General features: G+C 41.5%; 7 protein-coding genes and 2 non-coding genes across 12 annotated transcripts; 8 read left to right on the plus strand and 1 right to left on the minus strand.

Annotated features, from left to right (window-relative positions):
- Window positions 1-15,716: 15,716 nt before the first annotated feature.
- tmpob (thymopoietin b) lies at window positions 15,717-20,669 on the plus strand. Its single transcript, XM_071518069.1, has 6 exons — window positions 15,717-16,299; window positions 16,475-16,592; window positions 17,004-17,171; window positions 17,758-17,867; window positions 17,976-18,082; window positions 18,621-20,669. The coding sequence occupies exons 1-6, from the start codon at window positions 16,066-16,068 to the stop codon at window positions 19,006-19,008; spliced, it is 1,125 nt and encodes a 374-aa protein (XP_071374170.1). The 5' UTR covers window positions 15,717-16,065; the 3' UTR covers window positions 19,009-20,669.
- A 521-nt stretch (window positions 20,670-21,190) lies between these two features.
- Window positions 21,191-27,426, plus strand: slc25a3b (solute carrier family 25 member 3b). Its single transcript, XM_071518008.1, has 8 exons — window positions 21,191-21,288; window positions 21,603-21,759; window positions 22,574-22,701; window positions 22,850-23,029; window positions 23,990-24,171; window positions 25,192-25,364; window positions 25,988-26,098; window positions 27,011-27,426. The coding sequence occupies exons 2-8, from the start codon at window positions 21,615-21,617 to the stop codon at window positions 27,169-27,171; spliced, it is 1,080 nt and encodes a 359-aa protein (XP_071374109.1). The 5' UTR covers window positions 21,191-21,288; window positions 21,603-21,614; the 3' UTR covers window positions 27,172-27,426.
- LOC139642979 (small nucleolar RNA SNORA53) lies at window positions 24,926-25,104 on the plus strand. The gene has a single exon (XR_011695058.1). It is a non-coding gene; the product is annotated as a small nucleolar RNA SNORA53 (small nucleolar RNA).
- LOC139642978 (small nucleolar RNA SNORA53) lies at window positions 26,155-26,333 on the plus strand. The gene has a single exon (XR_011695057.1). It is a non-coding gene; the product is annotated as a small nucleolar RNA SNORA53 (small nucleolar RNA).
- A 191-nt stretch (window positions 27,427-27,617) lies between the features above and the next one.
- On the plus strand, window positions 27,618-36,573 carry ldhbb (lactate dehydrogenase Bb). 3 transcript variants are annotated; one of them, XM_071518011.1, is made up of 8 exons: window positions 27,618-27,655; window positions 32,186-32,322; window positions 33,339-33,456; window positions 33,793-33,966; window positions 34,409-34,582; window positions 34,726-34,843; window positions 35,180-35,303; window positions 36,102-36,573. In XM_071518011.1, the coding sequence occupies exons 2-8, from the start codon at window positions 32,194-32,196 to the stop codon at window positions 36,267-36,269; spliced, it is 1,005 nt and encodes a 334-aa protein (XP_071374112.1). In that variant the 5' UTR covers window positions 27,618-27,655; window positions 32,186-32,193; the 3' UTR covers window positions 36,270-36,573. The 3 variants fall into 3 exon arrangements, with proteins under 3 accessions (XP_071374112.1, XP_071374111.1, XP_071374110.1); XM_071518010.1 differs by lacking the exon at window positions 27,618-27,655 and adding an exon at window positions 28,342-28,424; XM_071518009.1 differs by lacking the exon at window positions 27,618-27,655 and adding an exon at window positions 29,461-29,574.
- A 3,965-nt stretch (window positions 36,574-40,538) lies between these two features.
- On the minus strand, window positions 40,539-45,156 carry golt1bb (golgi transport 1Bb). The gene is made up of 5 exons (XM_071518074.1): window positions 44,997-45,156; window positions 43,839-43,930; window positions 43,526-43,704; window positions 43,336-43,417; window positions 40,539-41,211 (listed from the first exon to the last, which is right to left on the minus strand). Exons 1-5 carry the CDS (start codon window positions 45,019-45,021, stop codon window positions 41,173-41,175), a joined length of 417 nt encoding a protein of 138 aa, XP_071374175.1. The 5' UTR covers window positions 45,022-45,156; the 3' UTR covers window positions 40,539-41,172.
- Window positions 45,157-45,733: 577 nt separating this feature from the next.
- Window positions 45,734-51,846, plus strand: slc35b4 (solute carrier family 35 member B4). The gene is made up of 10 exons (XM_071518070.1): window positions 45,734-46,185; window positions 46,507-46,620; window positions 46,710-46,812; window positions 46,936-46,985; window positions 47,512-47,593; window positions 47,862-47,922; window positions 48,684-48,793; window positions 49,729-49,804; window positions 50,456-50,531; window positions 51,573-51,846. Exons 1-10 carry the CDS (start codon window positions 46,109-46,111, stop codon window positions 51,820-51,822), a joined length of 999 nt encoding a protein of 332 aa, XP_071374171.1. The 5' UTR covers window positions 45,734-46,108; the 3' UTR covers window positions 51,823-51,846.
- Window positions 51,847-53,367: 1,521 nt separating this feature from the next.
- On the plus strand, window positions 53,368-55,444 carry LOC139642965 (uncharacterized). Its single transcript, XM_071518065.1, has 3 exons — window positions 53,368-53,518; window positions 54,466-55,128; window positions 55,358-55,444. The coding sequence occupies exons 1-3, from the start codon at window positions 53,441-53,443 to the stop codon at window positions 55,442-55,444; spliced, it is 828 nt and encodes a 275-aa protein (XP_071374166.1). The 5' UTR covers window positions 53,368-53,440.
- chchd3b (coiled-coil-helix-coiled-coil-helix domain containing 3b) lies at window positions 55,358-59,770 on the plus strand. Of its 2 annotated transcripts, XM_071518077.1 has the most exons (8): window positions 55,358-56,296; window positions 56,424-56,529; window positions 56,657-56,837; window positions 57,442-57,456; window positions 57,788-57,871; window positions 58,037-58,107; window positions 58,772-58,907; window positions 59,046-59,770. In XM_071518077.1, exons 1-8 carry the CDS (start codon window positions 55,930-55,932, stop codon window positions 59,067-59,069), a joined length of 984 nt encoding a protein of 327 aa, XP_071374178.1. In that variant the 5' UTR covers window positions 55,358-55,929; the 3' UTR covers window positions 59,070-59,770. The 2 variants fall into 2 exon arrangements, with proteins under 2 accessions (XP_071374178.1, XP_071374179.1); XM_071518078.1 differs by lacking the exon at window positions 57,442-57,456.
- Window positions 59,771-69,079: the final 9,309 nt, after the last annotated feature.

The following is a 69,079-nucleotide window of genomic DNA, read 5'->3' on the forward strand; positions in this document are numbered from 1 at the left end:
GGATTTGCTCACAACAGCCAACATATTTCTCCAATCTGCATCCCCCTTGTAAAGCAAAGGAAGGAAGGCAGAGCTCACAACTGTTTGTTTTGTGCTGCCCACGGTCTCACAACCCTGTAACATAAGGCTGGGCTTTCATTGCCTGTGTAATGTATGAGCAAAAGGGAATTAGCCTTTAAAAGTTTGCTTTCAAAGAGTAGTAAATAAAGCAGCACTGATTCAGAACTAGATCCCCTTTCTCTCAGATGGGGTATGGCTTGTGTGGGTGGCTTTGGAAATACTGAGGCACGCTGAATATGTTTATATTACATTGTCCCAAAGGAGAGTTGAGCTTTGTGGTGCAGATGGATTACAGGGGGAAAAGAGCTGTTGTAGACCTTTAAAGTTCAGTGTTAATGGTGGGAGTGAAGTGGTTGTGTAGGTGTGATCTGCTCATTTCACAGGTCGCTGGCATTTCTGTCCAGTCAGTGAATGGAACGGGGGATTCCCAAGTCAGCCCAAAAAATTGTGTTTAGACTGAGTGTATAGATGCAGAGATTATGAAACGACTTTGACAAACCAAGGGCTTGGAGAGGAAAAAGCCTGGAGAGCAAAAAAAAGAGTAAAAGATGTCCATAGATTTATTCTAACACCTTCACAGCTGTAGATATCTGTTCCCAATCAGGACTTTTCCTGTAAGAGCACACCTTGGACTCAGCCCTCTCCTACAGTAATGAACCACAGCGAGTGCAGGCCTGTGCTATTTGGATGGGAGAGTGTGTGTGAGCGTGTGTGTGTGGGCAGGCATGCCTGAGGTTGCTGAGACTCGGCCTTCTCCTCAACATTAATAAGGACTTCCTTCCTACCAGACAGAGTCAAACACCTGATCACTTACCGAGGAGGACATGCCCACGCATCCCTCAGAGCTGGCAGCCTTCAGGGTCTAATAAGCATCGGCCTGTGTTCTTTAGCTGCCCATCAGTCAAAATGTTCAAACGCCGGACATCCATACACAAATCCTGTTTTCTCTCCATCCTTAGCCTGCTCCACCCCTAATGTGTGAGAGTGTGTTTGTTTGGTAGGTTTCTGGGTTGACGATGCCAGTTTAGGGTTAGATATTGTAGGTGGAAACTATACCTGAACTGTCCAGAGACACAGAAAGAAGAAATAATCCCTCTTCTACGTACGCCGCTTCAGAAATTATAACTTTTTCTCCAATGGCAATAACTTTTGGCCTCTTTTAAAAACGTTGGGCCAAGATACACCTGGTGAAATGTGCATTTTTATGATGTGCATAACCTCTTATTTTTCCTCTTTAAATATCAAGTTTTGAAATGGTTTTTCCATAATTGAATTAGAGTGGCTAGTCACAACTGACTCAAGAATACATCCACAGAGTTTCCAGCCCAGATGCTGTCAAAGAATTACTTGGCCCAAGCGATGGACAAGTTAATAGGAGCTGAACAGAAGATTGTCCCATTCACTGAGCTCAGACTTGTGACTGAGATCTGAAAGTCTGAACTGAAATATCTTGATCGAATTACCACTTTTCATATGATATTAGATTATGGACATATGATATCTTAATTGCGTGGGCTGAAGGCCTCCTCTTGCATCCCATATGTTGGCTGTCATAAATCTGGCTGTGTTCAGATAGAGCACTAGTGTTACAGGATCACATACTGTCAACATACCTCCCAGGAACGGGATGTTTCAGCACCAAGACCTGCCTCAGTCAGATTGTGTTCAGCAAGGGTTGACATGAGCAATCATGTGGGTCTTGCAGGGAACAAAATATCCCCCAAACTAAATCCAAACCTACTCTACTTAAGTTCCTCAGCCAGGGAGTTTAGCCCAGTGAGGGTCAGCATATATTAGTGATTCAAATATGATTTTACAAGCCCTGTTGAATTGGTTCTATATTTAATATTCAATATCATCTGGTCTTCATGTTCTGTACGCAGTATAACAATATCAGTATCAATTGATGCAGTTATCTCAATTACTTTGATAATGTTATAAAGCAGATCATGTGTGATACAGCACATGATGATAGCATTGGACAGGTTGAGCATGAGATCCAAACAAGAGGCACTTGAGCTGCATAATGTCCTGCCAAAACCATCATGATATATTAAATATAACCAATTATGCTAATGAGGCCATTAATTAAACAAATCAATGCATAAATTAGCAAATATTTAATTGTCAACTCACTTGTCTTTTACATAACGCATGGTGCTATTAATATGAACTTGGTATCTTAAAGCATTAAGGAGTTGTAGTAGTTTTGAGAAAATGTGTTTTTCCTCATTAATGTGCAAAATTACATAGCAAGTTGTTCCAAACATCTAATTAGATCATCTACGCTTTAGGGGAAACCTGTGGTGTCTGTATGACGTTTCTATCATGCTATTGTGTTCATGTGAATGTGTCTACACACAGACAGACAGACAGACAGACAGACAGACAGACAGACAGACAGGCAGACAGACAGGCAGGCAGACAGGCAGGCAGGCAGACAGACAGGCAGGCAGGCAGGCAGGCAGACAGGCAGGCAGGCAGGCAGGCAGGCAGACAGGCAGGCAGACAGGCAGGTAGGCAGGCAGGCAGACAGGCAGGCAGACAGGCAGACAGGCAGGCAGACAGACAGGCAGGCAGGCAGGCAGACAGGCAGGCAGGCAGGCAGGCAGACAGACAGGTAGGCAGGCAGGCAGACAGGCAGGCAGGCAGGCAGACAGACAGATGCCTGCATATCATGCACCATGGTGGCAGGGCATAAAAAGTATCTATTAATGGCTCTGTAAGGCACTTTGGATGAAAATCAAATTATTATGTAATGCCTTGTTTAAGTAGGCCTATATAATTATAAGTCTTCTTTGTCATGTGTTTATAGCTCACTTGGTACGGTGGACAGTATAGGGCATCAGTGCTGAAATACTCTGGTTACTTGTTTGAATCCAGCTTGCAGGACACTTCCTTTGCAGGGCGGCAGTTCAGGTTTGCAAAGTTCCCATCCTCATCAATGCATCTTTGAGGAGGATCCTAAACCTCTGCCCACTCCAGTGGCCAAGTGAAGTTCTCTAAAATTCCTGTTAAACAAGCATGTCATTTGTGATAAGCCATGACCTATTTGGCTCTGTGAAACCAAATACAAAAGCCTAAATTCAGGCATTAAAGCCTTGGATCCCTGCATGACAGGCTGCTAAAGCAGCAGTGTGGCTGCTTGACAAGGTATGGGGAGGCAAAGTCATTATGTTGCATAATAATAACATAATAACATAATGTTCACATTTTACATAACAAAGGAATCTGTACTGAACAGAGTACTTGGCCAAATAATTCTTCACATTTGTTTTAACCTACTTGGAGTAACAGAGGGGTGGAGTTAACCAAATCAAGACAAGTTAGATCATAGGTAAATCATAGACATATATACCTTCAAAACTCTCCTGTGATTGTCTAAACTGTCTGGCTCTCATTCAAACTGTCTCCTAAACAGCAACCAGTGTGCACTCCATCCAAAGAAAGCTGGACTCAACAACGATCTTTTGTCTCTCTTATCCCTTTGGTATTCTTTGGTACAAAGCGATCACAGACCGGCCGGGTTGGTAAACATTAGCGTGCTGTGTGCAATTTACTGCCGTCACATCACATGACTTCTGGGTATTGAAGTTCAAATTTTTAAGACACAAGTTGCCTAGTGTAACTTAAAGTAGGCTAAAACAACACTTTTTTCCCCCCCACATCCTATTGGACTCAGGTTTGGTACTGGGATAGATTGCTTTGTTCCACCTACTGACAAAACTCAACGTCACTATCAAAGACAAAGCAAAACAAATCTTTACAGAGCCCCATTTCCATAATGCAGCTTCTTTTTGAATATCCCTCTGTGTAGGTTTTCCACAGCACAGGTCTGAACGAATTCAAGCCCGAGTCCTATGCAGCTATTCTACAGTACTAAGGTTCTCAGCTCTGTTTGATTAGGGCAACACACAGGAGGTCCACTGCCACGGTGTTTTCTTTACCTGGGCCCATAACTCTTAAAAACACACAAACACTTGGGTTCTAAATGACCTGTTCATCACACAGTGACAGGAGAGGTGATTCTGGACTCTTGGTGGGCCAGGTGTGCAGATCAGGACAGCCGCGCCGTGCCAAGACCTGTTGGCATGGCGACGCAGGACCATGGAAAGTTCTGGAATCTGTCGCTGCTGGCAGGGCGCTCTTGAGTGGGACCGGTGTTGGCTTTGCCTCCAGCTGTTTCTTTACAGACATGCTGAACGCCAGCAACAGCCAGGGGCCAAGATCAGCCCAGCGAGTCTGGCCACACACAGGCCACTTATACACACATATACACCCACATTTATACAAACACACACTAACAAACACACAAGCGTATTCTGCAATCAGCCCGTCTTTTGCCAGTGCCACAAAATGCAACAGCCCAAACACATATGCATGCATCTCTGTTTTCTTCATATTCCCATATCCTTCTCATTGTTATATATTGTATAAATATTCATACTTATATGCATCCACCTGTTTCATTAGGGGATATATTTCTTATTTTTGGTATATTTTCACACTGTACACATTCTGCATTCATTCTTTTCTTTATCTCAATAAGTTATGATGCTGTTATTTTGCACAGCCTAATTTGTTTTGGTGTTAAAATTGTTTTATCTGTTTTTATTCTATTTTATTTGCTGTATCCTATTGCTATTTGCTGCTGCAATGACTCAATTTGCCTATAAGGATTATTAGTTTCATCTAATAATCTTATGTCTTATATGATCACACAATTTACAATGTCCATGAAATACAAGATCCATGAAAAAAACAACAATAATATGCAGGTCATTGCAGTAGCTCGAAATTATACATGTCAACAGCATGCCAAACACATAATTTTGCAGCACCGAGACCTTTCCTGGACAAATACTTTACAGATGTTACTTTTGGTCTCTGACATTTCGAAAATATACTGTCGCAGTTCTCACAGCACCGTCATGTTCCCACTTCAGTTAAGTACTATCAGTGGTGCTTGAAACCCCTGATTGAGGAACCTTTGAAGGTGGTGTCAGTGAATAATCGCTCTGTTGAAACGGCTACACCACAGAAAAATAAACTTGCCATCTTTTGTTTTCCTTGTGTGGTTGACGGTAATTCATTGAATAAAGAGAGATGGAAGTGAATTCTTTTGAGGCTTTTGTTTGCTAATTCATTACGTTCTCAAAATCGAGGAAAGTGGCTGCGGAAATTAAAATTTATTGAAATCTATTTCAGTGGTAAAGTTGGCTGTATTTCTTGGATAGCCAAGCCCTTTTTAAACCCAAACAGTGAGTTTTGGTCAATGAGGAGGTGAACTCCTTTTGTGGCTGTGCTCGGAGGTAAGAATGTTTAGGTTTGTGGCTGATGGAAACCTGCAGCTAGAGGAACTGGTAGCAACGGTGACGGTGTACTGGGAGCAACGTATAGACTGATCAGCAGTCTTACAGGTTTAATGAACTTAAAGGAAAAAAACACTCTAAAACAGTTTAGTGCTGTTAAAAAAACAGCTATTGGTGATGTACCTTCTAATTCCTGGGCCTATTTTGTTGTTTGATGGTGAATTTTTTTTATTCCTGCAGATAAGTGGACTAATGTAGAAAATGTGATGTCCAGTTGAGATATTTCCATCAAATGTCAGATTTTGGTGTCAATCCCTCAGAATCAAAGAACAAGTTCTTCTTACTATATCTACCATTTTGCGCCAATGTTCAAGAATCATACAGGGAGAAATCCACCGTATAAGAGAATGAGATACCAATTTCTGCACTGACAGTAGCCTCAACAGATCAGAATGCAATGCAGCCACAAGACATGGTGCGATTTGAGTAAGGGCCGCCACTCTTGCTCTTTCTCAACTGAAAAAACTTGCTTGTTCTCTTGCTCTTACTATCCTGTCACTATCTCTACCACTATTACTCTCTCCACCAACATATATAACCAACAGATGAATGGAACACGTTCGGGCGCGTTCCCTGGGGGTATTCTGGGAAATCTGGGAAACTGAAGTAGAAGTAGACTTTAATATTATCTGAGGGTGGATTTTCCCTTTAATGGATGGATGGATGGATGGATGGGTGGACATACGAAGGATACTGCTTCTTCTTCTTCTTCTTCTTCTTCTTCTTCTTCTTTTGGACTTTGTGTTGAACCCAGGAGAGACTGTATAGAAAAGGTCAAAGAATCAATGTGATTTTCTTGGGTTGGTAGGTGAAGATACTGCACACTGTCTCACACATAGCCTACAATCACAACATTTTAATATGAGGAAATACAATGTTTGAGTCTTCCTCAGCTATTCCCAAGATATAATTTCTTCTTTCTTAAAATGTGATTTGCAAGTATAAGAAAGTGTTTTTTCACATGTTTCATAGGCTCCCTGCTCTTCTGCTCTGCATTTGTCACCAATTCTCGGATATGCGAAGGACTTACTGCTCTATTACTTACTGCTCTGGTGGCAGTGGCTGCTTCACCTGGAGCTCCACTGCTGTCCGCCCTCCAGTGCGGACAGCAGGATAGCCTGCTGAGATGAAGTATGACCTGACTGACTGAGAGACTTCCTCTGCTCTGTCCCTTCTCGCTGGGCACAGAGTGGGTGGATACGGTTAGCAGCAGTCATAACAAGCATTTTTCAAAATGAGCTTCATTTGATGACAAGCTCGGACATATTGAATGCCCAACAGTGTTTTCCAATCCAAGTCTCTGATGATGCTGTCCAACAAAGACTTTGCTCTCCAAATGTGTAGAGCTAGGAAATAGAAAAAAATATTTTTGGAAGATGGTGCAGACATCATCCAGGAAAGCAATGTTAGCATCTTTGAAGTGCATGTATGCACACAGTTGGACATGCACATGCTTTAGTTGCTTACTTGTACAATTTTTTTTTTCTGGATTCATCCCAGATCATAATGTAATTATGTTGTCAAATTACATGAATGTCAGTCTCAAACATGCTATTATATTGCATGCATGTGGTTTCTATACTTATTGTATCACAGTAATGCACTGTTGAGATCTCTATGAATGCCATATCAACTTGTTGCAAAGCTTCACCAATAAACAGATTTCCATTTAATGTCAAGTGTTGATATTGCGCGTCTTAGCTTTCCATTTCCACAGCAGTCATCCAACCCACCCATCTGGTCTCATTTTGCCACCTGAGGTTGCCATCTTGTAAGCGAGAAAAAATAAGAGCTATAGAAAGGTGACAACAGTTTTCCCTCCTAGTTTACCTCCGTGCACCACACTGAGTCTGACAAGCTGCTGAAAAATAGGACTGGGTCACATTTCACCCTCAAAAGAATGTGCAGGGGCTGTGAGTAACCCTGTGGTCTGCTTTGGCATGTTTGGTCTGGCTCTTCATAATATCATGTAGTGTGCCATTGAGGACCGAGGGCATGAACACCAAAGAGAAGTGCTGAGGGCGTTCCTACTTTGGACTTGCAAAAATCGACGCCAAAACCTAATAGTAGCACTGTAATCAGTCTTCCCCTAATATTAGCACCAGGGCTTTTTTCTCCAGGGTGGCGGTTGGTGTGTTTGGCTCAGTACATCCTCTTTGACCTTAAATTCAGTGCTGTGGCTTTACAAAGCAACCCTTGGCATCATCAGCAGTCCACACACTAATAAAATACTGCATTAACCTTGTATATGATGCTTTTGCCTGAATGTGAATTTGGCTTTGTAACACAAGTGAGACAACACCATGTGATTTCAACAATGTCCTCAACTTCAACGTATTAATCCCTCTTAAAACAGAGAGGATTATTTGATTTATTCATTATGTTTTATGGCATGTTAACCGTATTAACTTCTCGAGCTATTTTTGCCATATGGTTTTATCATTGAACTCTCTCTCTGAAATCTCACAGAACTGGTTTCTCTTTTATCAAAACCAGAAGTATTGGTGATGGCAAGCCAAAGCAGGCACTAAGAAAGGGTTCGGTTACATAGAGAAATAAATTATGTGTCCCAGAAGGAGAAGACAGGAACTTAAAGACAATTTGGTCAAAGCTCTTGAAATGACGGTTTGTATTCAGTGTCACCCCCCCTGGCATTTGTTGCCCTCCCAAACTGCAGGGTTGCCTTTCACTATTGCACCTGTGCTGAATTTGCAGGAAAACCCATATTCTGGCCTAAAGCGAAGAGTGTGTCAATTAGGGCAGGAGGCGATCTATGGTCAATCAAGCCACCCAGTATGCATTCTCGGTGTGAATTAAAATTAAAATTGATATCCCCAGCAAGGCCAATATTTTTTGTTCTGCCACTAAATGTCGGCGATTTATCATTCAAACATCCTAGGGTTTTGTGTAGGTACTTTTGGACCTCAAGTTCAGTGGGTTTGATGCTCGGCCAGGGACAATATCGTATCCATGCCAAGAGTCCAAGCTGTGAACGCTTGTCTGAGAGTTACCGTAAATCCTTCTGCTTGCACCACTAAGAAGCTCAGAAAGCCACAGCCCTGCTATTTGCCACCCCTGTGGTCCTTACAGGTAGCCACTGAGACTCCCCAAATTATGATCTCCATGTGTAGGGGAGCAATGCAAGAACAGAGCTCAATGGATAAAGGCCTACCTGTTGCCCCTTGTTTCCCTCATTGGAAAAGACTGGGGCTGTCAGTTTTCCTCTGTGTTGATTAATCTGGCACTTTATTGGATATGATCCTGGTGATTAATGGGATATTATCCTGGGATGGCTTCCCCTCTGATAAAACATTCAAATTTCAGATATTTCCTGGCTGAACTTGACATTTTTTGGCTGTCATGCACATGCACAAACCTTTGAATTCCCTAACATGTTAATCCTTTGAATTTGATACATACATCATTTCATCATTCATTTCAAGTCAGATATCATTTTCCCTTCAAACTTATAGGGAGTATTCATTTGATAACATTTTGCCATGCAGGTAAGCTTTATGAACCACAGAAATGCATCAAATGTATTGAAGGTGTATCCAAACTGTTATTTTAAGCTAGAAAAAACTCCATGGAGCCCTTCACCTAATTTGACAGTAATAGTTAAACTGTAATAATTCATCTCACTCACTGGAATTTCACATTTTATACATGTTGAAAATATAATTCACTGATGATGGTCAAATGACAAATTCAATACAGCTATAAGTGGATGATGGTTCATTCATGTTGCAGTTCCCTCCTGACAGATTTCACTGGTCTTGTCTGATACAGATACTTTAAGCACTGCTGAGGCTCAAAACAATGAATTCCCATAATGTCAATAAACATGATTATGTTCTTAATTTAGACCTTTTTTCCACATGGAAAACGGTCAACCTGAGAGGCCCAGGAGCTGAAGTCCAACACTGCCCCCACCAGGAGTTCCCAGCAGGGTTCTGGGATCACACATCAAGGTCTGTCGCTGGCCCTCGACCCCTGCCCAGGCCTCTGGGACGGGGAGGGGGGAAGATTGAGTGGGGCGGAGGAGACAACACACCATAGCTGTGTGTAACTGCACAGTGAGTCCTTTCGCTCGTTGCCATGCTGTAGTTGACCGCAGGATTGCAGTGTTTACTTAAGAGCCGGTGCATAAGAGAAAGGCGGACCACCGGCAGTCACCACCCGCCGGGCCCTGGGCAGGACCTGGGGCTCATCTTTGTTGAAAATGGCTCTGGAACCTGCCACCTCCCACTGGGCTGGCCTATATTTAGCAACAAACTGAAAAACCTCTTCATTCTTAAAAAGCTGTTTAGGTTTCCATTGAGAAGGGGGTTCAGAGGAGGACGGGTTGTGATGCTGCACTCCTTTGCTCTGAGAGGTGCTTCTCTTTGCCCTGGACTCACCTGTAGTAGATGTTTATGTTGCAGTCTCTCCTTGGTTGGATGGAAATAGACTATCTCCCAAGGAGTGCCAGAAATGCTGTAAAATAACAAGATGGGTCATTGGGAAATCCAGTGGCAGACATCGTAATGCCATATAGGGCTCCAGTGGCACAGCAAGATAGCAGATTATGATTCAGGTGACGTGAAAAAATCCCTTGAAAGCATATGTGCATGTACAAAAATTAAGATGTCATTATATGAATGTCTGTTTTTCTCCAAAGTTGAAACTTTTCACATAGTTAAACCATCACATATTGCAGAGAAATGATTTGTGAACATGAAGGAAAATGGCCTTGATTTTCTGTTTAAGGTTTAGGTCGCATCTTTATCTTGTCTGATATCAGATGCTAATGATTAGCCTGGGTGGACTATTTGACCAAATGATGCTAGCCAGGAATTTCCCTCAAAGCTGGTGTGCAGGTGTGACCATTTTGCATTTTGTTACCAACAGAGATAATTTGTTTACTTGGCTACAATTTCAAATGAACATATGCTGTTGATACCAACTTATAAACATTTTAAATTAGTCTTGACATGGAAAGTGACTATTAATTCTTAACTCTGCAAGGGATGTGAATGGTAATATGGTGTAAGCACGATGCACGAGCTAACGGAAAGGCATAGTTACATGTGAAACTGCTCTCAACCAAAACCAAACAAACATCTGGTGAAACAGAAACAGATTTCACCTTGTTGAAAGGCACCAGTCATTTAGAAATATTAAAAAAGAACGGAACAACAAACAGATTGAATAGCATCATATTAGGGTTATGCCTTGAATCACATCACAGTGTGGCTACTTTCCCACCTACTCAAAAAATATCTTGGGGAAGTATTTGTGAGTCAGGTTGGATATGAACTGCAAGATTTTGGTCAGATCTAAGCCCAATTAAGCCGTTTCACATAAATTTAGAGGATCAAGGTTAAGACCTAATGTTGGAGTTTTTCTTAAATATTTTCTTAAAGCATCTGGATATTTAATATTTGACTAAAATCAAGACTTTGTTGCTTCATTTGTCCAAGAAATCTAGTAGCGTGTTTCCATCCTGATGATGTTTTATTAATGAAGATCTGCTGACTCTGTGTTTTTGTAGTTGCATGATGTTTTACTCTTCCCACTTCTCAACGTCTCATTGAATTCAGGAGGAGGGCAAATCCAAGAGAGGACATGCGTATTACATGTTTTCATTTGCCCTTATATGTGCCTGAAAAGTGAAACAATCCTCCTTTTCATGCCCATGGTTTCATTCAGTGGGTGGCGAGAGCACCACTATGATTGGGGATGAGGGAGCTGGGTGATTTTTTCCAAGGTGAGCACCTCATGGGAGATGACTGTTCGCTGCCATTAGTTTAAGTGCAGGAGTGTCAGTTAACCCGACACTGGCACCAGGAATACTTAATGCCAGATGGAGGGAGCTGTCCTTGAAGTCTTAACAAGCAGGCACAGAGAAACAAGCCTTTATTCAGTGTAAGAGAACATAGAAAAAATTGATAACTTAGCAAGGTTACCACAAAGTGTACGTTAAATCCCACATAGGAAAGGGAGGGATAAAGGAGATTGAAGGGGGTGGGGAGGGGCAAAAGTCCAAAGTGGATAAAAACACAGTTTGGATGTTGCTGACTGTAATTTTTTATTGCGTTCAAAATAGGCAGGAATATAAAACAAAGCAGTGGTTGTCACGCTAAAGGGTCCTGCTGCTTAAGAGGTGTCAAATTATTGTACCTCAGCTGGATACATCGGTGTTGGAAGCCAGGGGGTGAGAAAAGAGCCAAACCCAGCAGACTTTGGCACATTTGTCCTTTACCGCTGGCACGGATGAGCCACGCTGTGAGGCTTCAGAGCATCGATAGGCCCCTGGTGTTTTACTACCCAAAACTATGAGTTGCTACAAGAGCCGAACCATAAGGACCACCGCCTTGAAGGATAGTAAACATGACAAGTGCCATTTCCAGATGGCGCACCTCCTAGTCCACGAACACTGACCAAATATTCTGATAAAGGTCCGGCCAAAGAGCCGTCCGCTCAAGCAGCGAGATGGAGCTAGACGTTTCAGTTTTCAGGATTGCATAAATAAGATCATATCAGAGGAAGTGCTAGGTTTTAGGGAATGTGTGCTAGCTGTTATATTCACACATTTTAGAGCTAAGAGTCATTACTTAACTTAACAAAAACATGATACTAAAATGACCCCAAACCTTCCAGTAAGGAAATTACAAACACAATCATGTCAGTCTGTGGAAGCAGCTCACATAAAGGTCCCCAAAGGAGGCTCTTGTTGTCAGCTTTGATAAAATCCACTCCCCGTTCGTTTTTTTGTGCTTAATTGAAAATTGAGCCCGAGTTCTGCCAACAATCGCAGTAAAACGCTGAATGTATTGAGCTGCTGGCATGTTCCCTGATCTGGCCCTTGAGCCTGTGAGTGCCGGTGAGCCTCTGTTGATTGTCTACTTCTCGTTCATTAGGTACAGTTAATGCCGAGGCTCCCGAACGGCGACTTGCTTGAGCGAGGCGGCCGTGAGCTCAGGACACAGGCATCCAGGAAGGAGAGGAAACAGTTGAGGGGCATGGCGGTGTCACAACCGACACATCACAGGAGGCTTTTGAGAAGTCTTTTGGCTCTTCCCATACTGGTCCGGTACCAGTGTTCAGCCATGCGGACAGAAAAACTAAGCAGAGGCAGGTCTGTTGAGAGCTTCGGCCAAGTTAAGCACGGAAATATTTCTTTCCTGTTAACTCAAGAGTCTGGCAGTCACCTGTGTGAGGTTACCCTCTCTGTTCGTCGTGAGCCACTGGCCATTCGGTTCAGCCGTGTGAGGCACTTAAAACAAGCTCATTTGATGATGAACCGTGTGTGACATGCACCTACTCATATCAGATCTGCGGTTTTATAAAATCTTAGAAATTGGATGAGAATTTTAATGCTGCATCGTCTGTAAAATATGAAAACTTTCACTTTGCAGGATGGATTTGCTGGCTGAATGAAATTCCCTTAATTGTTGAAGTATAGAGTTGCAAGGAGTTCCTGAAGGCCCTCAGGTTGGGGAGCCAGGGTTGTGCTTGGGGACAGTGGATAAATTTCTGTTTGGGCAGGGCTGGTGATTGTGTTTGGCGCACAGTAGCCCGCTGGCACACGCTGTGCTTAGCTATGCACATAGGGTGCATGATCTGTTGAATTGTGGATACAGGATCTACAGCATTGTAGCTCGGTTTCTTGTAGTACATCTGCACTGGTCACCCTGAGCTACTGTGGAGGCACCTTCAGTGGCTGCGACATATCAAATTCGTCTTGATCCTTTATACCAATTACATGTGACTTTATTACATTTTGAGGAGATGGATGGTCAACATTAAGTTTTCCGCCAAATGATCCAGCATGGCATCCCATGGGCGGCTCAGCGGAGATTTAATAGAAATTTTTCTTTCACTACATGGAAGTTCACATACAGTAATATTTGTCTAAAGTTCAGCGAGGACATGAGCAGTGTGTTCTGTCTTCAATGGCCAAACAAAACGGCAAAAGCTCAAATCATAATAATAATGCAAATATATGGAGGAGTACTTAGCTCTTATGATACTAACAGGCAGCTGGCCAAATGGGCATCAGCGAGGGCCGGAGAGGGAGTCTCATTTTTCCTTCTGAGAGAAATGTCTACAACTAAGTGTGTGTCCTTTAAGTACAGTTTGGATTGTCAACAGATGAAAATATACTGTGTGAGCACTACTAGATGGCTGTTCCTAGGCCAGGACACACAAATCTCCACTCCTGTGAAATGCGCTGCACCCACTGCCCGCATCCTACCCTCCTTTTTGCACAGGAAACTGCACAGGGCCTGATCTTAATTAGTTTGGCAGTAAGGAATAACATCCTTGGAGGATTACAGATTGTTGTTATAGATTACTACAGGGAAAATGACCTAACCTTTTTTTACTTTTGCATAGAAGTGGCACACACCGACTGCACAATGGGTTCAATATTCAGTTTAATTTTACTGATGTAACTCACCCAGGATCACACAAGAGGCCCTGTTAATGCAAAACCTATAAATGTGCATTTATGGGTAACAGTATCAACTTTTCAAAAATAAAAATACAGCTGACTGTCTGATTGTTATTCAGATCTTGACCAAGCAGCAGATGTATGCCCATGAGGTGACACGGTTTACCTGTGATCATACAGTGTGCTGAAATTTCATAACTTTGATTAATTTCTCAAGTATTTCTTTTGTTGTGTCAGTGGAATTGGATCAGACATTCTCTGGGTGGTAAAGGTTGACTTTTCCTAAGCTGCTCCTGTGGTTGGCCCAATTGGGATTTAGAAATGCTTAAAATCCAAGATAAACTCGACCAAAGGAGTCTGTGTTCAACATTTTTCTAAGTGATCAAAAATCCATTTTTAGAACTTGGATCTTTGAGTCTGTGTTCATTCGAGACCTGTGTGCCCTCTCTTCCACCCATTATATAACATTTTTATTTTATTTATTAACATTATTCAATTGTCCATACTGCACAAGAGATATTCATACACAGGCCTTTATATTTTCCATAATTTGATGTTTTGCTTGTTTCTACCAATTGTTTGATTTTTTTAATATCTTGATTTCGCAAACTGTCAAAAAATGCAGCACGATATACTGCCTGGTGGGCCTATACAGCTGCATGTCAGGTACAGCAACTCCATTTTAAATGAACTCATTCTGAAAATGTGAATGTTGACGATTAAAGAGTGAGCTTTGATCATTTTTCAGAGGCCATGACTGTTATGCTTAAAGAGGCACTCTCTGTGATTCTTGGCCCGTGCCTTATTTTCTGTATAAATTACATACAAAGAAAGCTTAAGAGGTGTTTCTCAAGGGCTCAACATTTTTACGCTTACACTCCATTGGCAAATCCACTATGGAAAACCTGAACTATACTTCAAGTGCTGTATTTAGTGCGGTTTGGAGCTGAGGTGGGGATCAATTGCTCGGTTTCTGCAGCAGCATCCCAGAAAGCCCCGGAGAGGCCGGTCTGAAGGACAGGTGGGGGAGCCGCACTGCCACCTCAAACCACTGTCCCCAAGGCAACATGGGCCCTCACCACAGAGTTACACACCGGCAAGCCCAGAGACCGAAGACCAGCAGACAGTGGTCAGACTGCCACCTCTGTGCATGTTTATGTGTGTGTGTGTGTGTGTGAGGAATTTCTGCTGCACAGCTATGCCTAATTTTAACTGAGGCTCGGATAGGAAGCAAGTGACGGTTGTACCACCTTTTGTCCTTGTTCTTTTCCCTTTCCTGGTGTCAGAGGAGATGAAAAGCTCATAATAAGCCTACCTGTGGTTTCTTTTTAATAAAGTGGTTGATGCTGCCCTCTTCTGCCGCAGGAGCAGATTTCGTCTAAAGGGCATAACGTTCACTATCACGTTATGTAATTTGAAAACCCCTCCAGCTCTGTCTGAATACCAGGGCTGTATTAGCTGTTGTGCCATTAATTACAATCCGTGAACAGGTTTGGCCTACAGATTAGGCCAAATTCGTACAATGAACATACTCAAAACGCAATAGTAATATTTTATTTGAACATACTGATAAATGTTCACTAGTCATTTAGTGTGACTCGTTCCGGATATTTAACGTGACGTTTCTTTACTTTTTCAAAAACAATTATTTTGTAGGTCTTGTCGAGTTATTGAATTATACTGCCAGGATTTATGTAAAGCTGCATCTCAGCCTGCGGTTTCTTTGTGGCGGGTGCCAGCGAGCGTTCCATTCATAGCAAACCAATCAGATTTGAGTTTATTGGGGTCTTTAGTCCAATAGCGTGCGCGCTTATTGTTTGGCCCTGATGCGACCGCGGACAGACAGTAGCAAGTGGACCGGTTTGAAGCTAAGCTAATTCAATCGTTTTACAGCTAGTTAATTTTGAATTTTTGCGTTGTGTTCATTTGCAGCATACGCGTTTATCTTACTTCGAAAAAACATATCTGACTGAAAATATTTTAGCTACGAGGCTAACAAGCAAAACAGGGCCTTTATTTTGTTAAACATTTTCTGTCCTGTTAGCTGAATTGTCAGCGAGTAGGCGCCAGTCCCGTTTGACAACAGCGCTATTTGGTCACGTTCTCGGTGTTGTTGTTTGTAGCTGGTGAGCGAACTTGCTAATTTCCGTTAGCTGCAAGCAAAAAAATAATAATAAGCTAGCCGAAAAAGCAAACATGGCAGAATTCCTCGAAGATCCGTCGGTTCTCACGAAAGATAAGCTCAAAAATGAGCTGACGGCAAACAATGTGCCACTTCCCAGCGGAGAACATAAAAAGGAAGTGTATGTTCAGTTGTATCTGAAGAACTTGACCATACTAAACAACAAGAAAAGTCCACCCACAGACACGTTTTCCAGCGACGACGAATTACCCGCTCCCGTGATCTCCAACAAAAGTCGCTCTGGCAGAGTAAGTTTGAGTTTTGCCTCCAAAATTGATCTAAATCGGCTATTTGCGTTTACGAGCACTATATGATTTGATGCAATGGTAAATACCTATAAACTTTTCTTGTCGTCTATATGGATTGATAAACAAAACACATTTGTCTATGATTTATTCAAGTATTCATATAATCCTTTGGCAGAAAGCTACCAGAAAGACCGACAAGCCGCGCACAGAAGAAGTAGAAGTGACAGATCTCACTGATGAAGACTTAAAACAGCAGCTGGCAAAGCACGGTGTGGACTCAGGACCCATTGTGGGTAAGTTTCTTGAAGCAGGAAAAATCTGGAGAGAAGTCATGCAATTTCAATATTGTGCTTTCCAGCCCTTGAAATTTTCGAGTAAGATTGTATACATTACCAGAAAGACTTGGAATGGGGAAATAGAAATTTGTTTGGAATCTTATCAACCAGTGATTACTGTCAACTTGCTTGCTGGTATCTAGTTACATTTGAGCCAGTAGTAACCCAAATACATTTTTTCTAGACTTTCAATAAAACCTTGGGCCTTTGAAGCTGAAGCTGTGCCGATATGTAATGGAATAGTCACATAAAAGCTGCATTTATTCAACAAAAATGTGTGTGAACCCTGTTGGAGTGAAAATATGTTGGGTGTTCGAAAGACAAGATGTTCTCTTACTCCTTTCTCACCCCTGTATCCCCTTCGTTCAGCCTCCACCCGTAAGGTGTATGAGAAGAAGCTCCAGAAGCTTCTGGACCAGCCTCCAGCTGAGACCCCCAGCGCCCCTGAACCTGCCACAGACATCACAGCTCTGCCCAAGGCAGACAGCAACCAGAACGGCAACACAAATTCTGACCAGTACAGCGACAAGGAAGATGGTGAGCTCTTACCACAGATCATTGACCATCACTTGAAATTTGACTTGACTCATCAAACAAAAACATGGCCTGAAAATGTCTATGAACATGTTGATATGTGAAAGAACATGTCACCGCGACTAGGGATGGGACAATAACCGGTATTACTATATATCGCAGTAAAAAACAATAATAGTTATGACACCGTCAGTCATTTTTATTATTGTGACCGCCATGATAACTGGCTCTCATCTGTCATCACTGATGTTTTATTTTCCCCAAAAGGGGGAGCACTATAATAAACTTATATTCACTTATATTCATGTTGCTGACTGAGTTAGTGTAGATGCAGTCCAGTCGCTCTTTATTTGAGATGCATCTGACTTAATTTTTTTATTTTTTATTTATTTTAGTTATTTGGATTTTTATTTGTTGTGTAAAACTATAAGTGTCTATAAGCTAAATCAGTATTTTATCATTTTCTTTTTTAAGAAAAAGGTCGAATGTGGGAGGGAGGGGGGGGGGTCACTGCTATAGTTAACATTAAAAAATCTATTGTAACCATTATTTCTCACTGTTATGTTTGCATTGCCTCTGTTTTTGTCAGAGGAGATTGCTGCCCCTGAACCAGAGCCAGTCCCTGTAGTGGAGAAGCCTGTGCGGAGCCGAGGGAAAACTCCTGTCACTGTCAGGACCAGCAGCAGACGACAAACCAAGGTGAGACGCTTTCTACCGGTCCTAAACCCAGATATAGAGCCAGTCTGTATGTGGGCTATACGTTTGTACGAAGGCACAGTATCTTACTTAATGTCAACTTACTGACAGGTGGTGGAGGAGAAGCTTGCCAGTGGCGACCAGACCCCTATGAAAACTGGGGAGAGTGTTGTTGAAGATATCCTTGCCAATGAAATTAGCACGCCAACAGGCATCAGGTAACAATCAAACATCATTTTCTGTCTTTGTTATTGTTTTAAGGTGCTCACATACATTTACTGAGGTGCCCATGCCTCATTTACTGTGACACATTACTGCTTTTGGAACTAGAGCTGAACAATTAATCAAACAAAATCGAAATTGCAATATGAACTTTCAGAGGCTGCAATTAATTGCTAAAGAGAGTGAGGCGTCTAACCAAGATATTTTACAGCTCGGGGAAATCTTTGGTCCATGAATCAAGTACAGTATTGGTGAAAACCTTTCATTATAGTCAAACTCCGTAAATCCTGCACACTGATATCAATTGTTTATTAACAAAATCACTTTTATTTAAACCGTTTTAAAGTTAAAAAATGTATGACAAGAAAAACTTGTGATGATGTGAATCTCACTTTAAATCGCAATTGCAATATTCTGTCAAATAATCACAGATATTTGTCTATCTTTCAGCCCTATTTGGAACATCAGGTAACCAAATGTTAATGTTAAAGTTTGATTTTGTTGTTTCATATTTCGATGTTCCTCTGTGATCAGTGCAACCTGCAGGCGGCCGATTCGAGGGGCAGCCGGTCGACCGCTGAAGCCTAGCGAGTACTGGCTGGACGAGAGCCGTGTGCAGCGCAGCATCCGCACTGAGACCCGCTCCTACTCCGAGTCCGTCTCCCACGTCGGCAACACGGCTTCTTCAAGCAAGGCGCCGACCCGAAGAGGCTTCCTGTCTGCGATGCTCAAGCTGCTGCTCCTGGTTGCGGTGGCCGGCTCTCTCTACTATGCCTACCAGAACCTGGATGCCAGTCAGATCGACACCCTCAAAGGCCTCCTGGACAGCGTGATCGTCCCCCTCCAGGGCGTTGTGGACAGCGCAGCCACCTACCTGGGCATCCGCGGCGGCAGCGGCGCCGCAGAGAGCGCCGGCAAGTAAGGACCCTGAGCCGTCCCTCAACATGCCCGCGCCACACCCTGCCATCTGCCACAGCACACCACAACCCAAGCAGCAAACTCAGATCACCTCTTCTTTTTATACATGGTTGAGTAAAGGACACTGTTTTAATTGGGAACGGTAGACTCTCCCCCCCTCGTTCCAGCTTTCCTCCCACAACAAGAGGGAGGTCTATTCAAACAGCTTCTTCTGGATAACACTGTTTTGTGGCAGTCTGAAGAGACTCGTTTTAATGTTTTTAATCTGTGAATTGTTTGTGTCCTTGTGTGTATTTAACCCTTATATGTAGAAATGAGTGCAGAATGGAGAGGCCAGTTTATCCATGCATGGTTGTAGTTTTTGAAGGACATAGTTTCTAATGCTCTGTGCCAGGTGTTTTTCTGATGGTGAAGTGCCTGGACACTGTTAGCACTTAGTGCCCTCCCATTTTAAAGCACAAAGTGATGCTACTAATAACAAAAGTCAACATGTATTTCTCTATGAATTTTTAAATCTACACTGTAGTTATAGAGCTAGATAGAATGTCTCATTATTTTTATGGTGCTCAGGTCAATTCCGCTCTAACTTAATGTGATCTGTGCTGGGAGGAGACACGTGGTGTAATCAGGTCACATCACTGTATGAGGAAATTCAGCCCATCTTCGAGTTGAGGTAGAAAACCGTTGTTTATTTGTTTGTTTGTTTTTTTTCTTTCCAATGGCTGATCACTGATTGAATCCCAGTGCAGAGGGCTTTACGATTATGGCTAAAATGATAATTCTGGTCATTTTGCTCTATATTGTGATCACGATTGTTACTGTTGATTAGCTTGAGGAAGAAGATTTTACCGCACTCTTGTATAAACATCCTCACTGTTTTCAACTAATGCTACAGTGGATATCCTAAATTAAATGAAGTTTTTCAGTATTGTTGATATTCCATTATTTGACAAATACTCATTGAAGAAGCTCAAATTGCAGCGAACGATTTATAGATGATTCATTGTCCAGCCCTACCAGTGTGCCCATGTGAGTTTACATGCTTTGGGTTTTAGTGCTCTGTTGTGCTTTTTATTTTATTTTATTTTATTTTTTTGTTAGATTTCTGATCCTTGAGTCCCATCTGCAGGACTGGCAGTTACAGTGCACCCACATAGCCCACCTCACTTTACTGCATGTGTCCGCACACCACTGATCTGGAAAGAAGACCCATGGAGGACATAAATCCTTTTTTGGGACAGTTACTTCATCTTATTCTCTTCATAACTCTCGACTACTTCTGCCTGTGTAAATTACCATGATTTAAGATATTGTAGTGCTACTGTGAAAGGGGTTGTTTACCCGCCGGAAGTGGGGGTGCATCATGGGTGCATTCTCTGGAGGTGATGTGGGAGAGAAAATTATCCGGGGCATCTTTGTTTCTATTTTGATATTTTTCTAACGTGGTGTGTTCAACTTTTTATAGCACATTTTAAAGTAACATTTGAAAGCAATATGTAAAACATGCAAGTGATACTGTATCTTAAATCTGAACCTTGTTTACTTAACACATGATTTGGTCTTTCATCAGGCAGCTCTCCGACAAATGGACAGAAATGCTAGGGGTTATGTGGGTAAGGATTTTTAATCTGTTTATTTATGATAATGTAGATGGTATATCATGAAATAAACTTGGTTATTGCCAAATGTTTTGCTGTTTTGTGTCTTTCTGTAACTGACAACATCTTTAAAAGACAGTAGTGAATGATAAGGACACATAGAACACAATTAGGGGGGAAAAAGCATAAAAGGACAATATTCTAAATTGCAAATTAAGGTTTAGCCCGGAATAGAAATCACAGCTAAGAACAACAAATCATACATCAGAGATAATGGATACATCACCAAAGTTATTCCTATCTGCCTACATCATGATATAACAGCAGACCAGAACCCTGTTTTTTTTATTATTTATCCATATTTTTGCTTATTTTCATACACACTTTCATTGTCACCACTCTATGTATGCCCGTTTATGGCGGTTGCATGACGTCTGATCTGCTGGCTGGACAGAGTGCGTGCGTTTATACGTTCCTTGATGGTCCCGGCGGGCGGAGTTCTCGAACTGCACCAATTTCAATGGAGAGAGACTGAAGCCAGGGAGCACATGTGGAACAAATCGAGCATCCCACCGTATTGTCAGACAAGATCCTACTTGTACGTTTTCCTGCATTCTCTCTTTTTTCGCCGGCGGAAGCCCAGAGCGGCAGCGCCATATTTCTGACGTTACAACAAAGTCTTAAAAGTAAGTAAAGAAACTTTCCCTCTTGTGTAATTAAATACAACCTGGCCGACTACTGGGTACGGCACAGGTGATCCGTTGTTTTTGAATAAACCAAATTGAGCAACGCGATAGATTTTGAGAACAATGGTGCCAGTTTAAATAGCCCAGCTAGCCAGCCAACGTGCTAAAGCAAACGACAATGAAGACAGCAGTTAGCATGACTTTCAAGGCTAACGCTAGCTGGCCAGCCGTTGGAGATGCTTTACCAGAAGGTGTATTTAATTAGAGTTTTGTCTTGTTTTTTTACCGATTTCTCCTAATTTCCCAATGTACAGCCGAGCCGGACAATGTATCCCAGTACGCTGACTCAGCTCGCCCGGGCGAACCCCTTCAGTGCCCCGCTGTTCTCCCTGCAGAAGGTCGAAGAACCGGCACAGAGCCCGGGTCCTCATGGAGGACACCGGCGCAGACTGGCAGCTGCTGCAGTGCCTGGTAACTAATAACTCTCTATTATTCTTTATTTTTTTGGTTTAATTGTTCCCTTCTCAAGTGAACGACCTCACACGGTTGAGCAATGTCAACTTGCTGTCCCTAGTGGTTCAGGTGTTAAGCAAGGAGAAAGTTGTACTATTGCCTAATGTTGAGGTAAATCTGACAGATTGCCCCACTATCTTTCCATCAGAGGGAGATAGTTGTGATATTGCTTCACTGAAATACGTGATCCTCTGTGGCTTCGGTGGGATCCTGAGCTGTGTCCGCCCTTGACTTAGTGATGCAGGTCTGTGGCCTCACCTGGAGTCCCGTGGCATGGATGTCTGCTATTGGTTGCCCTTTGATCACAACTAAAGCTACTGATTTATAAACACGTTTGACGTTTCAGCACTAACATCACTGGTGGAGAATGGGAAAACAAACAGTGGATTAACCATTTGCTTTTCTTTTGAGTGACAGACAGTGACAGACAGACCTAACTGAATGCTCCCTTAAAAATAAAACTATAACAGCCCCATGTATGTAGCTGAATCAGATTTTTACGACATTGAGTGCAGTTAACCATTTGAAACCAGCAGGACAGTGCTGTTTATGTATATCTGATGATTTACTTAAGTTTACTGAGAAATCTGCAACCCAATGTGTGATGTATCTGCAACCCAGTTGAAATGTCACTTTCTACAATGTCATTGTGTGGGTGGAACACTTTGACAGTAAATTCATGGCTTGTGTTTGCATTGTGTGATAAACTCTAGCATGGCTTGATGCAGGCTAATCGCATGGTGTGTGTTTTGCCTTATCATCTCTGGTGCAGATTCTGATGTGAGCTGCGACTTTGGCTCTATGAAATACTACGCCTTGTGCGGCTTCGGGGGCATCCTGAGCTGCGGAATAACGCACACAGCTGTCGTGCCCCTCGATCTGGTCAAGTGCCGCCTGCAGGTCGGTGTTTGAGCTCTACTGTGCACGCATTATAGATTAAGATCACATAAAGTACTTCCCACATGAGTGTATTCCCTCTTGGCGACATCATTGCCACCCCTAACATCATGAGTAGTCATTAACAGCCTGTACTGTCCTCGTGCTTTAGGTTGACCCTGGCAAGTACAAGAGCATCTTCAACGGTTTCTCCATCACAGTGAAAGAGGATGGGGTCCGAGGGCTCGCCAAGGGCTGGGCACCCACTTTCATCGGCTACTCCATGCAGGGCCTCTGCAAGTTTGGCTTCTACGAGGTGTTCAAGATCTTTTACAGTGACCTTCTGGGAGAGGTAAGCACTGTTCAGCACAGGGCCAATTTAATCGGTTCTTCCTTTCTGAACTTTAGAGGCCTGGTGGTTATAGAGGCCATCCCATAACTGGAAGATCGCTGATTTAGATTGCTGTAACAGCTAATGTGTCCATCCATGTCGAAGTTTCCCTGAGTACGTCACTTAACCCCTACCTGTGCTATTGCACACCTGAACTGTATACATCAGGGTATGAAATTCACAATTTTTGCCCCTTGATCTGATTCTTAGGGGCATTTTGGTCTTTTTTGAGGGTAAATGTATTGAACTATACTAGATTTGCATTGCATATTGGCAAATGAACACTGAATTTGAACCACTAAGATTTGTTTTACTTTAAATTACAATATACCATTCCTTCTTACTGCTGTACTCATGGCAGGCCTTACAGAAGAGCATGGTGTCATCTTCCACTCTTCGATTGTTGAGATTTTTACAGTGTTGGGTGTTTTATTTCTTGTTGACACAGCGGTTTGTTGTGGGTTTGGTTGCATTTTCTTCTGCTGCTGGCTACACGGTGCCAACATTTTCTACTGCTTCAGGCTACATACTCTTGTGCACAACCTCCTACTCAACTCCTACTCAAAAACTGTTCCACTGTTATTGCTGGAAAGAAGGCATAGGCTCCCACTTATCACCTATGGTGACCCACAGGAAACAGTAGACAAATTCATGCCGTGAGATGGTCGGGGGAGGGTAGGCCTAATTATCGGGGGGCATTTTCCCCTCTTATATTTAATTGCACAGGTATTTTATGAACTTTCAGGGGCATTTTTGCTCCACGCCCCTGTTAATTTCTGACCTGTCATCTATGTGTCTCTGAGAAATATGTGAAGAAACAAATTTAATCTTACTGAGTGTTTACATTGCGATTTAAAGGCACTAAAATTCCTACATATAAATTAATATTACTGACTTCTCTCTTCCCCGTTCAACAACCAGGAAAACACCTACTTATGGAGGACATCTCTCTACCTGGCTGCCTCGGCCAGTGCAGAGTTCTTTGCCGACATTGCTCTTGCCCCCATGGAGGCGTGTAAAGTGCGGATCCAGACCCAGCCTGGTTACGCCAACACCCTGAGAGAGTGTGCGCCCAAGATGTACGGCGAGGAGGGACTGTGGGCGTGAGTATTTTGTCTCACCTTAAACGAAGAAAATAAGAAGTAAGAAATAAAGAAATAAGGTGTCCTATATACAGAATAATGCCTCTCATGCTTTATTTTACGACATTGCTTACAACATTTCACCCAAGTAGGGCTTCAGCGCACAACATTGTAAATAAAGCACAGGAGAAACGTTATGCTGTATACTATGTAGAGACCTTATTTCTTTATTCCATTTTTCCTTTTATCAGTTTGTAAAATACGTTTTTGGATGAACGTATGCAGTGATTTTCTGTAAGAACCCATAGTCATAAAGCTTCAATATGCAACTGTTCACTTTGAAGCAGGAAGATTATTGTTAGTCCAGCCCTCCTCCCCCTCGGTTGATCAAGGTCACTTTGAAGCGGTATAACAGGCAAAGCGGTGTTGAAGAATCAGACGACGATGCAATCTATAATTGTTCACCTGTGTTTTTCAACGGGTTTTGTCTGCTACACGTTGAGCTTTGTTGCTCTTCCTTTTCTTATTGTTTTTTCTGCCATTGTTGTTGCTGTTGCGTCCCTGTACTGTGGCTGCTAGCCTCATGTTGATAGCCACAACCGAGCCCACAGCAAATGATATACACCCCAAAACATCCTGAACATAAATGAAAAGCTAGGTTCAGGCAAACATTTAGGCATGCACACACATGGATAATATATCCTATTTATTGTTATTTTAATGTCAAACAAGTTGCATATTGTAGCTTTTAATTTTCTCTCTTTCTGTGAGAGGGTACACGCTCCTTAGATCCACCTCTGGGGGGCCACAGACCCCCAGCAGCTTCCTGGCTGTACAGTTGGAGGTGCTTGAGTCATTGGTGTGTGAGAACAGTCCACCTGCTCCTCAGTCCAAACACTGCACTGGCCCTTTACTGGACATTAACCAATGCAGATAGACTGGGGGGCAGACACCATTTGCAATTATATGTCTCCCAATAACTCTTTATAATCGCAACTGATTTTTTTTCACACACCATTTCCTGTTTGTTTCTTTCTGCAGTTTCTACAAAGGTGTGGTGCCTCTGTGGATGAGGCAGATCCCTTACACCATGATGAAGTTTGCCTGCTTTGAGAGAACAGTGGAGATGCTGTACAAGTACGTTGTGCCCAAACCCCGCAGCGAGTGCAGCAAGTCTGACCAGCTGGTGGTCACCTTCGTGGCCGGGTACATCGGTGAGTCTGAGAGCCGCTACAGGAACCAGCATGGAAATCTGTCAAAGATTTATGTTGTAGTGGTAGTTGTTTGTACTTTTTACCTGCCAAATCACATTCTGTGTGTAAGAATATTGTTGTTTTTTTTATATTGCATTTGACGTTAAAGCAGTTGACTCTTGATGGGGGGGTTTTCACATCTGACCTTCAGTAAGTTTGACTATTCAGTGGCGGGGGAAACTCTGGGATACATTAGACCTTTTTTTTAAATGAATTTATTTCCAAACAACATAACTGAACAATGAAATGAATAAATAAATGTGCAAAGAAAATAAATTTTCGATGTAGGTTTTAGAGACTTGTTTTAATGTAGCTGTGGTCAGGGAGGAATGTCATATCATACCGGAGTTGGACGACATATATATATATATATATATATATATATATATATATATGTGTGTGTGTGTATATATATATATATATATATATATATATATATATATATATATATATATATATATATATATATATATATATATATATATATATATATATATATATATATATAAAATCTTGAGTGTAGCTGCCTTCCACTGCTAATGAAGTGTCTGTGTCTTGTCTGGTCGTCCCGTTTCCCCTTGCAGCTGGTGTGTTCTGTGCGATCGTGTCCCACCCTGCTGACTCGGTGGTGTCTGTGCTCAACAAGGAGAAAGGCAGCACAGCCGTCGGTGTGCTCAAGAAGCTCGGACCCATGGGTGAGTACAGCAGTCGTCCTCAAAGCCCCTGCTGGGTAGTAAAAGTACCTGAATCAGACACGCTCCTTAGATCCACCTCTGGGGGGCCACAGGCCCCCAGCAGCTTCCTGGCTGTACAGTTGGAGGTGCTTGAGTCATTGGCGTGTGAGAACAGTCCACCTGCTCCTCAGTCCAAACACTGTACTGGCTCCTCACCGGACATCAACCAGTGCAGAAAGACTGGGAAGCGGACATTTGTTTGCAATCAATACTGAAGAATTTACAATTCCCCTGAATGTCTTGGTGTGTTACATGTGACCAATCACAACCTTTGAATGTGCAATGTGCACCCATGTGATCAAAAGGAAAGGTATGGAGAAGCAGCAGGGAGGCAGGGAGGCAGGGAGAAATGTAGCATTGTGCAAAGTGGAAAAGAATCGATCGGCCCAATGTTAAGAGAGGAAAATCCTTCTACCGAGTCTAGAAAAGTAAAAATGTATGTTAAAGTGTGAAAAATGCAATAAACTAGTTTTGTGTCCTGAAACTGAGAATAATAACCGTGATCACAATATTACATAATATAATTGGGATTATCATTTTTGCCATAATTGTGCCACCCTATTTCCAAGTATTTGAGACATTTTGGAAATGCACAAAAAATATTGGGCAGTCTGAATACACATAATGACTATACATTAAAGGTAGCTGTAGACCCACTACTTTGTACGATGTTCAGCTGTGGAGTGAGATGGCGTAGTTGACATAACCGCTATCAACAAATGTATATATATATATTGAACACGGGCCAAAATTTTCACATTCAGTCAAGAAGTTTAAGGTCTGTTTATGTTAAAATGTGAGTGGGGTAGGAACCTTGACAGTATAACGTTATTTATCCTGAATGTAAACCCTTTTTCCTCTGTCCGACCCCAGGTGTGTGGAAGGGTCTGGTGGCCCGTATCATCATGATCGGTACACTGACCGCCCTGCAGTGGTTCATCTACGACTCGGTGAAGGTGTACTTCCGCCTGCCCCGCCCCCCTCCACCAGAGATGCCCGAGTCCCTGAAGAAGAAGCTGGGACTGACGGAATGAGACGAGCGGCCTTAAAACCCAACCCCACATTTCACGCAGCCTTAACAACCATCCGCACAGCACATGGCTTCCTTTCTGTTACAGTCAGAGCTGACCTGACCTGGCGCCCACCTGTCCCGGGCCTCGGGTCACACTTGTAAAAACTGTGAAACTAGGGACGAGTCCGATTTGGAGAGAAGACTGAACTGAACGCTCACAGGGTTTAACACGGGATTGTAGATGATGGTGAATGTTCAAATAAAAGACAACTTGAGGAACAATCTTTTTTTTTTTAAGTGTCTTCTTCCTTTTCTATTTCTGTTTTCAAAAGGGAAACCATGTTCTTATAGGTGAATACCGTACCAGCTGACTGAGGTGACTGTTGGATTGCCGAACTGAGTCTCTGTAGGGGGATGGAAAGGCTTAGTCAATTAAATCCAGTAGGCAGCAGCAGCCTGACAGCACAGCAGGGAGAGGAGCAGGCACACAGTACAGCACATAAAGGGTAAGTCTTGCTGTAGCGTTGGAGAAAGGGGAAAGGACAGTGTTTACAATTCAACGGCAGACAGCAAAGGGATAGATTTGCATTGATAGCTGGACCTTTGTATCAACAGGTGAACTGCCAAGTTTTTGATGTGGTGTGCATGTTTAGATCTAGTTGGGCTCCTCTGTAAAGTCCTTGAGACATGCTTGTGATAAAGGGCTTTATAAACAAATGAACTTGAGTAGCCTACTTGAGGTAGAAAGATTTAGGCACTAGACTTGGTTTTGAGAAAGGTATACCTGACTGCTTTTATGCTTCAACAGTCTATTTGGGGTAATGCTGCCCCCCTTTTATTTATTTTATTTTTTTTATTTATTCTGTACTTGTTTTGTTATTCGTGATGACAGCTGCTCTGATTTGTGCATATTGTGTGTTTTGGGGTCATTTTCAGCCTTTGTACCCCTTTGTGCGCCTCCCATAACATATAAATCATATTTATTTTAGTGTTATTTTAGTTATTTATCATGAATTTCAGACACGTTTAATTTGCTGTGATATATGATATTTATAGTCCAAGTGTATGAATCGACACTTTGGTACAAGACGCCTCACACGAACCATCCTGTACATGCGAGGTGGGGTCTGCTTCTTATAGTTTATCATCTGAAGCAACTTCCATTTTGGCTGCTTTCTCCAGCAGAGCTGTCGCGCGCCTCCATAGAGCCACCGCTGTCTTCTCATCTGGACCGTTAACGGGACAAGTCGCTCTTTTTATCAGGAAAAAGCAAAAGTATGTACTGAACATGAATAACGTATTCAAGTACCTGTAGTTTTGTTATTCTTGTTTTTGTCTGGGACTTTTTTGGCTCATAAATAAGTCTCAAGATGAGAAAGGATATGATGACTAATGAAATTAAATGATGACTAATGAAATAATGAAAAATAATATTTTTTGGTAATATATTGTCCATATGTGCGCTACAGTCGTCTTGAACTCGCCTTCTACAGTTTAGCCCATTGCAGACTTATAATAAAGCCATTTAGATTATAGCGTTAAGACACGTATTTGCGGCTTTATCAACAAAAAAGCCTCATAGATTTAAAAATCCTGCCACCATCACTATGCATAGGCCGCCTGCTATCCTCAGCTATATTATCCACGCACCTCGCTGTTGATGATGTTGTTGTTGTCAAGTTCAAGGGTAGGCTATCTTATCTTTCTTGGACACCTTACAACCGTTTGCTATTCTCAAGCCCGTGCTGTCAGTCACAGAAAGTCAGAAATAAGCGATTATACCTTGTGGTATTTTAATTGAATGATTAATCAGGTAGGAACGTGTGTTCAGAAATGCTTGTGCTTTGCTTGTGATAAAGGGCTATGTAAATAAATGAACTTGAACTTGAGTAGCCTACTTGAGGCAGAAAGATTTAGGCACTAGACTTGGTTTTGAGAAAGGTATAGGCTATCTGTGACTGCTTTTATGCTTCAACAGTCTATTTGGGGTAATGCTGCCCACCTGTGTTTTTTTAATTTATTTATTTATTCTGTACTTGTTTAGTTATTCGTGATGACAGCTGCTCTGATCTGTGCATATTGTGTGTTTTGGTCATTTCCAGCCTTTGTACCCCTTTGTGCGCCTCCCATAACATCTAAATTATATTTATTTTAGTGTTAATTCAGTTTATGATTAATTTCAGACACGTTTAATTTGCTGTGATTATAGGATACTTATAATCCAAGTGTATGAATCGCAACTTTGGGACAAGACGCCTCACATGGACCACCCATATGACGTGGGTTCTTGCTTATCATCTGCAGCAGCTTCCGTTTTGGTTGCTTTCTCCAGCAGAGCTGTCGCGCGCCCCCATAGAGCCACCGCTGTCTTCTCATCTGGACCAATAACAGGACAAGTCGCTCTTTTTATCAGGAAAAAGCAAAAGTATGTAGCCTACTGACCATGAATAACGTATTCAAGTATCTGTAGTTTTGTTATTCCTGTCACACGTTTTTGTCTGGGACTTTTTTGGCTCATAAATAAGAATCAAGATGAGAAAGAATATGATGACTAATGAAATTAAATATTAACTAATGAAATGATGAAAGATAATTAGCAAAAAAAATATTTTTTGGTAATATATTGTCCATATGTGCGCTACAGTAGTCGTCTTGAACTCGCCTTCTACAGCTTAGCCCATTGCAGACTTATAATAAAGCCATTTAGATTATAGCATTAAGACACGTATTTGCGGCTTTATCAACAAAAAAGCCTCATAGATTTAAAAATCCTGCCACCATCACTATGCATAGGCCGCCTGATATCCTCAGCTATATTATCCACGCACCTCGCTGTTGATGAAATGCCTGACTTCTCCACTAAGACTGTCTTCAAGTTCAAGTTCAAGGCTATCTTATCTTTCTTGGACACCTTACAACTGTTTGCTATTCTCAAGCCCGTGCTGTCAGTCACAGAAAGTCTACAGAAAAAAAGCGACAGAGGCTATTGTACATTGTGGTATTTTAATTGAATGATTAGTCAAGTAGTAACGTCTGTTCAGAAATGCGTAATTAAGTGTCATGAAAACTATTCAATACATCAATACCTCCTGTGACCTTGCCGGCTAAGCCTCCGCATTAACCGCTCGTGTCTTTATCCATACGCTTGGAGCGCGCACGTTGCTTTCTCTTGGTAATCCAACTTCACTTTAGGCCTGTAATGAATGGACAGTCTCCCATACACTTTCACTGGAAATGTATCTCCGGTGCCTCGTGCATCCTCCAGGGGCGATGCACTGCAAAAGAGACGACTGTTTTGTTTTGTTTTTAGATATTTTGGCTCAGATAACATTATTTATGTCCGGATTGGTACATTCACGTTTGCAATACATCATGACTTGTATTGTAATCTTGTAAAGCACCTCACAATGTCATGAGTACAATGTAATCTAGTTGGCACTGTCCCTTTCAAGTATAAATCCCTTGCAGAGACAACAGTTGGAGATGTAATGTGCTACAGTATGTAAACAATGCCCAAATGTATAGGTGAATATTGAATTTTGAATGAATTTAGCATTGAATGACCAGTGAATCATACATAATTCAGATGTTATTTCTGCTCATTTTTATTTGATAATGACAAGATAGTAGCTGTGCATTACATTGATCTTATATCAGAGAGAGAGAATTGTCTAAAATTGTCTAACAATGTATACACTATATCTTTCAGTAAATATAATAATACTTTATTTATATGGCACTTTTCAAAACAAATATTACAAAGTGCTTCACACAAACAGATCAAAACAAAAGATGATAAAAGCAATGTGAAGATAAAACATAAAACCTTAGTCACACCAAATTCATTGGATAAAATGCCAGATAAAACAGGTTTACATTAAAATAATTACAAATACAAGAGATTAGAGTGATTATAAAAAGGCCTTCTGATAAAAACACATTTTCAGAAGTGTTTTAAAGGAATACTGACAATATAGTAGCTGTAACATACTGTTATGCATGACATTGCTCTTATATCAGAGAGAGAGACTTGCACATCATCTAACCATAATTTATACATTATATCCTTCAGCAAATATGATAGCAGTCGTTTCATATTGTTTTTCTAATGACAATAAAGTGCTATCTTATCTTATCTTATCTTATCTCATCTTGACACCCCATTGGGCACAAGGTTAATGTTCATGTGGGGTGCAGGTGCAGCAGATGGAGGCAGCGTTAAAGGATTACAGTAACTCCTTTAACAGTCTGCAGGCAGTCAGTCAAGTTCGGCATCCGATTAGAGCGTCGTCCCGTCCTCCATTTGGGCAGCAGGGAGGAGGCGGGAGGGGAGGAGGGAGGGGAGCGGAGCCGTGTGTCTGAGTCACATGCGCTCTGTGCTGCTGCTGCTGCAGCTGACGGGATACCTGCCTCGGCCGACTGGACTGCACAGCAGCGTCTGAGTCCGGGAGGTGTTGTGGATGCAGGGGGGTACTGAACTCTGTGGACACACGCACCTTAGGTACCGTTTCAGCTTGCCATGCTGATTACATGGTGGTATTTATACTTCGCAGCTCGGAGCATCGCCAAACAATGCAAGTATTCTGTCGCTGTTTCTGTGTCTGGCCGAGTGTCTTTTCAGGGTGAAGCCTGCAGAGGGATAGTGTCTGGCACCTGGCTCATTCACTGTGGGGGTTTTTTTTGGGGGGGGGGGTTTTCTTCCTGTGTGGATGCAATGGATCTAGGTGGCAGAGAGAAGTCACGCTTCCAATAGGGCTAGTGAATTAAATGTCAGACTTAATTTGTAATCCCTCTACACTCTAAACGACTAGAAGAGGTTGTGTCCTGAATGCAGTATTTATGAAGTTTGGCTTTGATTATTCAGCCTGCGGACTGGATGCAGCACCGTTTGTCCTCGTTCTGTCTGTGAGATATTAGTCACCCGTCTAAGACCGACATTTTGTCTGACCAGGTACGCTCTTCTCTCCCTCCCTCCCTCCTTCCCTCCCTCTTCCCTCCCTCTTCCCTCCCTCCCTCTTCCCTTTTTCACTCTCCAGCACTGAGAATGGCCTCAATTCTGCAGAAGCTGATCACCCCGCTGTTCAGCGGCCCCGCTGAGCCCCCCAGGAACAAGGTGACAGTGGTGGGTGTGGGCCAGGTCGGCATGGCCTGCGCCATCAGCATCCTGCTCAGGGTAAGAGCCGCACCATTTCTGCCCCTGCTCAGATTACCTGTCCGCTCCCTGGTGTCACAGGAGGGGTAATACCCAGGATCTCTGCCAGACTGACACCGGATTACTGATCTCTTGATGTCTGACCGGGTCTTATGTCATCACTGTCCTTGTTACAGTGCTGTGACAATGTCAGGAAAATGTCAGCTGTCACCAACTACAGTCACCTGCTACTACAGCAGTTCAGCAGCAGTAGTTGTAGTAATAGTAGAAGGATTACCTTCAACACACAGAACAGGGCAGAATCAGGACACTGCTTGCACAGGTGGAACAGAATATATCAGTTCTATAGAGAAACATTCAGTACAAAATGATCAGTGCCAGTGGGAAGCCGCACTAAAACAAAGGTCAGGTACAGGTCTAATGTTTTTATTCCAAAGTCTCATTGCACTAGGAACAAACAACCGCTTTAGCGTTTCTATAGACCTTATTTCAAGTGTTGCTCGAGTCCCGAGTCAGTCTCAAGTCTTGAGGCACAAGTCTCAAGTCAAGTCCCAAATCTAAATGTGGATTACAAAGTCAGGTCCAAGTCAACTCCATGTCATTAATATCAAGTTCCAAGTCTAAATGTAGAACACCAAGTCAAGTCAGAACAAATCAAGAGTCCAGAATCAATTTAACATCTTAAAAAAAACAAAATATCTAGGACTTGTCAATGCAATATGGTTTTAATAAGATAAAAAAAACTTGGTAAGAGCATCATGAGTTTGATTTCTATAATCAATTTCAACTTCAATGAATTCAATCATTCCATACAAATTCAGAATTTAAATTCAGTTGTCTGATGGAACAAATCTCATAACTTTCAATCTTCAAACACAAGATCTTTTATCAAGACTTTAGAAACCTTTTCAACTCATCAAAATACAAGTACAAGTCATGTGTCCTGGATGACCTGAACCCCCCTGGTGTGCGTGTGTGTGTGTGTGTGTGTGTGTGTGTGTGTGTGTGTGTGTGTGTGTGTGTGTGTGTGTGCGCAGGAGCTGGCTGACGAGCTCGCCCTGGTGGACGTGATGGAGGACAAGCTGAAAGGAGAGATGATGGACCTGCAGCATGGCAGCCTCTTCCTCAAAACCCCCAAGATAGTCGCAGACAAAGGCAAGTTTATAACTCTGAAACGCCTAGAAAATGTGGAACTCATATATCAATTATAATATAGATAAACACAGACACAGGTATTTGCAGAGTACAGCTAACCGGCAAGCAGTGTTACCAGTCTTTCTTTGTGTCTAGGTCACGATTCTTACCATTTTCTAGTCTGTTGACAGTGGACAAAAAAACACAAACTATATGCTGAAATTTGATTCTCTGATCATCTAAAGATGTGTGGTTTGGATGGAAATCGAGTAATCGAGTTAGCTCTCCCTCTCCTTCTGTATCTGTTGCCCGTTCAGCCATGCAGACCGCTTCACTCCTCTTTCTCCCCCCCATCAGACTACTCTGTTACAGCCAACTCCCGCATCGTGGTGGTGACAGCCGGAGTCCGTCAGCAGGAGGGGGAGAGCCGGCTGAACCTGGTCCAGAGAAACGTCAACATCTTCAAGCACATCGTCCCCCAGATCGTCAGATACAGCCCCAACTGCATCATCATCGTGGTTTCCAACCCAGGTACTGTTTAACACACACTAGCTGTATATCCGTTCACAGAAGTGCTGAAATGATTAGTTGATTAATCGATTAGTCGATAGACAGTAAATTTGTTAATTCGATAATCGTTTTAGTCATTTATCAAGTAAAAATGCCAAACATTTGATGATGAAGATTTGCTTTCTTTTCTCTGTTTCATATCATTATAAAATGGATACTTTGGGGTTTTTCTGGCAATTTTAAGACATCACTTTGGGTTCTGGTAACTTGTGATGGGCATTTGTCATTATTTTTTATTATTTTATAGTTGCAGTTAGTTGCAGTTCTACTTTACAGACACACACATTTTATACAGACGTTCTTCTTTCTCTCTTTCCCTCTCTCACTCTCACTCTCACACACACACACACACACACACACACCTCTTGATCGTGTAACCTAAGACTGTCTTTCCCTTCAACAGTTGACGTTCTGACTTACGTGACCTGGAAACTGAGCGGCCTTCCCAAGCACCGCGTCATCGGCAGCGGCACCAACCTGGACTCCGCCCGCTTCCGCTTCCTGATGGCCGACAAACTGGGAATCCACTCCAGCAGCTTCAACGGCTGGATCCTGGGAGAACATGGAGACACCAGCGGTGAGGATTTGTGTGTGTGTGTGTGTGTGTGTGTGTGTGTGTGTGACCGCATCTCTGAGTGTTACTATGTTAATGATGAGTGACTGCATTGACTGTGTGAAGTTTACGGAGGCAGAGGGTGATGATGTCATCATGTGTCTTAGTGCCTGTGTGGAGTGGGACTAACGTAGCTGGAGTCAACCTGCAGACATTAAACCCGGACATCGGCACTGATAGTGACGATGAGAACTGGAAGGACGCGCACAAGATGGTGGTGGACAGGTAGGCCGGTCTTCACTTGTTCTGCTGTGCATTTGCTTCCTTTCAGGTGACAGTACAAGTTTAAAAATAATAGTGATGAATGAGTTTTGAGGTGTGATATTTTTAGTCTCTTGGGGGTTTTTTGTATCTCACCTGCAAACATCCAAGTAATTTGTTCCTCTTCTTTCTTTTTGATTGTTGTATTTCATCAGTTCAGTTTTTGTCACTTCACTTCTATGCTTTATCACTGTTCAGATGAATAAATCAAAACATGAAGCGGTCCAGAAGCTGGCTCCACAGCTCAAACCTGGATAATTTTTGATACAGCGTCTTAAAGTGTGTCCCTGTGTGTCTCAGTGCCTATGAGGTGATCAAACTGAAGGGCTACACCAACTGGGCCATTGGACTGAGTGTCGCCGACCTGACAGAGAGCCTCATCAGGAACATGAACAGGATTCATCCCGTCTCCACCATGGTGAAGGTGAGGACTCTTCACACATAAACCTGCACAAACATATTCATTTTGACAACCATTTTACACATACAGACAGACAGAAACTCACTGCATCCTTCAAATATGCACACACACTATCACACACAGACTGCACCTTTTCCATTAAAAGCCATGTTTTGTTGGCTGTTATCTAAAGTTTTCTAACATGCACTTTGGTACCAAGCACTTCAGGGGTACTTTGGTACCACAAGTGCATGCATTTTTAGCAGATATATTCAGTATTTTTGTTGTTGTTGTGATTTTATTGCCATATTTTATCTACTAAACAATGCAAGACCATCTGTATGCAAAGAGATTTTTGCCAGCACAGTTTGTATTTGAAGTATAAAAATTTGAATTTGTCATACTCATATTGAGCCGCTGAATTAATCAAATTAACCTGTAAGGCACAATTTGAAATTGAATACAAATTGAATGTGATTCGAACTATTATTTCAAATTTGGTTTTCCCCAATTTAAATGTAGTTTGAGTCACACCTCTGGGCACAAGGGACTTTCGTGATGACTGGAAGAATTTGAGTGTCGAATTTGAACAAATTAATTAAGAAAGCCTTACCAATTCAAATATTGAATTAATTTATTCAACAAATTCATCTGTTTTAATTCACTAAGTTCAATATGGGCATGATAACTTAAAATTTATACAGCTGAAATTCAGTCTCTGCTGGCACTGCTGTCTTTCCATACTCGTGTCCTAATGTAGACAGTGCGGTTGATGTTGATGTTGATGTTGATGTTGATGATGATGTGGATGTTGATTGGCAGGGCATGCATGGCATCAGTGAGGAGGTGTACCTCAGTCTGCCCTGTGTGCTGAACAGCGGGGGCGTGGCCAGCGTGGTCAACATGACGCTGACAGAGGACGAGGTGGCCCAGCTGCAGGCCAGTGCCAGCACACTGTGGGACATCCAGAGGGACCTGAAGGACATCTAACTGAACAGCAGGGGGCGACATAGCTGCCCATCACCTTATTGCTCTGCAGTCCCAAAATACCAGACAGCTCCCACCGCACACTCTTTCACCCGCTGCCCTACGTAGATCCCCAGGCGTACGGGGTTTGTATCCCATGAGTCTTAGCTAGGTGTCAGGGTCCGCACTCGGCTGCTCGCTGGAGAGGAGACTAAAATGTGAGTCAACTGAGTGAAATCAAATGTTTCACTCATTTGTCTTTGACTGTGTTGCAGTATGGGACGATGTGTCACTCATGTTGCTTTGATGTGTAATAAAGCAAGTTTGTTGGTGCTTGAACTGGGAGTGCATGTGTGCATTATTCAGTGTTATCCAGGGGCGGGAAGAGTACTAGAATGTCCTACTCAATTAGAAGTACTGTTACTTTGCTGATATTTTACTTAAATAGAAGAGAAAGTAGTGGTGTATAAATCTACTTAAGTAAAAAGTAGCTCATTTAAAATGTAGGCTACTCAGAGCAAAAGTAACTCAGTTGCTTTCCCATGTGATTCTAAATGGATGAGAGGGCAGAGTTCAAACTAGATTATTTTAATTTGAACATTTTGAAAATTACAAAATAAAGTGCACAAACAGATAACTCTTCTCACTGTGAATGGCTCCACAATTGGCCAATTTACGACTGTCCAGTTTCTGATGTTTATGGTGAGACACAAAATGTGATTTAAAATGTACTTCAGGAAAAATCTACTTGAAAAAAAAGTTCACAAAAAAGCATGTTGCCTGGTGACCAGTGATATAAACAGGTAGGTAAAGTGCTGTATGACCTCCAGCCAGTGATGATCAAGGCAACCAAAGTACAATTGTATTTTCACAAAAACATTAATTTATGAGCACCTATCCTCATATAACTTGCATCAGATTGACAGTATAATGCATTTATGTCAGCCTAAAAATGTGGGTAAACCCTGTTCTGCAAATAAAAAGGTAGATAAACTAAACTGAAATGAGTTTAATCCCTTTAACCCCCCTTTTTTTCTGTAAGACTATGTCACATCCATATTCTGTATCTGCTCATTCCAACACTTCATTGAAGCTATAGCACACTTACACTGAGGTAAATATTCAAAGGCGCCATTTTTTTATGGCTACACCACTATATCAAATGGAAAAAAAATCTAGATGTTTGTGCAACATTTTATACACATTTCCCTATAATTCAGCATGATATATTTGGTATCTTTGGAAACCTTGGGACCTTAACTAGAATTTAAAATAAAGTTCTGTGGGTTTGAACAAAGCTTGGCTGCGAGACACGTGTTTGTCCCACATGCAGGACCGGCAGGCTGGAAGTGTCCATGGGTTTGCCCTCCTCTCCACCCCGGCTGTGACCTTAGTTTGACACAAACATGGTTGGTGGAGGCTGCCATTCCTGATCAGAGTGATGAGGCCACCTCGCCCCGTGACCCGAGCAGACGCTGTGATGATGTATGACTGAATGGTGTTCAGCATGGTGTTAATTATGGTGTGGTGTGAATAAGTTACTTGTTGCCTGGAGCCAGCGTGGATTTTTCTGAATCAGTGAAGGGAATTCCCTCTGCTGCAAGGTAACTTCAGGAACAAGCACAAACAAAGACTTCAATCCAGCAATAAATTTAAGATAGTATTAGAATTTATTTCAAGCATTACTTTTAACAAGCACAGCTCACAGTGTGTCCGTGACCTCTGGGAATCATACTGTATACATTGGCTGGAAAACAGAGGCTCACAGTCACAAATAATTCAAATTCAACCCTCTTTCATCCTGGTAATGCAGATAACCTGGATTTTCTCCGCCTGAAACACACAACAGATGGATAATCTGTTATCATAGTTGTTCAGAGAGCGGTCAGGCAGAGCAGGAGTGTTAATTTAGTAGATTACCTTCTTCCATAGCTTGCCGCAGAAGCTCCAGAAGGATGGATGCAGCCAGAGACATTCCCAGTCCGTCGCTGCTCCGACTGTGTGTCACTGACCAGAGGGAGGCACAGAAAAAACACTTTAGAAACTTGGTCACAAAAAGGAAATTGCAATGAAATACTAAACAGATACGAAGGCATGCCATAAAAAGTTACCTGAATACAAAACTATACAGCTTAAAGGTCTATGCATGTACAGAGTTTTACTACCTCATTCTCAAGATGAATGCCTAAATCTATAATCCTTGTTTTTGAGCTGGTGGGGTAAAAGCAATCTCACTCTTTTTAGAGTGACATAAATCTTTGAGATAAATTCATAGTATATATCAGAGGAAATAGTATCAAACTGATACTTTTAAGGGGGAAAAAATCATAAATAAATTCTTATAAAAAAAAATTTTTTTTTAATTTGTACTAGTGGTTGTTTGTCTAATAATGAGACTGGAGTTGATAGTTTACCCATATTTTTTATTCACCACTACATCACTCATTGCACTCACCTAAATGTAAAGTGTCTCCCTCCTCTCTGCCGGTGCGCTCTAATACTGAACGGTGTCGCTCTGCAACAGATTAATACAATCACTCCCACTCTTACACCGAATTTCACCAAAATAATTTCTATATTTTTATTTTTATTTTAGATAAAATGCAGTTCAAAATTAGCCAATTCTGTACAGTTTTAATTAACACTATAAAGCAGGTATGATATGATGGATATGATAAGAAACAAATATACAGGCAATACAGAATTATTCTTACGTGCGCCTTTAAGGTATAAGATGGCCTGGGGCGTCCAGTTTTTCCACTGAAGAGGGGTGAAAAAAATGTCTGAACTTAATATCTGATACTAACATTTTTATATACTCCATATTAGATATTGATAGATAGATAGATAGATAGATAGATAGATAGATAGATAGATATGATTTTTGTCAACTTTCACCCACCTGTGGCGCACTCCAAGAATGGGAAACCAATGTCACTAAAAGCAGCGTGACTGTCAGAGCCATCGCTGAGCTCTGCAATAACATATTTATTTTCATTAGATGATAACACCAATAACAAGAAGAAGAAGCAGAAGAAGAAGCAGAAGAAGCAGACAAACAATTTAGCCTACATTTAATTCATGACACACTTTTTCATAAATCAAATGACTTAATACTATATATTCAACTCCCTCTGAAAAGTATGAATGTTTCCAGACTTAGACTTCTCAGATAAACATTTTAAAGTTTCCGGCAGGTGCAAAGCTGCTAAAACTGATCAAAACAACATTAATTTAACTTACTTTCATTTCTCGAGCCCTCCTCCTCCAGACAGTTTGTTTGGTTTATTAGTTTGTTCTCGTCTTAATGAGGCTTCGGTTGTGCTTCCTCCTCCTCTTTCACTGCTACTAGATGTAAAAAAGCAAACAGCCTTATTATACAGGCTCACAGATGAGGATGATGATGCTGGGAGACACCTCATGCGTAATATTTCAGTTTGCCAGAGTGAGAGGTGCTGTTAAAACTGTCATTGCACATCAGTCACATCAATTAAAACACACACACACACACATCATATGAAACAGATTCAAACTTTTAAGAGGAAGACTCTCACATGCACCTGAGCCACTTACAGTAGGAGTGAGTTTTCACAGGGTCGCCTAGTGACGACACAGGCTTTTATGAATGAGGCTGATGTGATGACAGCATGTGATATGTGTGTGTGTGTGTGTGTGTGTGTGTGTGTGCATGTGTGCATCCTGGCTTCAGCAGCTCCAGGACTCATAACCTGAGGCTTGGCTACTGGAGGAAAAAGTAGTTTAAAAATAATGTATGCGAAGGAATACGTTAAAAATGCTTTCCATAACTAGCTGCAAATGCTATTCCAACAGTTTTAGTGCAAGACTTTAAATGTTCATGCAGATATTGCGTTGTTTTACTCTCATATGGAGTCTAGGAGGGATTCATTTGCATATATTTCTGGAAAATACCACATGTACAGCCTGGAGGCCAATTTGTGTGAACCGACAGGTTTGGGGTTTTTCTCCTTTTATTTCAGTTGTGACCAGAATATGTCTCCTTATCCCCAGAAAATTATAAGCACTTTGGGGATAAGGACACTTATCACTCTTAGCAGCCATTTGTGTCTTTTATAATTGATTGGAAATGCAGCTTTCTGTCAGCATAACATCACAGATTAGGAGGGAAGACAGACTCTCCTCTCTCATTTCTGGCAACAGGTCACAGTTGTTCAAACTCAACTTTCTTGAATGCTAAAATCCGTCTGTATGATCCTTTAAAGTAAATCTGAAACGCATGATCTCTGAAGCGAAAATATTTTCTCAACACAAATTAAAAAAAAAAAACACACACTTTATTTCAAGTATGCATTTACAAAAGTTACACAGAGTAAAACATCTCTCTGACAAGCCTCTTAATATATTTAAATAGAAAGTGACTGCGGTGAGAGCAGCGTCGTCTGAGCTGCAGATGTGTTCAGGTTCGCCCGGCCTTGGTCAGGTGGAGCACAAGCTGCGGCGTTTTTAACAACTGTACAAAAATTTCAGTAACACTTCATTGAAGAACCTAAAAATACTCTCAGTGACTGTTCAGGCACACAACATAGAGGAAAGGCTGCCGAGGCGTCCAGATAATCCAGTGGTTGGTCCCAACGCGTCCATTATCAGTTGGTAACGAGTGGCAATGATACAAAAAAGGGAGGCCTGCTTCCAGCCTTCAAAATAAAAGTCCCTTGGTAACAATGTCCAATGGCAGCGAGATATAAAGCCATTTCCTTCTGACAGAGGAAACGTCATGATGTCAGTCGAGTGTCCAAAGGAAAACGTCTTTCCTTTGTGTCGAAACATGTTTGGATTCACAGTTGTGACTTTTTTGCTATGGGGAGGCGATGACCAGAAGGGAAAAAGTCACTATTAGAAGCAATCATAAATACTGAGACTTCTCCTCCAAAACGACGACAGCCTGTTGTTATACCATATTGTTGCTCTCGCCAACTTTGTCCACCAACTGGAAGAGAACAAGAGAATAAGACATGGTTACACATGAGCTACAAACACACCGTTAAAGCTTAGAGGGAGAACAGAGGCAGGAAATACAACAGGAGAAATGTGTGTAGATACTCTTTATATTTGGGTCCCTTTAAAGTCACAACGAAATGGCATTTTCAGAGCATCTTGCCTCTGAAATTGAAAGTATTTCCGGGTGACTTTGGGGCAGGGCATAACATGGGGACGGATTAATCAAAAGTGTCTGATAGAGTAAACCGGCAGGACAGCAGTGTCCGTTTGGGAGAGACAGGCAGTTTGTTCAAAAATCTGCGAAAATATTACTGTTTGGAAATTGTATGTATGCTTTCTGGTATGTGATTACCAGATATTGAGACTGAGTGGCCATTTCGTTTTAAACTTCATTATTTAAGTCTTTATAATATATGACAGATTTATCAGATTAAGGTGTGACTTGAAGGAAATTAAAGCCAAGTTATTCCTTATGTATAAAGAAAATGGTTCACTGATATCTTGTTTAAACCTAAATTAAGGACATACTGTCAAATCAAGAAGGCTCATATTACAGAACTTCCAGTATCCATTATGGCATTAAATGTAGCAGCACATGGTCGACTACACTGCACACCTGTAGTGAACTACATGGGGACAAACTGCTGTGATAACTGACCCTGGACACTGACAGTCTTCACAAACTCTTCACACTCACAGAGGCTTTACAGAGACAACTGACACACAATGTCACACCAGCCATGAAGTGGGGAAACCCAGGCGGCTTCATGATGCACAGAGCAGCTCTGTTCAGTACAACAGAGTCTCTGTTCTGAGGCGAGACGAGCGGCTCGTCCAACAGAGAGCAAGACTGAGGAGGCACCGGAGAGCACAGGACAGGAAAAGATTAGGAAAAGTCGTCATTTACATTTCAGTGCGAGACTTCCCGTCATTTCAAAATGTGTTAAAATCCGGGCAGCCCGGTGGCTCGGCAGTCTAACACGCGCACCATGTAGAGGCAACATCCTGGGTCCCTTTCTCTCTCTCAGTCTTTCCTGTCTCTCTCAATTTTGAACTATCTAATAAATGGCAAACTGTTGAAATGCTGCGATAACAAGTGTGAGACACTGTGTGGGAATTTTTTCCAAACCCTGTCTACATGGATTCTTTGTAGGTCCAGGAAACATGGCTGAAATCAATATCACAATAATAGGATTGTTTTCATTATCAATATATATATATATATTACAATATGGCTTATCTATGCAAAATCACATGTTAAATAATCAAATTGATGTACATCGCTCTGAACTGCATAGTAATGTTAGGTGTGATGTCACATTTCAATTATCAAATAATATTCCTTAAAAGATAAGAGTATTTTAGTTTTTAAATAAAATTTGCTTGTCATAATCAATTCAGATGACAGAATTGTGTATCACAATGTCAAAATATCTTCATATCATCACGATATGATTCCACTGAAAGACAAATGATAATATTAAAGCTGAGCTCTACTCCTATGAACCAATTACCAATAATCATGTGAGCAGAGGACCGACTGTTTTCAGTTGCCTTACGCCTCGCAATATCAGCCACAACATGTCCTCAAGCTCTGACACCAACTATATCCCAAAGTCTGATGGTGAAAGCAAATTTTCACACTTTTACCTAGAGCTGGGCAATATGGTTGAAGTCAATATCATGATAAACATATGGATCAATATCGATATATATCATGATGTGGCTTATGTATGAAAAATCACATTAAATAATCAAATCAATGTTCATCCCATCTAATCGAATGGTAATGTTAGGTGTGATTTTCAAATACAATTCCTTAACATGTTTCATACCTGATTTGATCAGAGTTTTTAAATAAAATGTGCTTGTTATCATCAATTCAGAAGACAGAATTTTGTCACGATATCCCAGTATCTTCATATCATCACGATATTATTCCACTGTTCCACACAAGATGATAATATTGAACTATCCGCCCAGCTCTACTTTTACTGCAGTCAAAGAGGTGAATGATTACTGTAGTGATGCGAGTGTTGTAATGGAAAGTGCAACCCAAACTATCTGAAGGGCCGGTCAGTGTCTGTGGTTCACTGCTCATCATGATACTCACACTGCTGATCCCTGGTAAGTTGAGCAACGACCCGAGAACAGGAACCCGCCTGATGAAGCCTATCGCCACCGGGAAAAACCCCCTGTTAAAAAAAAAACAAAAAAAAAAAACAGAACAAGATGAGACCAAAAACTCCCACTAATCCGGGATATAAAACTGAAACAGCCTTTTACTTCTGAACTGAACTGACCTGAATAAGAGGAAGAAACCGTAGATCTCCAGGACGACGCCGATGATTGGCCAGCCAATCAGAACCACGAACACGCCTCCCAGGAAGAAGCTCGTGGCTTTTATTTTGTGTTTCTGGAAGAAGAACCTGAACGTGCGCTCCAGGCCGATGACGAACGACAGACCTGCCACAAACAGGATCTACACACGAAAGACAGACGCACAAATAAACGCTTTTGCGATAAGACACAACATGGCAGTCTGATCCAAGACAGTGATAGTAAAGGAAGGATTTAAAGTTCCTGAGATCGGATCGGGATCGTAGATCAACTCACATTTCCGATGGCAAGAAGAGCTTTATCGAAAAACAGCATCATCCCAAAGAAGAGGAAAAACACCCCGAAGCCCGTCAGCCCCATGCCGATTTCTGCAGATTTGAAAAAAAAAGAAAAGGGAAAGGAGTTATTTTTCTTGCCATGTAGCTGCATTCAAAAAGTCATACAGTTATTTTAAGAAGAAACTTTAATGATCCCCATGGGGTAATTTAATTTTGGAGCAAATGGGGGTTATATGAACATAAACAAACAACAATTTTAAACACTGGAAGATATTAGGAAGGATGGATGAAAGTATGAAAAAAGGCATAATCCATGCCTTTTTTCATGGGTTAGGGTTAGCTAACACCATTAGGAGGCAAACCAGCAGCAGCAGTCTTAGTAGAAAATACTGTGACCATAAAATAATGAGAAATATGAGTAGAATGGCATATGTGTATTTTATATTTTTTTCAGTTATAACAAATGAAAGGAATGTGACTATGTGAAGAAAACACTATGTAAAAAATCCCTTTAAATTACAGGAAGTAACCAGTAATATAATAACAAGTAATATCCAAGTAAAAAAGATGTAATAACTACAGTTACAGCATTAGAATGACTGGTAATTACTGAGTAATATACAAGTAAAAAAAAAAAGGTGCTTTTACCAGTATTGTATTGTATTGATAAGTGGCACTATCACACACTTTTGAAAACTTAGAAAGGTGCTGGAGGCGAAGGATAAACTAGTTCAAAAAGGAAGAAACACACTGTTTCTATTATCTTCATCAGGGAGGAGGAAGAGTCATTTCAGAGTGACTACACCTGTGCAGAAACAATCTCTTTCTTCATTTTGATTTCATTCATTTTTCATCTATTTTACTTGGATATTACTCTTTTTTTTTCTAGTTATTACAACAGCCTGTAATTTAAAGGGTTGCCAAATCTTGCAATGTTGCTCTAGGGTATTCTTCATATCAGTTTTACACAGTGACCTACTATCTTCCTATCATGCTAAAATAAACGATTATGGGGAAAAACAGTGCTGGTTAGCTGGGCCCGCCACCAAAAACAACTAACCCCATTCATTCAGCAAAGCTAAACTGGGTTACATAGCAACATTATCACTTTGTTACAGACAAAGAACAAATGCGGAAAAGCACAAACGGCTCTTACTCTGTGAATCCGTGAGAGAAATCATTTTGGCAGCAGTGCGGGACTTGGCAAATCACGCAAAACTCTTCTTAAAATTCAACAGAGTTGTTGTTTGGCGTTAACTAAATTGTTGATAGCAGCAGTGGAGGCGAAGAAGCTAGTAGCGGCTTTTCGCCACGTCTTCCGGAACCACGCACGCACGCAATCTACCAAAGATCGTCTATGTCTCGGGAGGATATATCACTCAACAGTAAAAAAAAAAAAAAAAAAAAAAAAAACTGACCCGGCTTCCGGATTCGTTTCGCCACAAAATGTGCTTCCCTGGCGGTGTGCCTTCATCTTGATTTCACGCCAGGAAAGAAAATAACAAAATCATTTCAATTCTTGTTGATTTTCCTATCGCTGGTTGGCAAAAACGAGAAGAACAATCTAAAAAACATCCCAAAATTAATCTATCTAGTTGCCTCCTATTCGTATCTCAAACGTTATTCCTACTTTATGAGTCATTACTCAAAGACTACTCTCACAAAACAAAATCTCAAAATTAACTTCTGGGTGTTTAAAATGCTTTCAGCTTGTGTTTAATATGGTCCAAATTAACAATACATGTTTCTAACGGAAGAAAACAGGAAGCCAGCAACTTTTCTCCGCTGACGTTTCTGGTCTCCGGATATACGGGCAGAGTGAGACATCTTCACTTTTTATCCCCTCAGACCCTACTAACCTGCGCACGCGTGCCCGAACACGTCTGTGAATCACAACTGCGCAGTGACTCCGCCGATATCTACTGTATTCACGATTTTTAGACGTTATGGTAGCATTATTATTTACGAGAATAAATATACTACAATAATTGTCTTTGTCTAACTTTGTCTGGCATAGAGAGACTGTGAAACAAAAGCTTTAAGAGTTCCGTGTGTTTTTCTGCGCGATGTCAAGTAACGAACTACAACACCCATGAGCTCATTATGAGGAAGAGACTCCTGTAACCTCAGACGTGTTCAACAGAAACAGGAGTTTGTGCAGAAGCTCCTCAGGAAAAACAAGCAGTGTTGAATATTTGCCAGAATGCTCTTAATGGGAATTCGCTTCCAGAAGTGACACAGTTTGCCAAAAAGCTTTCATTGTAAATCATGGGGACCGTTTTTGCCATTGTTCTTGTTTTTGTTGGATGCTGTAGCAATGTGGTATTTCTGGAGCTACTTGTAAGGTCAGTGACAAACTTGGACTGTTATGGACTGTTTGATCATTTCTGATGCTTCTGTCTTCTCTGTTGCACTGCCAGTACAAAACATGATCGTAGCTGTAACATTCATATTACTCTGTGATGGCCTGACAACGATTTGTTACTTTATCTAATCAATATCTGTAGCCACTCTTGGGCTAACTCTTACATTTGCATATTTGAAAGCAAATGGAAGAACCTAACCCTTTCCAGTAAGCTGTGCACCATGAGCTGGAGGCCTATTGCATGTTGATGCTGGATATTTCCCTGATTTATTCCAGTCTCCTCTGTTGTTTTGCTCTTCAGAGAGTTTCCAGGATGCGGCAACATTGTCACCTTCGCTCAGTTTGCATTCATTGCACTGGAGGGATTCATCTTCGAGACAAACTTTGGGAGGAAGAAACCAGCGATCCCCATCGGGTAAGAGAGGTGGCTGATGGGGGTTTGAACCTCCTGCCATGGATGAGACGGAGAGCAGACACTCAACCTCTTACATCTCTGTTTTCCAGCAACTATGTGATCATGGTGACCATGTTCTTCACAGTCAGTGTGATCAACAACTACGCCCTCAACTTCAACATCGCCATGCCGCTGCACATGATCTTCAGATCTGTGAGTCCTGCTGTTCACCTTCCAGCTCTGAGTGTTTCCCTCCATCCGTTACAGACACCTTGGCCTAATCTCCCTGTTTGACTGCTGCTTTGTGTGTGTGTGTGTGTGTGTGTGTCTTTACAGGGATCGCTAATCGCTAACATGATCCTGGGCATAATCATTCTGAAGAAAAGGTATCCCTGCAAACTCACAATCCCTTATTGCTTTAACAAACATTTTAGCCTAGGGCCGGGCAATATGGTTGAAATTAATATCACAATAATAATGTTTTCTATATCGATATATATATTACAATATGGCTTTATGCATGTAAAATAACATGTTAAGTAATCAAATTGATGTTCTGTTATTGAATTGTCATTGTTCATTGTCATTGAACTGCATGGTAATGTTAAGTGTGATGTCAAACAAAACACTGACATTTTCAAATAATATTCCTCCAAATGTTTCATACTTCCTTTTTGTCAGAGTTTTTAATAAAAATAGCTTATTGTCATCATTTTACACAGCAGAATCACAATATCATTCCACTGAAAGATGCTAAACGATGATATTGAATTATTGCCCAGCCCTATTTTAGCCTAAACCTTTTCTAAATAGAGTCAAAGTGAATGTGTTTGCATGCTTGTGTGTCAGAGTATCCTATTTCAATGCGCTCTTTGATTGCCGTTATTTCTGTCTCACTTTCTCGTCCTGCAGGTATTCAGCAAGCAAATACCTGTCCATAGTATTGGTTTCAGTTGGCATCTTCATCTGCACCATCATGTCTGCCAAACAAGTGGTGAGTCACCCACTGATGGTGTTGTGTAACACATTTTTTTTTATACATAGTTGGTGCACCTCAAGCAATATATATATTTTTTAAATATTGTAATGTGTTCTCTGCTGCAAGCTTTCTGTTATTTGTAATTTTGTGTCTGCAGAGTTCATTCATTCATTCGGTGTTTATTTGAATAGGGACAGATACATAGAACATTTAAAAAAAAATAGTTTGATGTCACATATCATAACATTTGTAGCCTAAGCTAATTTACAATGTTTGTCCCTAGAATGTGTCAAATGAAGGTTCAGAGGAGGAAGGTGTCTACGCCTTCATGCACTGGCTTTTAGGTGAGTTTTGGCTGCAGTCAGGCACAGCGAGTCTGTGTTTACTGTATAGCTTTCATCGCATGTTGTCTTGTTCTAGACTGACTTTGCATTTTGTGGCACCTCTCACTATATGTGCACCTATACCAGAGATAGATACAGGGTTCCTACACAGGTCTGGAAAGTATGGAACTGTATGGAAAAATAATTTGGTGTTTTCCAGGTCTTGAAAAGTTTGGAAATTGTACAAAAAAGTTTGTGTTGTCTGTCTGTTGTCATCTTAAATATTATGGGATTTGTCACTGAAGAATAATCTTCATCATCTGTGGAGTGATATGGCAGTTAGACGACTGTCTATATAAACTGTATTGAAGACCAAAATGTTCGAATCAAATCAAGAATATAAGGTCTGGAAAAAGTATGGAATTTTGAAATTGAAACTGTGTAGGAAGCCGATAATAGTGAACATTAGCGGTTCACAGCATACAGATATGTAGACATGTTGGCAAGGCAAGTTTATTTAAATAGCACATTTTATTTCATATACACAGGAACTTCAAAGTGCTTTACAAAAGGTATATAAGATATTAGACAAATACAGGATAAGATAAACAAAAAAGGCAAATAAAAAGAGATGATAAGAAGAGAGAAAAAAATAAAGAATTGAAATGCATAAGAAGAGAATCTCTGGTAGCAAAAATATAAAGAAAAGCATAGAAATGTAACAACAGCAACATAACCATAGCGTGCACATATCAACTTTTCTGTGTTCCCTGTCCCTGCAGGTATTGCCATGTTGACCTTTGCTCTGCTAATGTCTGCAAGAATGGGCATTTTCCAGGAGACGCTGTACAAGCAGTACGGTAAACACTCCAAGGAGGCCCTCTTCTACAATGTGAGTGAAATGTCCTTCAGCTCCAGCATGCAGTTCTCACTCTTCAAGCTTCATCTGAGCTTTTGTTTTTGTCAGGGAATGTTTCCTCTAGCGAACTCATTATTTCCCCAACTACAGATTTTTACACCGTGAGCTGTGCATAGGGTTGCAAAATTCCGGGAATTTTCAAAGTTGGAAACTTTCCATGGGAATTAACGGGAATTTATGGGAATTACCGGGAATTTATGGGAATAAACGGGAATAAACCAGGAATTTACTAAATTGAAGGTATGCTCTTAATAGGGAACTTAAATATAGTTGGGGAAAATATATTTTAGCATAATCCTGACTAAAACAACCAGATATCATGCAAGAACAGTTGAATATCTATGCTATTCCTCAATCACATGCACACATAGCACACTACTTACTGCAGGGCTGTTGAGGCCACGCCCCCTACATGCACTGTGCATTCCTGTGCATTTTTGTTAATTTTTGAATGGGTTGGGTCGGGGGGATGAGTAATATTTAACTCAACATTCATGTTTTTGTTCTTCAATGAAAGAATTGATTGTTCAATAAAATATTTAACACTTGATAAAGTTCTACTTACAAATAAATCTGTTTTAATTGTATTATTTTGGATGGATGTCTGCTTATAACAAAACAAATATTTATGCTTGGATATGATACCTTTCCATTAAATTACCCTCAATTCCCAGTTAATTCCCATAAATTCCCATAAATTCCCATAAATTCCCATAAATTCCCATAAATTCCCATAATTCCCATGGAAAGTTTCCAATTTGGAATATTTCCAAAATTCCCCAGCTTAACTTCCCATGGAAATTTACCGGAAACTTTCCGGAAATTTACCGGAAATTTTCCACCCCTTTGCAACCCTAGCTGTGCAATGTATGAAATGTTACAAGTAAGCTCTTCCCTCTCTTTCACAGCACTGCCTGCCTCTGCCTGGCTTCCTGCTTCTCTCCACCAACATCTACAACCACTCTGTGTACTTCAGCCAGAGCAGTAAGTTAAACTGTTAATATACTTTATCGATGTATTTGGAGTGTGGAGTTTGCGTGTTCTCCCCGTGTTCAAGTGGGTTTCCTCCCACAGCCCAAACACATGCAGGTCAGGTAGATTGGAGACTCCAAATTTCCCATAGGTGTGAGTGTGTTTGTCCGTCTATCTGTGTTTGCCCTGTGATGGACTGGATTTCCCTACCTTCCCCCCCAATGCATGCTGGGATAGGCTCCACCCCCAGTGACCTTGAACAGTAATAAGCAGGTAAAGAGAATGAATGGATGGAAATGTTGGCTGTAACATGCCGATATTTTCCAATATATTCTTTTACATTCAGTGTGTAGTGTTGATTTTTTTCATACATGTAAGACAGAAAAGAAGGGATTAAAGGATGATCTGTGACAAAACTGAAGAGTTGAAATTTAACTCCCCGGTGCATGAAATGACCTTAGTCCACTGATCTATGGAGAGCCACAAATATCACTTTGACTCAGACGTGCAGTGACAAGACCTCAGAGACACATTCTTGTATTCACAGGAGAATAGGGACGGAAGTGAGTGGAAAGATTGTTTTTCAGTGTGTGTCTTTAATCTCAGATGTTTTGTTGTGGGAGTGTTCAGAGTTGGGATGTAAATAAAGGTTTTCTCTTGCAGCTCCTGTAGCGCTGCCTGTGATTGGCCTGACCGTGCCAGTGCTGTGGATCTACCTTCTGATGAACGTCATCACACAGTATCCTGACAGAAAAACCTTCTTACTGGCTTTTATTTATTTAGCTACTTCTCTATTATACATGAATATTATAATATTGCAGGGACTCAGATATATCTATCGTCTGGGCGCTGCTGTGGTTTGGTGTGCTTACTGTTGTCAGAACTCACTACTATCACATCACTTTTGTCGGGTGAAAACCTTGAACCTCCAAAATGTAAGAAAAATAGCCTTTTTTTTACAACTATGCATTTTTTTCCTTTTTATCTAACTGGTTTTTGAAAAGGTTTCATAAACCCACAGAGGAGCTTGTAATCCTTCAATTGAAGTTAAAACATGAAAATCACCAAAATTGGAGTTATGGTCTCACCTGACTGTGACAATACGATATATAACTCCTGTCTTAATTATAAGATAGATATTCATATTTTTCCAGAATTTCATGTCTTGGCGATAAGATCTTTTTCAGCCAGTAAAAAATCTTCTTTTTCAGCCAGAGCAACCATGCTACTAGCTAACATGTTACAAACACACCTAATTTAACAAGCCAACTAGGGCTGCAACTAACGATTATTTTCATTGTCGATTAATCTGTCGATTATTCTCTCGATTAATCGATTAGTTGTTTGGTCTATAAAATGTCAGAAAATGGTGAAAAATGTTGATCAGTGTTTCCCAAAGCCCAAGATGACGTCCTTGTTTTGTCCACAACCCAAAGATATTCAGTTTACTGTCATAGAGGAGTAAAGAAACCAGAAAATATTCACATTTAAGAAGCTGGAATTAGAGAATTTTGACTTATTTTTCTTAAAAAATTACTCAAACCGATTAATTGATTTTCAAAATAATTGGCGATTAATTTAATAGTTGACAACTAATCGATTAATCGTTGCAGCTCTAAAGCCAACATAGCAATATACCAGCAAACATGCAGCTAACAATCAGCCAAAGCAACAATGATAATGTTGGCAGTCTGGGAGTTTACACAGTTTTATTGAACTCATTGTGTGTTGCTCTGGTTTCCTCCCATTTCCTGTTGTAGCCTTTAACCGCCTTCCTCAGGTACGTGTGTATCCGCGGCGTCTTCATCCTGACCACAGAGTGCGCCTCGCTGACCGTCACCTTGGTGGTGACGCTGAGGAAGTTCCTCAGCCTCATCATCTCCATCCTGTACTTCCAGAACCCCTTCACCGCGTGGCACTGGGTCGGCACGGCTGTGGTGTTCCTGGGCACGCTGCTGTACACGGAGGTGTGGAGCAGCGTGCGGGCGGTCCTGCGGGGGCCGGAGGTGAAGGAGAAGAAGGCGCAGTGAGGGAGGAGGGAGAGGGGAGGAGGAAGAGGGGAGGAGGAAGAGGGAGAAGGGACTGTTCGCATGGAGAGAGCTTTTGCACTAGAGCGGTGTGTCGGTCACGGACCTCGAGGCTGTTCTAGTCTTTTTTTCTCACCCAGCTGTTGCAGCAAGCCCAGTATTATTTTAGATGGTTTACTTTCTATGAGTAACAGAGGTGGGGACTCGAGTCACGTGACTTGGACTCGAGTCACAAATGTAACTGCTTGAGATTTGACTCGACGCATGAGGAGAATACTTGAGACTTGACTTGGGTTCTGGTGACTAGGGACTTGACTTTGACTCGAAAAGGTTGACAGAAGATCTTGTGTATGTGTAAATAGATTAGATTTTTCCACCAGACAACTAAATTTAAATTTTCTGAATTTGTATGGAATGATTGAATTTATTGACTGATTATAGAAATCAAACTCATGATGCTCTTACCAAGTTTTTTTTTATTCTATTAAAACAATATTGCATTGAAAAGTCCTAGATATTCCATTTTCTTTAAGATATTAAATTGATACTGGACTCTTGATTTGTTCTGACTTGACTTGGTGTTCTACATTTACACTTTAGACTTGACATTAATTACATGGACTTGGACTTGACACTGTAATCTACATTTAGACTTGAGACTCGATTTGAGACTTGTGCCTAAAGACTTGAGACCGACTCGGTCACACCTCTAATGAGTAATGTTTTGCATTTTGTTTTCATACTTGATTATGCAATGTGGATTATAGGTAAAAGATCACTCCAACCCCCCCAAGAACTACATTACTAGAAATACCTCACCAGCACTCCACATATGCAAAATCTTGGAAAAGCTTACAACTTAATTTTGTCAGTTTTGTTTGGTTGGTTGAATATTTATTTAGATCATTTTCTAAATGTGAGAGGACTTTGTGATTTGTTCTGTATTTAACATCAATGTCAGTAGCGTTTCTCTGAACACCATAAATATGCTGTTGTATAGACAAAATACAGGTGGAGCCAGGATGACTGGGAATGTTGCAGACTGGGTTGAAATACAGAGCGATAATTCATGGATTATCGTAACGGTGCTGGGCATCTGTGGTTTGGGGCTTTCTCGTGTGTCCTAGTTGAATTTGTCTGTCTCAGGTGTTTTGGACCAATATTTACCAACAGGAAACATGTACATGCTGTACCTTAATAAATCATGACACCCATACCTGCCAACTGAAATAAAAATGACAATAGTGACAAATGTAGATTATCTGTAATCTAACTGAGTCCCCATGTCTACAAGATTGAGCATTTTATAGGAATAAAGTGTCAGAAACAAGCTGTGTATTTTGCATGGGACTGTTTTCTTTTCTTCTTGGGAACACGATGTTCATCTACACATTTTCCTCGAGACAGGCGACCAATCCAGAAAAGAGTTGTTCAACTCCCATTTCCTCTCATCCAATGGGAGCTGCCGTTGTTCACATCTCACAAGTGGGAAGGGCAGATTCTTGCAGCTGTGTTTGGGGTTTTCTTTACTCTGCTGAGGAAGACCCACGTTGTGCAGGAAATATTTTGCCATAATCGCCCAGTCCCGACTGTAATACTGTAGGCCGAGCTGCGGGTGAGCATGGGGAACAGCCCGAGCCACCTCTCCTATGAAGACGATGGTGAAGGCGGCGGAGTTACTTTTGTGAAGGGCATCCGGGTGAGTGCAGAGGGAAACTTTACGGGCAACATTATAACTCCTGCAGCTGCAAAAGCGAGTCCTGTTTCGGGGAAAAAAATAGGTTTATTCCACATTGTATCTGAGTTGCACCATCTAAATAGCATTTGCAGGTTACCGACAAGGAAAATTGTATTAGTATTCAGCATCATTTGCAATTCTGGCAAATCTTTTAATTATGTTCCCTGATCAGTGATATGTGAATTATAATATAATCAACTTGCTCTCACGTTCGTTGTTAATTTACACAAAGTCTGTGGCTTTATAAAGCGTCTCGGCGTGTTAAAGTATAGGTGTGGGTGTTGCAGTTAGGGTTAGTTAAATATAGATCATGGTTGTTGCCATACACAGAATGGACCTTTTTTCCTTTTTTTTTTCTTTTTTAATAAGAAAACACTCTTTTCTACCTGAATAATATTTTTGTATGACTGGAAACATCAGTTCGGTTATAATGTTTTCCCAATCTTGGAGATGGCAAAAAAAAAGAAGGATTTGTGCATATCATCATATAACTTCAGGGTCATTGAGCAATCTGTGGCCTTTATCGACCTCTATCGGCGACAGGTAGGAATTGCAACAAAATAGATAGAAGCCTCCATGAGTGATGCCCTCCAATGGACACAAACAAATCACATTTTCACAATAGAGACGAGTCAGCTAGCTAATTAGAGCAGAGATCCAACTGAAACATCTATTGAAGAGGTAATATATCACCATGCAAAATACAGTGCAGGTACAGGCCGAAAAGTGAGTTTTGAAAGCCAGAAATCTCGGCACCTGGCGATCGCTGAGTCATTGGTATTGAACAACCTATAAAACCCCAAAAGGTGGTCATTTTGTGCTACGGGGCAGTAAAAACTCATTGCCGTTTAAAAGCATCATATAAAATAAAAGCAGATGATTGATAAAGTCCTCTTTTATGTTGACAGCTGTCGGACAGAGTCGTCAACCGAATGAGAGAGTCTCAGAAGGTTGTGAGTCCTCGGCCTGCTCCCTCACTCTCACCTGAACCAGCAGCTCCGGTTCCCGCTCCCTCTGTCGAACACCTGTTGCCACTTCTGGCTCCTCCTCCTCCTCTTTCTCCTCCACCCATCCCCACCTACCTCCCTCCTCAGGAGCCAGCCCCTTCCCCTCCACCTGCCCCTGCCCCAGTTGAACCCGCTCAGCCCGTAAAACTCGTCCCACCTCCCCCTGTTAAGTTTCACTCCCCTCCTCCCGCCTCTGTGGAACCCGTAGTCCTTGCTCCACCCGTAGAGCCAAAACCTCCACCTCCGGCCGACCCTGTTGTCTCAGCCACACCTCCCGCTCCGGCCGTTGAACCCGACGTGCCGTCCAAAGCTTTCGTAGAAACGGTCGTCCCACTTGTGGAGCCTGTTGCTCCATCGGTGCTTGTGGAACCTGAATCTCCTCCACCTCCTCCTCCTCCAGTAGTCCTCTCTTCTCCTCCTCCACCAGAACCTGTTGAATCCTTTATCCAGCTCCATGTAGAGCCAGAAGCCCCTTCTGCACCCCTAGTAGTAGAACAGTGCGTTGAGCCTGCTGTCCTGTTTCCACCCGTAGAGCCTGTAGCCCCTCCTACACCTGTAGAACCCGTAACTCCACCTGAACCCACAGCTCCTGCTTGTCCCGCTGAACTTGTGGAACCAACACTTGTAGCTGCTCTCATTGAACCTGCTGCCACAGCTCCCTCTGTTGAATCTGTTGTCCCAGTTGTACCAGTTGAATCTGTTGTCCCAGTTGTCCCACTTGTACCAGTTGAATCTGTTGTCCCAGTTGAACCTGTAGAACCTGTTGTACCTGTTGTCCCATCCATCCCACCAGTGGAACCAGTTCAGTCTGATACCTTTGCCGCTGCTCCTCTTCCTGGTCCTGAGCCTGGAGTTTCACCTATACTGGTCGAGCCGATAGACCTGACCCGCTCTGTTGAGTCTATTCCAGTTGAGCCTGTAGTTTCACCTCCTCTAGTTGAGACTATTCCAGTTGAACCCGTAGTTTCACCTCCTCTAGTTGAGACTATTCCAGTTGAACCAGTAGTTTCACCTCCTCTAGTTGAGACTATTCCAGTTGAACTAGTAGTTTCACCTCCTCTAGTTGAGACTATTCCAGTTGAACCAGTAGTTTCACCTCCTCTAGTTGAGACTATTCCAGTTGAACCCGTAGTTTCACCTCCTTTAGTTGAGACTATTCCAGTTGAACCAGTAGTTTCACCTCCTCTAGTTGAGACTATTCCAGTTGAACCAGTAGTTTCACCTCCTCTAGCTGAGACTATTCCAGTTGAGCCTGTAGTTTCACCTCCTCTAGTTGAAACTATTCCAGCTGAGCCTGAATTCCCACCTGCCACAGTTGAGACAGTTCCAGCTGAGCCTGTAACTTTACCTACTCCAGCTGAAAGCATGCTATTTCAGTCTGTTGAGTCACCTGCTCCTTGTGAACCGGTTTCCTTTCCCACGCCTCCACTCGCAGACCTGACACCACCCTCAGTTGCACCTCCTGCTGAGCCTGTAGCAGCACCCCCTCCTGCCCCCGCTGTCCCACCTGCACCTGAGCCCATTTTCGAAGAGTCTCCCCCTCCCTGTCACTCTATGGAGCTGGTTGTCCTGCCCACCGATCCACCTGTAAGTGAACCCATTTTAGAACCCGTAGCCCCCCCTCCACCCGATCCCGCCCCACCGGCTGAGGAGCCCACTGTGGCCCCGTCTCTCCCCCCCATCGTTGAAGTTATGATCCCTGTCGTCGCCTCGGTGCCGCCACCTGCACCAGGTGAGTCTGTTTTTCCTCATCACCAAGGAAGAACTGCAAGAACTAGCAGTTTGAAATAAATAAGCAAAATTGTGCATACTACTAAGTTTCTTATTCTTTTTCACAAATTGATATATTGCCTCGCCAGCTTCTCCTGAGGTGGTTGAGGAAGAGTTGAGGAGGAAGATCAAAGAGGAGCTGCAGAGAGGACTGGAGCTGGAGATGAGCCAGAAGAAGCAGGAGCTTCAGCAACAGTGAGGACAGAGCAGCAGCAAATCTAACAGTGAACACAGACTTTGACTGAGTTCATGTCGTAACTCAAGAGTGTGTCTGGTTGTCTGTCTTCGTGTCCCTTGTGTGTCTGCCTGTGTCTGTGTGCAGGCTGGAGGAGGTGAAGGCCCAGGCGAGAGCGCAGGCCAAGGCAGCAGCCCAGGCGCAGGTGGATGAGCAGGTGAAGAAGACGCTGGAGGCGGAGAAGGCCACCCACATGGAGAACCTGAAAGACGCCATCATGAAGGAGCGCATGAAGACCGAGGATGAGAGGCTCATGGCTCAGCTCTACGTAAGCACAAGAAGAGAGATGCATGACCTGTGTGTGTCACAGTCTGTGTTTTTTTCTATTTTAAGAACTTGGATATTGTTTGTGAGTTTACTCAAAACTATCGTCTTTTACATCCAGAGAGTGTGTGTGTGTGTGTGGTGCACAAAGGATTCCTCACAGAAAACTGGCGTTGCTCACATGAGTTGTTATACCTAATAATCATAGTGGCAAAACACTGTTTATGCTTGTTATATTAGCATGAGGCTTTGACAGCACTGCAGTGTGTTCACATGTTTTCCTGCGTTTAGCATGTTGGCTTTGCTCTGTTTTGCATGTCAAATAGGTTTGACTATTCTAAGAGCAAACTTCATACCCTTGTTTCTGATCAGCTTGGCTGCTGCTTATCTAGATTACTGGACTGGCCTCTGATCAGTTAGTGGCTGCTTACTGGTAATCTGCCAGCATGACTGGTTCAGCTCCAAGACTTCAAAGTGCCCTTGTGCTTGCCTCTGTAGTGAAAAGGGAATGATGGAGGTTTCAGTTTCCTCGTCAACCTGTAAAGATGAAATTCTCTCCTATTCTTACTGTGCCTCTTTTTCTTTCTTGCCCTCTTGCCTTGTTTCAGTGGATGGAGCTTAAGGTAAGATGGGACAGTATTCCTTTATGCATGGCTTACTCTTTCACTTTCACCCCTTCTAAGCAGTTACACACTATAAGCAGTTTTGCCCCCAACTGTTTTTAGCAGCATATTATCTCCTTTTAAGATAAGATGAGACAAGATAAAATGAAACTCGATTGATCACCACGGAGGAATTTGATATCACGGAATGTTAAAAGATGAAACTTGGTATTGGTTTGAAGTTATACTCATGACTGGTTTATTAGAGGTGTGCTGATATCATTATAAACATGTCGGACCTTCCACTCCAGATGTAGCTCGTATCAACAAGGATATTGTGTTCCCTCCTCAGGCCCATAAACTGGATGAGAAGGAGAAAGAGCTGAAGAAGCAGAACACTCTCTTCAGGGAACATGTGGCAAAACTTGAAGCAAAGGTCAGTGACATTTTGATAGTATTCCCCTTCCCCATTTGTCGTCTTGGTGTATTTTTCGCTGTGCACATACCTCCACATTCCTTTACAAATGCCAACTTCATTGTATGATTTGGAGGTGATATTTTGTCTTGCTGGTGATGTGAAATGGTTTTTCCACTTTGACAGAGTGCTGAGTTTTACAAAGTCACCACTGAGAACTTCCAGAAGGGCAAAGAGGAGACACACAACCGTTTTGCGTAAGTTCAAAAATCGCTGTATTTGTGTATAATGTTACGTCCTCAAAACCATGGCTCGCTCACAAAGAGGACACAACATACAACCATATGACCTAAGCTTTAAAATGAGCAGAAATCATTTTTACTATTTTTACCCATGAAAATCACAAAAGCTGCAAAAACTGGAGTACTGGGCCTCCTTCCCCAAAAGGAATAGGGAACAGAAAACGACTACAAAATAAAAATAAGCCTGCAAGTGGGAGTGCTGTCTGTGTCTCCAAAAACACCAGTCATCGTTATAGGCCGGCACCCAAAGGTGCTAACGAGCACGCCGACTGTCATCAGCTACACCTAGAGACTGCAACAGGAGAGGAGAGAAAAGAGGAGAGAAACAGGGCAGGGGAGCGCGTAACAATAAGTACAATAAATATGTACAAATTTGACTTTGTGCGCAAACATATTGACAACTTATATTATGTTGTTACAGTTAGTAACACATTATACTGACACATGGTACAAGGAAAAAAGGACTTCATATACAGTACAAAGCAACAGTGCAAGTCATGCAAAAGACAGACTAGTATAAATGTTTCCCACACGGTCCTGCTGTTTACTGCCCAAACAAGGCAGACTCGTCTGCTAACATGATGCTGGATGTTTCTTTTCCGTGTCTTTCTTTTTCCAGTCGTGTCAATATCAAGCCGGTCTGTGGAGACTTGCAGAGTCAGATCCTGAAATGCTTCAGGGAAAACACAGGCAAGACCCTCTCCTGCTCGACCATCGCCTCTGCCTACATGCAGTGTGTGGACAACGCCAAGCAAGTACGACTCAAGTCTCGTCTTATATCCTTTTCTGATTTCCTCTATGGAACGTCTAGAATTTATTGACGTCTTTTCACCCCATTCCCTCTTATTGTCTCACTCACCTTTTTTACTAATTATTCTCCCCTCCCTCTCCAGAATAAGTTGAGCACTGGAGGCTAAAACGGGCCGCTCGCTGAGGACAGCCTTGTGTCTCACTGATGGCATTACTGCTACACCAAAGGAAAAGTGATGTACAGCATTCAACTAACGGACAGAAGTTACAGGAGACAAAGACTCAACAGAATCTACTTCGGCCTTTTCGTGTATCTGGAACAAGACCTATCAACTCGGACTGACCTTTTCTGATGTAGTCAAGGCTAATAATCACATCTGATCTGATACTGGTGTCAGAAACTGTAGGGGCTTGGTGTTGAAAGTGGTTACAACCTGTGGTTCTTGGGATGTTTAAAAAAAAAATAGTGCCATTACCACAACAATAGGAAATGGATCACTTCTGCCTCTCAAATGTGTGTCTTTCTGAACCGGGCAAACACAACATACCAATCGAGGGTTTAAGTTTGTTTGATTTTAAGGTTTCATTTTGACAGTATGAATTCAAGCAAGGTATTTGTGTGAGATGTGTATTGAAAGATGTGTTGTTGAATCAGTATACCTGTGCCTTAAAGCTATGAAGGCCAATCATCAGATTAAGACTGCAGATGCATGGAAGGACTGTAACCCAGCAGAGTGTAAAGTAAGGTGGTTAACACTTATTTAAGGATGCTCTATTGTAAATAAACTATTCAAGGCAGTTTTCTTATTTTGACGAAGCCTGGTGCATGTAATACATAAACTACACTGGCCTCAATAAACTCTGTTGTGCAACCAGGTAATGCAATTTTTGTTGCAGTTTGACTAAATGTTTTAGCGATTATAGGTGATTGCTGCCCTCTGGTGGAATTAAATAGTCAAGGAGTGCATTATTTAGTAAAGAGAAGCCTTCTATATCAGCCATAAAATAAGAAAGTTGTATTGATATTGTATTGGCGTGACCGTTATTACTCTGGTTAAAAAGTGGTACAAAATTACCACTGAGCATTGTTATTATAGAGTAAATCCTTATGAAAAAGAACCGAAGTAATCCTATAGTCAGTTTGGGATGGATGTTTTAAAAATATAAGCAGAACTATGTATAATATCCTATAGGAATGGGAACAGTGATGCCACAGGAGGTAAAACAACATAAATCATCACTAAAGACTCACTATTGATTACTCAGGAATATTACAGGAACATTAAAGTGTTTTTTTTTCGTTAGGGAAGAGTTGTGCTTATTTGAATTATACTCAGCAGAAAAGCTGATTTAGTACAGGCAGACGGGTTACCACCTTTAAAGTTTTCACACGCGTTCTTCCCCTTTTCATGATTGGGGGAAAAACCCTGGACCCTTGGTGAATAGTCTTCCATATTACAGTCTACCGTATAGTCTTATGTACCACACTTCATCCCACAGCAGTGTGGACGCAACGCACCTGCAATCGAGATGCCTCTGCAATACAAAGTGTAAGTTTTAATTATTGTTTTTTTATTATAAGAGTGCATGTGTCAGATAAACAGATCGCAACCTGTGGATGAAGCGGTCGGACGCTTGTTCCAGCATCTGCATCCTAGATGATGTTGCGCAGGTTAAATTTCATCGAGGAAGGTCTTGACTGTGTCGGGGGTTTGTCGCTGTCATGGTTGCGTTTGGCAAAGGTAAAAAAAAACAAAAACTAATTTGGCGACTAAAAAGTTCGTATTTCAGTTCTGCGCCATAATATTTTAAGGAGATTAGTATGGTTACGAAAAATCACTATATAATATTCCTCTAGGGACTTATCGTTTTGCTGCGACGTTTGTCCTTCCACACTGTAATAGGCCTTTTTCGTAACGGAGAATCGACTTTAAAAATAATTCTGAAATCACTTTCATATTTTTGGATGAAGAGAGATCATCAGGCAAAACTGCTGAATCAAGTTAAATCCAGTTAAGTTGTTTTTGTTGTTTGATGATGATGATGATGATGATGATGGTGATGATGATGGTGATGATGGTGGTGGTGCTGATGTTAGTGTTGCTCTTGTCAGGTCTGTGTTGCAGCAGTTACAAAGGCTATTTCTTGAATTCATATGATAACACATACACGATATGGTGGCATACTAAAATGTCTTTTTGATGTTCACTGATGAACAAGAACATCAGAAGGCATAGTGGAGCAAAAAGGCAACATAGAGATATGTGAGAGAGGGAGGGAGTTTGTCATCCACTAAAGTCTGAACTGTTTCCCCTTTCTATAGGCTACTGTATCAAGGCTGAGCATTTCAGATGCATTTTGTATCAACTGTCCTACATCAGATCATTATTGTTTTGTTTTGTTTTTACCTATGTAGGATAATAACACTATTTTACTGCTAGAACAACACTTTTCACATCACTCTAGTTGTCACATTAGTATACTGTTTTAGTTCATCACTCTGTTTAGACATTGACATTTATGAGTGATGATGTCAGACATGTAGGCCTATATTAATCCAGTAGGGATGGGACAATATGCTTATCTCACTATATACAATATGGAGTTCACAATTTGATACAACCATGATAAGATGCAGTGGTGGAAGAAGTATTCAGATCTTTGACTTAAGTAAAAGTAGCAATAACACAGTGTAAAAATACTTTGTTACAAGTAAAAGTCCTGCATTCAAAACGTTACTTAAATCAAAGTACAAAAGTATTAGCATCAAAATATAAGTAGCAAAAGTAAAAGTAGTCATCATGCAGAATGGCCCATTTCAGAATCTTATATATCATGTTATTGGACTATAATTATTGATGCATTAATGTGTTCATCACTTTAATGTTGCAGCTGGTAAAGGTGGAGCTAATTTTAATTACTTTATATACTGCTGGGTAGCTTAACCTATGAAAATATATCATAATTTATTAGTTGATTAATAATTTGTATTAATTATCTAAATCTGCAAAGTAGCTAGTAACTAAAGCTGTCAAATAAATGTAGTGGAGTAAAAAGTACAATATTTCCCTCTGAAATGTAGTGGAGTAGAAGTATAAAGTAGCATGAAATTGAAATACTCAAGTAAAGTACAAGTACCTCTAAATTGTACTTAAGTACAGTACTTGAGTAAATGCACTTAGTTACATTCCTCCACTGATAAGATGTAATAAATAAAAGTTCTGCGCAGTGTTATATTTATTTATACGCCGCAAATCTTTCTAGCAATGGCTTGATAGAATGTAAACAACAATTTAAAAACGTCATTACAAAGTGAAAATAACATAGGCTAATATGGATGGAGAGCTTGTGAAATTGTGATGGGCAAGCATCTGATTTGTGATTACTACAAATAAAATGGAGCTAATAGGCTATTGTGATTCATTTTTCTGCCCCACGATACATATTGTCACATTTTTGTAATGTAATGTATTGAATTTCAATATATTGTCTCATCCCTATAATCCAGGGAAGGTTTTCAGCACCACCCTGCCTCTCATTCATGTTGTCATACACATTCCCACCTGGTAGCTGCCTACCAGTCTACTGTTGGCCATTGAGCGACCTCTACTGGAGCAGTTTTGGGGTTAAGTGCCTTGCTCAGCGGTACCTCAGTGGTAATTGTCCAGGGATTCATACTGGAGACCTTTAGATTACCATTACCCTGTTTCATCACCCTGTTTCTCACCTATTTGGCACCAGGAGGATGATACTGGATTATTTATACTGGGTGGTAAAGCCATTCCACTCTGCAGAACCCACAGTGACTGGGAGGTTTTATGAGACAATCTTAGAAAATGTCTTCATATCCTCTGAGGATTTCCCTCGTGCCACATCACCCACCCTCCTACCCGTGGAAGAGATTAGAGCCGGCTCAGGCTCATGGCAGCCAAAGATTAAGAGCTCTGTCTTGAGTTTTAATGTCACTGTCGCGCAGGCATCTGCCCTCATGATTTCAAATTATCACTCCTGAGCAGCCTGGCTCCAACTTCTTACACCGGCTGCAGGACTGGTGTGATAGCAAGAAAGCCCAGAGTATCAGGAGCAGCTTATATGGATGCTGGTGAATATCAAACCATCCCTGTCTGTCCCCTCTGTCCACCCACTGCATGGGATAAATAGGGGTTGGGGCAATTTAATGAACTGAATTGAGAATGCATGGTAAATACCAATTCAATTTCAGGAGTTGGAATTGGAAACAGAGTTGAATTCCATGAAATTCCACTTCTAAGAGAGGTTGTCTTGACTTGCTATACATTATAAATCAAACATGAATCAAATAAAAGACAAGTTGAACAGATCAAATATATTCAATCATAATGTATGTATTATGATTACATTTATGCATCAAATACCACCTGAAAGGTCCCTTTAACATTGTATGATGTTCAGTATTGATAACATTTTGTGTAAACTCAGATATGTGGTAAGAAAAAAACATGGAATTTCATATAATTTCATTGATTTCAATTCAACTTCCTGACATTCCAATTCAATTCCAATTCTGTTTCCTCAGTTCATTTTTTCCTCAGTTGAATTGGCATTGATGACCTCATTCATGAACTGACCTCCCAACCCTGGGCTGAACATGAAAGTGGACTCTGGTATATAACTCTGTCACCAGTAGAGGGCCCTCCGCCTGGGACTATGGGTCCCTACGGGTAACTTTCCCTTTTCATGTGTAATCCAGTAAGGGAGAGTGGTATTCCCTGCTGCTAGAGCCGCTCTTTCATCATTCCTCAGAGGAGTGGTTGTATTTGTGTTCGGTGACTGATCACTTGCCATTCGTGCTATAAAGAGCGAAACTCTTGTCAATTGTGTCAGACATTATAATACATCTATAACATGTGTGATTACTATGTAGCCCAATGCACTGAGTCGCTCCATGTGTCTCTGTAGGTCTGTAGGCGTGAATGGTGTTCATTCCCAGTGTAATTTCAGCTCTAACTTTGGCATAATTCTCTTCTTTTGAAAAAAACAAAAAAAACAGGTAACTAGAGCAACCCATGTTTGTTTACATGTGCTTCAGATTCTAAATACACCATGTGCTGCTTGATATAAAGAGGAAGTGTGTGTGTGTGTGTGTGTGTGTGTGTGTGTGTGTGTGTGTGTGTGTGTGTGTGTGTGTGTGTGTGTGGGTTCGATGGGTGCATGCACATTGCCGGTGTCGGGTGAAAACCTCATAACTCCAATTTTGATGATGACCTTAAATTGAAGGATTACATATTCCTCTATCGTCTGAGACTGTTCTAGCATTATGTAAGTATACTTATATAAGTTAATTTAATAAGTTATACCATTCGGCTTATGAAACACTTTCAGAACACATTGGATAAACTGAAAAATGGTCGTCAAGCTAAAAACAAGGCTGTTTTTCTTAGTTCCTGAAAAGTTGCCATTTTGGAGATGAAAGGTTTTCACCCAACAACAGTGATATGGTTTCTGTGTGTAGCAACTACAAGTTTTAGACTATTGCCATTGCTTTGACCTTACATCATTGGAATTTAGGATTTTGACATAGCTTTATCAGATATTATAATATTTCTGTTTACGACACGCCTTTAAGGAGACCTATTACTAATAGTGATGGATTGAAGAAGACATTAAAATGTTTGTTTAACCATGGCAGTTTAGAGCATCAGCCTCTTACAGCCCATCTACTGTACAAGAAGGCCAGGAAAGCAAAACAGAAGAGAAGTTGTGGTCTGGAGACCAGACTTGACGTCAAGTTCCTTCATTAGCCATAGAGGAAGCAGTGGCCAACTCGCCAATGTTTATCTGTGGCTTTTTGGGTTTATGCAGAAGAGTGTTTTTTTTGGTGTGTTATACTTGACGTAATTGCGTTGGAGTACACCCAGGCTGTTTGAAAATAGGACTAGTCTACACCTATCTGTGTGTTTGTGTGCATTTAATCTGTTTTTACTATCTTGTGGGGTCCAAGTATCCACACAAAAAATTGAAAACCTGGAAAAATGGTCTCTTGTGAGCAGTTTTCTTTTGTGTGGAGTTTTCCTAACTTCATCAGAAATATTGTTATTTGTTGGATTGTTAGGGGTTAGCCGTTTTTCTCACTTCGCATAGATAATGCATTGAATTTATCCTTATCTTAACTGCTTGTAAATGTAAATATGACCAGTTCACAGATTTGTAAAGTTCATGTTTTTAAATTAGACGACAAGAATAAAAATACAGATGCAAAGTCTGCTGCTGTATTAACAGCAGAAAAAAAGGCCGTGTTCTCCTTCAGACTCTGTGCTCGCTCTTGGATGAAGAGGAACTTTCCTCTAAAACGCTGCTGCTTCTCTCATCAGAGTCCTTCCTCTTCTCACTGTGACTTCCCTCCCTCCTCAAGACTCTGGTCCTTCATGTCCGTGGTCACAGTACAGATCACAGACAGGATCATCTGCCCCTCCAGACTGTAGTCAGACACTCTCCATCTGCCGCCGATCTCGCTTCCATCGGGCGAACACACAGGGGAGATGACTCTCACAAACTGCCTCCCCTCACACTCCATGAGGCTGAAGTGGTTCCTGGGGTTGGCCAGGGCCTCCATGTCGATCTGGTCCGGGTGGATTGAAGTCACCACCAGTAGTTGGTTAGTTGGTTGGTGATCTTCCTGCCCCTCGGCTCCAGCTGTCACCGCTGAGGTTGGGACTGAGTTCCTTGGTCGATCCACCTGACCGATTGGCATCAGGACTCCTGCATGGGCTGGTGGCTGACTGCGGGAAGGTGTGCTGAGCTGCCGCACACACAGCCTTTCCTGCTGCCACATTTGCTCCAAATGCTCATCGCCTCTGTGGGGCCAGAGGTGGATTGCAGGCATGCAGGTGGCCAAGGCCTTCATCTGGCCATAAGTCAGATCAGAGGACCTGAGGTTGGACACTTGCATCTTGATGAACTGAGGCTTTGGCCGTGCAAGGTCACCACCTGCAGAGAGAGATTGAAAAATGTTTCTGTCGGATGAAAACCTCATAACTCCAGTATTGGTGATTTTGATTTTTTAACTTCAATTGAAGGATTACATGCTCCTCTACGTGTTGAGAACATTCTACAACACCTTTGGTTTATGAAATCATTTCGAAACCAATTAATCTAGATAAACTCAAAGCTACAGGGCTGTCAAGCTGAAAACAAGGCTGTTTTTCTTAGCTCCTGAAAAGTTGACATTTTGGAGAGGATGCAAGGTGTGTAGCTTAGTAACTACAAGTTTAGAGCATTTAGCTAACCCTGCCTCATTTTCAATCTTACTGTAGTAAGCAGACTATTGCCATTGGTTTGACCTCATATCACTGGAATTTGAGATTTTGGCATAGCTTCCATTAGAAATAAACCATTTAGCTACATTTTGGAGATACAAGATTTTCACATGACAACAGTGTTATAACACTACAGCTCCGGTATCTCATCTGTACAAGCACGGCTAATGTTACATCAGCTGTAATTGTAAGCGTACCTCCAGTTTCATTCTTGTAGATGTCTGATGTGACGAAAAGTGTCAGGAGATATCTTTCCTCTCTGACTGGAAATAATTGTTCACTAAGGTAGTCCATCATTTTGTTCGACTGAAATAAACTGTTGAGTGAACGTTCCACTTTTTTTTTTACATCTGACTGAACACAATTTTTGAAACAATACAACTAAACATTCTTACTTCCATTCTCACTTCATAACAAAATAGCAACAATTCCATTCTCACTTCATAACAAAATAGCCACTAGATTTGAATCTGAAGAGATGCAACAATGCCAGTTCTGTTGGTACTGATAATGAACTGTTGGATTCTGTGAGACTCCTGTATGGATTGCCAAAAAACACAAGTGCAAAATCATTTATGTGATATTAAGCTTGCACTAATAAATGGATTAAAAACAAAGTCTGTCCGTCATAGATGGCTGTGTGATTTCATGTGGGAAAAACATGGCATTACTACAATGCATCCAAACTCTTGGCCAACATAGTATGTTCTTTCACCCTGCATAATGAATCACTTTGTTGTACTGTTTAGATTAGGGTACTGTTTATATTTGATGTAGTAATATTGATAGTTGATAGGATGAATAGGATTAAGATGTGTGGGTGGATGGAGATTTTGAGTGTCTTGAAAAATGGCAATTGTATGACAGGGAAAAATTACAGTTTCTCAGATAGTTGCCGAACATGGATCCTATTTTCATTTTGGGCAAACCTGAAAGCAATATAACAAGGAAAAAATGCTGTTCATACTAGATGTTTGTGTCTTTGGAATGCTAACAGTCTGATATACATCGTTCTGCAAAAATCTCTAAGCCTTTCTCTGTGCAAAAAATATACGTATATATATTATTTTTGTAGCATTTAAAATTGAATGAAAGATGTAGGCCTTAGAAGTGGGAGGTTTAGGGTTATGGGTTAGCGAATGAATGTCAACACAATGTCCTCACAAGGACAACATAAAATACAATATAACAATACAAGGTTTGTATTGTTATATTACGTGTTTGTGTGAGGGTGTGTGTGTGTGTGTGTGTGTGTGTGTGTGTGTTTGTTTGTGTGTGTGTTTGTGTGTTTGTTTGTTCGCTTGCATACCAGAGCCCAATTTCTCCTTCCACAGAGGAAAACCCCGTCACTGTAACCTTATCACCCTCTCAGTGAAATCAGAACTCAGAAATATATCACAGAATAACTCACATTAGACTTACATAAAGAATACTGGCTGCTATATTCTCATCAATCAGCTGCATTGCTAGTTATAAAGATCAGATTCATGTAACAACATTTAGGACATATTGCTCCTCTGGGGAAAGTATTGTCCTGTTCCTTCTCATTATATATTAGCATGGGAAATGTCTATATGTTTGTCTATATTGCTGTAGAATGGAATGAAGCTGCAGTTGAGTTGTATGTAAATTATATGAATTATAATTGGGCTGCAGAAATGTTTGAAGAAGCTGTAGTTGATTATATAGAAGCCGTGTGAAACTCTTCAAGCTATCACCTGTGTGTAAGTGTGTTTAGATCTCCTACGCCTAGAGTAGCTGCTTTTGGAAGGTGTTGAATTAGCTGTTACGCAATCCTGTCCTTTCATTGGTGGTGCTATAGTGATTGTTACCAAGGACGCGTCTGAAGCCTGCAGACTTCTCGGGTGGGATTCTTACATAACGCCAGTGTTGGTGTTGTCTCCGTCGCCTTGCCCGCTGAACTCTGGGGGAGGAGGGAGGGTGTGATGACTGCCAGTGGTAATAGCAGTAATCGTAGTGGTAGTATTGTTACTTTATTGATACCACAGGATACGGGTCGCGCAGATATAACAGAATGCATTAGTAACACAGAGGAACATACAGTATCCGTCAATGCCTTTTCTTACTAGGAAGCCACGCTAAAAGGCTCAGGTCCAACTCTCTTCTGCTCACTCCCAAGCCTAATTGCACTTGGAACAAATGACTGGTTGAATCTGTCCGAGTTTGTCTGCTTCTTGCTCTGTGTCCTCCAAATGAGCACACAGGCAAAACAGGCCTCCCAAAGCACTCAGGGTGTCTTAATGTGGCTGTATGCTGAATGCAGGTGGTGAAGTCCAACTGCAAATTAGTGTTTTGACAGTCCAGCAGACCGGGTCATGTCTCTGCTGTGAAACAGATACGGCACATGTTTGTTTGTTGGTTTGTCTGGAGCTACACAGAGAGAGAGAGACAGAGAGAGAGAGAGAGAGAGAGAGAGAGAGAGAGAGACGTTGGCTACTAAATACTGTATGTCATGGCTTGCCATAACCTCAGAAAGAGCCTATAGGCCATGCTAATAAGTCATGTTGTACAATATGTAAATATAGGTAAACATAAACTTTTTGGAGCTATAAGAATGAATATGATCAGTTACGATTCATTGCTGTTGACTGGATCATGTTCTCAATCCAGGCTCAATATTGTTTGTGCAATTATTACCATTTTTCTTGCAAACATATTGCTTTGTCCTGCCAATAAAGCCTGTTTGAATTTTAATTTTAATTAGAGGGAGAGAGGAGAAACAGCACATCAGAGTAAATGGGAGAGAAAGGAAAGTTTTTGTGTTTTTTTTCTGCTTGAGTCTTTATGAGAAAGTTCTCCACAGCAGCTGGTGAGGATTATATGGATGGCAGGATGGTCAGGATGTTGGCCAGCGGGCGGGG

The sequence above is a fragment of the Centroberyx affinis genome, unplaced genomic scaffold (genome assembly GCF_046629955.1).
Source record: "Centroberyx affinis isolate AG114_WGS23_722 - 3 ecotype Tasmania unplaced genomic scaffold, CSIRO-AGI_Caff_v1 ptg000549l_1, whole genome shotgun sequence".
Taxonomy (NCBI): Eukaryota; Metazoa; Chordata; class Actinopteri; order Beryciformes; family Berycidae; genus Centroberyx; species Centroberyx affinis.

Excerpts from the sequence above, each read along its gene's own strand:
- slc25a3b (XM_071518008.1), top strand. The coding sequence starts at position 21,615 with ATGTATCCCAGTACGCTGACTCAGCTCGCCCGGGCGAACCCCTTCAGT. Across the intron at positions 23,030-23,989 it reads ACAGTGACCTTCTGGGAGAG|GAAAACACCTACTTATGGAG; the intron begins GTAAGCACTGTT and ends TTCAACAACCAG. Across the intron at positions 25,365-25,987 it reads CTTCGTGGCCGGGTACATCG|CTGGTGTGTTCTGTGCGATC; the intron begins GTGAGTCTGAGA and ends TTCCCCTTGCAG.
- tmpob (XM_071518069.1), top strand. The coding sequence starts at position 16,066 with ATGGCAGAATTCCTCGAAGATCCGTCGGTTCTCACGAAAGATAAGCTC. Across the intron at positions 16,300-16,474 it reads ACAAAAGTCGCTCTGGCAGA|AAAGCTACCAGAAAGACCGA; the intron begins GTAAGTTTGAGT and ends ATCCTTTGGCAG. Across the intron at positions 16,593-17,003 it reads GGACTCAGGACCCATTGTGG|CCTCCACCCGTAAGGTGTAT; the intron begins GTAAGTTTCTTG and ends CCCTTCGTTCAG.
- golt1bb (XM_071518074.1), bottom strand. The coding sequence starts at position 45,021 with ATGATTTCTCTCACGGATTCACAGA. Across the intron at positions 43,931-44,996 it reads TTCTCTCACGGATTCACAGA|AAATCGGCATGGGGCTGACG; the intron begins GTAAGAGCCGTT and ends TCAAATCTGCAG. Across the intron at positions 41,212-43,335 it reads ACTTACCAGGGATCAGCAGT|TTGGTGGACAAAGTTGGCGA; the intron begins GTGAGTATCATG and ends GTTCTCTTCCAG.
- LOC139642965 (XM_071518065.1), top strand. The coding sequence starts at position 53,441 with ATGGGGAACAGCCCGAGCCACCTCTCCTATGAAGACGATGGTGAAGGC. Across the intron at positions 53,519-54,465 it reads CTTTTGTGAAGGGCATCCGG|CTGTCGGACAGAGTCGTCAA; the intron begins GTGAGTGCAGAG and ends TTATGTTGACAG. Across the intron at positions 55,129-55,357 it reads CTCCTACACCTGTAGAACCC|TGGAACCAGTTCAGTCTGAT; the intron begins GTAACTCCACCT and ends CCATCCCACCAG.
- chchd3b (XM_071518077.1), top strand. The coding sequence starts at position 55,930 with ATGCTATTTCAGTCTGTTGAGTCACCTGCTCCTTGTGAACCGGTTTCC. Across the intron at positions 58,108-58,771 it reads GAGACACACAACCGTTTTGC|TCGTGTCAATATCAAGCCGG; the intron begins GTAAGTTCAAAA and ends TTCTTTTTCCAG. Across the intron at positions 58,908-59,045 it reads GTGTGGACAACGCCAAGCAA|AATAAGTTGAGCACTGGAGG; the intron begins GTACGACTCAAG and ends CTCCCTCTCCAG.
- ldhbb (XM_071518011.1), top strand. The coding sequence starts at position 32,194 with ATGGCCTCAATTCTGCAGAAGCTGATCACCCCGCTGTTCAGCGGCCCC. Across the intron at positions 32,323-33,338 it reads CCATCAGCATCCTGCTCAGG|GAGCTGGCTGACGAGCTCGC; the intron begins GTAAGAGCCGCA and ends GTGTGTGCGCAG. Across the intron at positions 33,457-33,792 it reads CAAGATAGTCGCAGACAAAG|ACTACTCTGTTACAGCCAAC; the intron begins GCAAGTTTATAA and ends CCCCCCCATCAG.
- slc35b4 (XM_071518070.1), top strand. The coding sequence starts at position 46,109 with ATGGGGACCGTTTTTGCCATTGTTCTTGTTTTTGTTGGATGCTGTAGC. Across the intron at positions 46,186-46,506 it reads TTTCTGGAGCTACTTGTAAG|AGAGTTTCCAGGATGCGGCA; the intron begins GTCAGTGACAAA and ends TTTGCTCTTCAG. Across the intron at positions 46,621-46,709 it reads AAACCAGCGATCCCCATCGG|CAACTATGTGATCATGGTGA; the intron begins GTAAGAGAGGTG and ends TCTGTTTTCCAG.